Below are 72089 nucleotides of genomic sequence, written 5' to 3' on the forward strand. Positions count from 1 at the left end.
TGTAGTTATGTTCTATTTCCATGTTTCTAGTCTTTCTGTCTTTGTGTCTGTAGTGATTCTTGATTATGCTCACTGTTTCTCGTGAGCTATAGCCGTGTTCTGTAATAGTCACACCTCGTTATATGTATATGTGTGCCTGCTCCTGCCCGCTTTCCTCAGTTGGTCATTGTGTGCAGTTCCAGATCCTGCTTGTAGGTAGTATTTTCTTGTATTTTGTTTACCTGAATTAATTATTGATTTTACCTCGTATTGATTTGATTCCTCATGGAATCAAAAAGTAACTGCGAATGGTAACCGTTTCTTAAAACCCTGAAACATAAATGCTTATATTATATGAAAGTTTTTAGAAGTAAAATTGATTTCATAAGAATTTTGGTAGCGCTTTACATTAACTGCACCTTTGTAATGCTTTCATAGAACATTCATAATCAGCACGTCAATATAACCCAATATCCTATTGATTCCGGTTTTCATTTGAATCCTGCCAGCTAATAAAAGCGCTTTGTACAGAGCCGTTACATGCATTGCCCTTCCATTGCCATGTGCCACCAAAACAATACTTAAGAAAAACAATACCTGTAATAATTACTTTATTAAAACAAAAAAAAACATAACACCCCCCCCCCCCCCAACCCGAGACATTTACCATAAGCGTTTCACTTACATGTGAATTACATGTTAATGAGATCTTCATTGCAAAAGAAGAACTTGAGATTTAGAGCCAACATCATCATCATCATCATTATCACCACCATGTTAGATGAACAATGAGTAAAGACTGATTGAAAGATATTCTAATAACATTAAAAGTCACTGGTTTGGTTAAGAACTTTGACCTTCTGGTGGGTCAAATCCATCAATGATTTCTATTTCCATTAATAACTAGAGCGTCGACGTGGGATGAAAATGACTCTGTCTACAGCTCTGGAGTCAATCTGCTAGTTTAGCAAGAACACAGCACAATTCATGACATCATCTATACACAAACACAAAGTAATGTGCCCAAGTAGAATTTTTAATGCCGAGCAATATATACACACACAAAAATCATACGCTTCCATTCACGCAAACAAGTGGGGCCTCCTCAACTGGTTAGTGGTAAACCTGGAAAACATACACCCCATGATCAAATCTTATGTTCACTTTTCCTTAACACTGAAATACTGCATCGCAGGGAATTTAAATTGATATAACATTACCTTGGTATCTTGTTTAAGCTGGTTGTTATCCAAAGGACATACTCAATGTCACAGCTGTACATGTACATGAATTCCATATTTAAGTACAACTAGAATTAGATTAGATGAACTTGACTGATCTCTGGGGGAAATTCTCATGCAGACAGCAGCAAGGCAGATACAGCATTGATAAACAGGCTAACAGTTAAAAAATATATATATTGCTCTTCATTCAGAAATCGATTCATAAAATCCCAAGATAGACTTGTATTATATGCCTTTTACAGTTTATGGGCTTTTCTCGTGGATGTGTGAAGCTTTAACTCCATTATTCTCAACGGGACCAGCCTCACGCAACAACATCTGGCAACGAAAACAGATGAACTCAGATGAACGGATGAACAGTGGCTGCTCCACTGAAGGTTCCGTCAAGCCTGAAGGCCGATGTTTGGATGCATTTCGGATTTCAGAAATACGAAGACGGTGAAGAGTTGGACAAAAGCAAAGCAGTACACAAAGATGCGCAAAATGGAGGTAAAATGCTGTGCAAATACCACAGATCTCCGAAACCATTTAATGAGACATCATTCCGAAAAACGTATGATCCAAAACTTATTGGTCATGTCAAATAAAAGTTCATAAATGCAACTGCTTTGGAGACAATTCGTAATGCACATATTAATATTTTTAATAATGCACCAGTACAAGTGGCCATATTAGTTCTCCGAAAATCTCCTGTCCAAGAAAAATTGGTATCGTAACTGAAATATGTCTAATCAGATTGAATATGCAATCAAATCAAATTGGGACCCTGTGAATTACAATTGAATCCATTTGGGAAATTAGTGGATACCCAGCCCTACAGATGAACATACATCAATATCAAATAATATTCATCAGCCAAGACAGAAATAGTTAAATAAATAATAGCTAGTGCACTACCCTGGCAAAAATCCTCTGCAACATGTGATTGGCTCATCTGTCAGCGTCTGAGGTGGGGGACAGGAGCCATAGGCAGAAAGCATCCAAAAGAATGAATGATTAGGCCCTGGATTGTTAGAGTGACTCTTTTTCCTCCATGCATGACATGCTACCAATAGAGCTAATTACTGACACAAATCATCTCAAAAATAACTTTCCCATAACACAACATTGTACTGCAGATGGCTCCTGTGGAATTTCCTCGTGAGCACGCCAAATCCGAAACATCCGTTTCACTATGCAAAAATGCCAAAAGCCTAGAGCAGGGAGAAAGAGGCACTCCTGTTAAATTCTCAACATTCCCATCTCAGGAGGGACAGGGGAATAAGCCGGGCATGTGCCTCTCTTTTCCTGCCAAGGGTGGCTTCAAGTCGGACAGGGTGTTTCCAGCCGGCAGCAGGAAAGTAGACAGCACGTCATACCCGCATCTGAAGCAGCAGAAGCCAGGCCAATAAAACTTGATCCCCTGTGTTTTTTGCAGCAGAGAACATTCTAAAAAGTTGTACTACTGTTCTACCATATGTCCATATGTCCCCCGCATTATGTCCAGTTCTGCCTGGGATGATCTTTCAGGCCCAGTGTACTGTCCCAGATAAGGAGATGGAAGGTAGATGAACCACTGCCACTAACTGTTCCTCTAGCTCTTGCATTTTAATACGGCATTAGCCTGCATACTGCTACATTATGCATTTTGTTCTAAAAGGCGGCAATCAAAATAATTGGCCATGCTGCCGGTTCACCTAAATCAATCAGCCAGCCCCCCCCTCCCAAAAAAGCATGGCTGCATAAGAGATACACATGAAACCACAAATAAGAGAGTGAAACCCCCAAGAAATTAGGAAACCCTTTATTTAAACCAAGATTATACAGTAAACCCATAAATGCAGTACACACACCTCTTAAATCGTATTTTATATATATATGTCAAGAAACTGACACCAACCTGGGTAAAGCCAGTTTCCTAATAAACAGTGAAATATATTAAAACGTCTCTCTAGGTGGCTTCTAAAACTCTGTCGTCATTCCCACAGTTGAATTACCTCAAAGAAAACAAGGCAGAGTATTGTCACCCAAAAGACAAAAATCATAAATAAGAGACACAGAATGAACATTGGATTAGACATATGGAAGGCAGTAGTGCTCGACTTTCACACGCATGACAGACTTAGAAAGGCACCTTCTAAGACACTCAGACATCAGTTTTAATGGCGCCTTCTGGTGGAAAGTTAACCAGTTCCCACAATCAGATACGAACAAATCGATTCCCGCGTAATTACAAGTCAGACAAAGGCTGGCTACAACAAACATCAGCAAAAATCACTGCCATAAAATCAAATGAAAAGACTTCCAGGAACAATTGACCTAATGTAAATAGAAATGCACATCTCTGAAATGCCAGTTTCTTCTAAAAATTTGCCATCATGTTACATTTTCCATGCATTTAAACTTCAAATTAAATCCCACAGATTTTTTTTTTAACTGGTTTCCCATCTGGAATAGACTTGCATAGTCACAAGTTCAAAGTTCAATTTCATGGACGGAATCCATTGCTCTTTATATGAAGTTCCTGCAGATACGGGGTAGGAAGTGAGGCAAAGGTCACAAATGGCTATATTGTTGTCCATGATAGATGTGCCAAATCAGATTCTTCGTTGTCTTGCATCCGTTCAGTTGACTGCTACCAACACAGCTGTGTTACGGGACATTCGCTGGATGGGTGCCAGGATAAACCATTTCGGCGGGGAAAGAAAACCACAAGTCGTAATCCAATTTCCAGAAACACCCTTGGACATCTGTTCGGGTTCCCATGACTGTCTTGGAGCATATGCACAGGTACAGCAGGATATGCACCATACGTCAGGTCAAAGCCAGGCCAGCTTGACACGTTGAACTGGATTACATGTAGCAATAAGATGAGACAGAAGGGCAGGAAGCCAGAGTTCAACTCGCCGCATTACTTCTCTGTCCATGCTCGTCAGAACAGAAGCTGTGCCAAAATGACACCATTCATACCAGGACTGTGACACTTCTCTAATCATAAAGCCCACTCATTCACGTATCAAACAGGTAACCCACGCCTTCCTGACATTATTGCCTTACGGTCAGATTCCATACTGCAGATTTCCCTTCACTGTACTGACTGCTTTAGTGCAACTTTATTGTAGTAGAGACAATGGATGCTTTGTGTGCTTTCCAACTTTCTTTTCCGGCAATCAGCACTTAGATCTTACTTTTATCTCATTTCCACTCCAGCTCAGAACAGCACCTGACAGGTTTTCAGAAAGTGCCAAGTCTGTTAAATATGTGGGCCACAACGGTGCCCTCTTGTGGAAATGGGCTTCAGTACAATTTATAGATTCATGCCTGCCTTTGACCCTGGAATTCTTCCGGTGCCAGTTCTGCATCTGAAATTGCCCGACAGGCTAGTGACATGAACCCTTTAGTTCAGGAACACAGGAAACCACTGGAAAGCACAGGACATGTGCCAGCAATAGAGAATGAAATTAATTTTTTTTTAAGCTGTCCCGTAGTTCGAGCTCCTGTCTCCTAAATTTTCTGCTAGAAATGCAGAATGAAACGTACAGTCAACCCCAGAGGTGCATATAAAACTATTACTAGGATGTTGTTTTTCTTTGGTTGCCAAGCATATGTAGTAATTTGTGACGTCAAAGTCCATGTGCAGCAACAACAGAAAAGCCCAACTAAGTGGGGAGGTTTTGCCATGGCAACCAGATGATCCATAGACTCATTAGCAGATGAACAGTGTAAAGAAACAGGGAAAAATGTTATGGGAGGTTCAAACTCCTGCTGCCCTCTAATGGACAGTCCTTGTCTCAACTGGGCCATATGCAAGTTAATAATGCCACATCTTGTAAGGCCTGTACCTCCAGGCTACAGTAACTGATTGTCAGAGTTGCCATTTTTCCCAAAAATCCTACATCCTCATGAGATCAGTCGCCACAATCGTCCAGTGTCGGTTACAGTGGAAGGGGCCTCACCGACTTTTCCATGAACTCAACCTAACGCAGCAAAATGATGTGATCAGTGCTGATCAGCTGACACAGACGCCATCTGCTTCGCAGTGGTGAGTTATGATACCGCAGTGGCCCACTGCTGCCGGGAGACCAGCAAAGTCTGCAGCTGGCAGGTCAGCTCACAGCACCCATGAATGTCGCGCACACACACGCCTGTAAGGACGATGCAGAGAGTTACTTGAAACATACCCGATTTGTTTCCTTTATTCTCTTTACAAGCATTTATTGGAGACAGTCTGCCATACATATATTTGCGATTACCAATACATTTGATTAATTTAACATTAAAAAAGAAAAAAAAAAAAAGACATCCAAAACATCTCACAGACAGTGGGCCAACACAGTGCTGTTGATCAGATCAGACAATTGTCAGCACATGATGACCTTATGACCTCTTGGAGAGCTCTGCCAAAATTTCAATCACAGACTTAAGGCATCGTGGGGTACCGTGTGCTGCCAGGATAGTCATCTTGTCTCAAAACACGTTAGTTACACTGCCCGGCTACCAGAGCGAAAGGACGATAGATGAGACTGGACTCCTACCTGTCTTTTCGAACACAAACTTAGTGCAGATGGTGCCCTCAGCTTCTGCTGACAGCAGCCGACGACTTACTGCACGGCACGAATACACGTGTCATGCAAGGGACAGTCGAATGAAATCCAGCCTGTATCGTCTTTCTCTTTCATCCCTGAAATGTGCTGGCCTCCTCAAAGACAGAACAAAACCCACCACTGTAGGCAGTCCACAGCACAAAATGTAGTGTCAATCGGTGGACGCTGTCGACATTCTGCCATGTCCCCTTTGCTACTGTCATGTGACCGATCATGTGATCACATGAACACGTGCGACTAACCAAACCACCCACCCACCAAAACCTCCAATTTATAATCTCCGCATTTCCAGGCAGACGACCCCCACCAAATCAAGTCACCCACCCTTCCCAATTCACAACCCTTTACGGGGGAGAGGGAATCCAAAAAAAAAAAAAGGCATTCTCTTCCGAAAAAAAAGATATACAACGAGAAAAGAAAATTAAAACCGAGAGGAATAATTTCTAATAAAAGTAGAGAGGAAACAATCACACAGTCTCATAAAGCTAAAAAATAATTACAAACAACTGTGATTCCTTAAGCAGCAAAAATGAAGAAAGACAGGCACGTCCGCAAGCGGCTTTGTCCCTCTCATCACAAGCCGTCAGCGTGCTGGCAATGGCAAGAGGCGGCCTGGTGATGGAAGACTGGGGGGCGGAAAGAGTCGCAGAGAGCAGCTGGTCACCACCGCGTCCTTAAAGACACCACTGGCCTACCACCTGTTCTGTGGTTACTCTGTTTCAGGTTGACCATCTGAACAAAACAAAAAACATTCTATAATAGGTTATGCTTGGGAGGGGAGGGGGGCAGGGGAGTTCCTTCTTTGTTGGTGGCAATTTCTTGCTTTATGCAGGCATCTGGACCTGGCATTCAGAACATCCTGCAGATAGTCGGCACTTCTTCCGAGAGCATCCTAGACATTTTGATTTTGCCTGTAAAAGATCATGGCCACTCTGTAAAATCTAGGCATAGCTGGGGAAGGGGCAGTCATTCCACAATTTAGGAATGACTCGAAATACCGATAATAAATCAGGAATGGCTTTTAGCCACGGCATTTGCATTTCCCATGCCAGGCCTCTGCCTGCAGCAGAGCAACATCACCAGGAATTCACTAAAGGGGAAGCAGGGGAATCCACTGTGTGTGTCCCGAACAAGAGCCGAGAGCCCCATGCAGGAAGGCAAAGGACCCACGCTTGCGTGCTTTCTGTGGATCTTTGGTTACAGCGGCCGGACTCCTGGGCAATCCGCCGCGTTGCTCCTAACCTCATAGCGTCCAAATCGCCTTTTACGGACAAGTGGGCTGTAGTGATAGATCAAGGTGCTGTGTGTTCGCAACATTTCTTCATCGTTTATTTTTCTTGTGGCTTGACTTTTGTTGCGTTTTCTTTTTTAACTATTTCTTGTCATTATTAATTTTTTTAACTTTCAGTCTTTAGAGTTGAACGTGTCGGGGCTTCTGGGGGAAACAGAGGAAGAGGAAAAGGAGGCACAACTTGAGCGAGCAAAGCTGTGAGGACAACTTTTTAATTCCTCAACTGTGAAGGACCCCCCCCCCCCTAGGGAAAGAACAGAGAAGACGGAATGAGGATGCGTACAGCAACTTGCCTAATAGGCAGGAAAAAGACGAGATCGACAACTTCAGCAAAATGCCAGGCTGATGCAAGAAGCTTTGCCTAAATAATGGCCTCACTTAAACAAGAAATCCTTCAGTTAATCAGTTTTAGTTAAGGTCCTGAAGTGAGACCCAGAAAGCAGTAATCAAGAGCTGTGGGTGTGCAAAGGCTTCCAAAAGCAGCACTTTGCTGGTCATTCCCTGCAGCTGCAGACTAGCGTGGACAAACCAACAGTAAAAATAGATACAAATAAGTAATAGATAGATTAGACATACAGACTATACCGGCTTGTCCGACTAGAAAAAAGTAGTTTACGGTTTACGTAAAACAAGCCAGTAACGTCATTAATCCAATACTGACACTGAATTTGAGCCATTTCGAGGAACTTCGCATACTCATTTGCAGGAGTGCGACAGTGGTGCAGTGCAACTACCTCCATGCCCAGCGGGGCATCATGGTGCCTCCCTGCCCATCTCCAGGCTAGCCTCGCGCAACAGCTCCTCCAAGTCCTGCCCACAGCTCAGACCGGCGCTGGATCGCACTGCAGAAACAAGAGGGTTGGCAAGCTTAGATAAAATCCCTTTGAGGGGCTGGAGGGCTGGGAACCACAGAGTGACCCCTCCCGATGAAACAGAGTGGTGGGAACCAGAGTGACCCCTCCCGATGAGATAGAGGGCTGGGAACCACAGAGTGACCCCTCCCAATGAGATAGAGGGGTGGGAAACTGAGACTGACCCCTCCCGATGAAACAGAGTGGTGGGAACCAGAGTGACCCCTCCCGATGAGATAGAGGGCTGGGAACCACAGAGTGACCCCTCCCAATGAGACAGAGGGGTGGGAAACACAGAAGGACCCCTCCCAATGAGACAGAGGGGTGGGAAACACAGAAGGACCCCTCCCAATGAGATAGAGGGGTGGGAACCACAGAGTGACCCCTCCCAATGAGACAGAGGGGTGGGAAACACAGACGGACCCCTCCTGAGGAATGAGATCCAGGTGAGGGAAATAAAGAGGTTCAGTCCTCTCGTCTGTGAGGGGATTCCAGCATGTCTCTGGGACATGGTAGGGAATAGCTGATGACACTTACCATGTTCTGCCACACAGCTGCCTGCTTTGGGCACCTCAGGCTCCGGCAGGCACAGGGCAAACTCGGCTCGGAGGCCATTGGGCAGAGCAGCTCCTGCTGCTTCACCTTTGGAACATATGTCGGCTGCTGAGCCACAATTGCCCAGCAGGTGGCGCCCGTGTGCCCGCGCCTCCTCTTGCCACGCTCCTGGGACATCCGGAGTGGGCTCCTGGGTTAGTGTCAGGGGCGGCCTTGCACTGCCCGCCTGAGCACACTGTGGCTCTGAGTCTTGCCCTGGCATCACAGGTGGCTGCTCCTCAGCTTTCCCTTCGGGCGGAGGCTGCGTAGGCGGTACCCCCACCTGTAGCTGGTGCTGCTGCTGTTCGGGGGGGCTCTCTACACGGGTCACCATGAAAATCTTGTGCCCCCTCCCCGGGCTCGACACCGAGAAGCAACGACGGGGTGATGGAGGAGCCCCCGGCGATGCCATGGGGGATTCCGTGACGGTGATGCTCTCTACAGGGGTGGAGGTGGGTGGGGGTGGAGGCACGGGGATGGGTGGGGTTTCTCCCAGGGTTGAGGAGGCAGCAGTCCTCTGTGTAGCCTGGGCTTCAACGCCCGGCCCGGTGTCTTCGTCGTCCGTATCCGAGTCAGAGTCCCCAAAGCCCACGCCTTTCTCTCCTCCCTCGCTCAGCCCCCCCTCACTCTCAGAGGCCACACCCATCTCCTCATCCCCCACAACTCCCTCGGGCTCGTCCTCCTCAAAAACACCTTCCTGCTGCTCCGATGGCCCCGGACAGGGCGGCCCATCCTCCCCTGGCTCATCCTCTGTGGATGTGATCTCCGGCATGGAGGCCGAGAGCAGCATCTGCTGCTCACTCTCCTTCTTCTCTTTGGCCAGGAAGAAGTTATGATTGCAGCCTTTCTGGATCTCAGCCAGTAGGCTGCGCTGGGTCTCAATGAAACTCTTCACCTGAGAGGGGATAAAGCACAAGTCTATGCTTCAACTTTGCCCCACGTGATAAATGCACACCGTCTTTCACCTGATATTATTTACGAAGGCAAAATCAAACTCTCAATGTTTCGGACAAAAAGCTGCAAATCTGACTAATTTCATCCTTCCATCTATTCATCTTCCATCCACATACCCATAGCAAGGTGGCAGGCAGCCTGGAGCCTATACAAGGTGGCACAGGACACGAGGCAGGAATACCTGGGAAAGGACCCCACTCAGAGTCTTATCCTGAATCACACACGCATCCCGAATCACCAGTCACATACGTACCGCCACGTGCAAGTCACCAGCACGTCACGTAACTGACTGAACAGTGACAGCAAACTAAATAAATACTATTAATAAACCAAGATGCTATTTTTACACGAGGACTGCCGTGATTAGTCAACGTAGTTGATGACGTCGACGCTGAGAACTGACGCATCGTTTTTTTATTATTTTTCTGAAATTACCATTATGATTTCTAAAACACTTCAATTGATTTAAACAAATGTTTTCCTTTAATACCGCTATGTAATTATGGGAGTAGTTCAAATTATCACAAAACAAAAATGTGGTTTTACATTGTGCAAAGTTCAATGGCATATTACATGTACATGGTTTATTAAAGTACCATCAGTCCAGAGAGCTTTTTAATATTGTTGGAGAAAGCGTCAGGCTTTCCACTCCAACTCTGCACACAGGACCAAACTACAATACAGTATATGTTGGAGAAAGCGACAGGCTTTCCACTCCAACTCTGTACACACCATTAATTACGAGACAACACTTAGAGTTTTACTTGCACAAAGGTAACCACACTCTCTGCATGCTAGGCTACAAAGGAATGTGTTACAAAGGGTGGTTCCCCTTGGCACCCTTATTTATAGTCAATGGGGGCAGGGGTCTTGGAGTGAGAACAAAGATAGGACTGTGAGAGTAAGAAGAAGTTCTGGTTTTACTCAGGTGGACAACTATTCAAACACGTGCTCAGGATACGTGTAAACTAATATAATCTAAAGTATGAAGGTAAAGGAAAACAAAATAATGTATATACATATTTACACTCATTGCTGATTATACAGAAATGATAACAAATGATTAATAACAGTTTCTTCAACCTAACAAATATCTTTTGTCCTTGTAGCTGCTAAATACGGGAGGGGTCATTATTAAAGCCATAAAGTTGTCTGCTTGCTACCTTAGAATCTCCATTGAATAAGTGCTTGAGAAAAAAAACAGGTTAGAATCCGGGCTTGTTCTACCTGGACTGACAGTGTGTGTGTGTGTGTGTGTGTGTTTGTGCGCACTGGGCTTGTTAGGACCAATGATATTATCATAAACTAAAAGTGAACGGAAAAAAATCGGACACTAAGTAAATTTGTGAACCGGAACAAACATGAAAAGTATTTTTACAAAATCAATGTGTCGGAGCAGCACCAGACCACCAACATCTTTTTACTTTGTTTATCCACAATATCTCCTATTAATCTATAGAAAGATAGTCGTTAGTGGCAACCCTAATGTACCCCATTCTATACCCCCCCCCTCCCCCCCAAGCGCCCCCTCATTCCGCGTCCTCACAGTTTCCTTCTTGGGCTCGCTGTCCAGGTCGAGACGCAGCAGGGAGGTGTTGACCTTGAGAGCCAGGGATAGCGCCATCAGTCCTCCCGTCTTGATCTCATTCTGCCGCAGATCCAGCCGCAGGAGCCGGGGACTCTCTGCGATGAACTCGGCCAGTGCCACAGCACCTGGGGGGTGGGGGGGCAAAGTGGCCATATAGTCAGCGCTGGTAGCAACATGTTACAAAGTGAAGCAGTGAAGGCCCGTTGGCCATGGAGCTCCCCTGCGAAAGGTGCCACATCATGCATGGGAGCCCCCTTGACCTGCGGCGGGAGCAGGCGATGGGCTACTGACCCTCGCAGGACAGCTTGGTGGAAACCAGGCACAGGCACAGCACGGAGCGGTTGCCGATCAGCCCATCCTTCAGCTTGTGGATGCCCTCGTTGCCCACCGAGTTGTAGTTGAGGTTGAGGGTCTCCAGGCTCTGTGTGCAGGGCTGAAGGGAGGGAACAAGAAACGGCTGACGTGTCACAACACCAGTCTCTGCATATTCATCAGCTCTACATGCTACTGCCAATTCAAAAAATTTGACATTTCATCCTTCAACCAAAGACCTCAACAACAAAACAAGAAGTTCCACATTCCATGCCACAAAAGTGCCATGTTCCGTGACAGGAGTGACGTCAGATGTTTTCTGCTCATTACAAACTGACGGGCAAGCCATCTCATGCTGAGACCCAGGGCTTTCAATGTCCACTGGAATGTGTGCATTTCCGTGCCTCTATAATTCACACCACTGAATATATCTGAGCCCATGATGCATGTTTACATTACGGCACGTATACAATTATTAGGCAAGTGTGTATTGCACTTGTACCTTCTCTTCCGACCAATAGTTTCAATCCAGTTTAATCTCCAGTTATGAATGGAGTGTTCAAAAACTGAGCTTATCCAGTGTTTGGTCTGAGTATTTTGGAGTAAAATACTACCCTGTGCGAAATTGCTAAGCAAAATATTATTACTATTTAAATAGGGACAAAAAGGAACCTACAATTAAAAAAAGAGAAGAGAGTGAGAGGGGACACAAAACTGCTAAACTTTTAACACGATTGCTATACAATCAAGTGTTTTGTGGCTAACAGCCAAAGAGACACGGACAGAGAAAAGATGATGCATATTAACTGTCAAAAACTCTTCAGCAACAAACACCTACATTGTTCAAAACCGCAACCTGAATGGAATCTCCGAAAGACCTAGGAGCAGTGAGGTACATGACACTGTTACGGTCACAAGGTCACTGAAACACGACCACCACTCAATAAGGCACACAGGCTAAAACATCAGGAATGGGCATGGACACATCTCAAGACATACAAATGTTTTGTGGACAGATGACAATACAGTGACTCTTGATGGACCAGAGGTTGGACACATTTTCAAAGCACCAATAAGGTGGTGGAGGAGTGATGATGTGGGCTGCAACTATCAGTGTCAAACCTTTCTGATTTGCTAAAGATCTACTAACCATTTCTAGAAGATACCTTCTTCAGACATTGGTACAAGAAGAAGTCAGCCGCTTTCAAGGAGGTTATGATAATCATGCAGGACAATATCAAGAAAGGCTTGAAAGGTGACTGAAAGGTATATTAGTGCATTAGCATGTGGATAAGGTAGATGGACAGAGCAGTACTATCAACTGCTACTTTAGCAAGCATGTTTGTATAAGGTAGATATACAGAGCAGGACTAGCAGCCGCTATACTAGTGAACGTGTGTGTATAAGGTAGATGGAGAGAGCAGGGCTAGTAGCCACTACACTAGCAAGCGTGTGTGTCTAAGGTAGATGGAGAGAGCAGGGCTAGCAGCCACTACTTTAGCGAGCGGGTGTGTACAAGGTAGATGGAGAGAGCAGGGCTAGAAGCTGCTACATTAGCAAGTGTGTGTCTGTGTAAGAGAGTGTGAGGGGCTGCGCTCACCAGGGCGGCAGCCAGGTAGCCCATGCCATTGTGCGTCAGCTGGTTGTTCCACAGCACCAGTGTGACCAGGCCCTTCCTCTGTTCCTTAAGACCATCGCACAAGTATGCCAGACCTGTGCAGGGGAACAAGAAACGTGAAAAGGGCTGACAAGAGCCAGCGACAGCATTTCCATGTGTGACCAGAGAGACAGAGACAGACCGGAGTCCGTTATGTTGTTATTGCGCAGGTCTAGCACTTGGATGTTGCAGTTGAACTTGAGCAGGTTGCCTAGCTGAGCGGAGTCCTGCAGGCCACTGAGCTTGTTGTCTGCCAGGTAAAGCTCACGGAGGTTCATGTTCATCTTCAGGGCCGTGGCTAAGGGGTGCATGGTGGGATTAAATACCATCACACTAAACTAAACAGACCACCACTTAAGAAAATGCCACTGCTTACATTTTTTATATTTTAAAACAAAAAAGAAATGAACAGAAATAAACTGAAGCCACAAATGTATCTGGACTGCCATTTTATGCATCAGCAAACTGCCGAGAGCCTGCCAGTACTGACACTGTGAAACACCAAGCTCATTTACTGCATGTCCAACTCAGAAATAAATACACCAAATGACCAGCAGATGGCGCTCTAAGCATGAATAAAGAATCACACCACTGATCACTCAGATCCATGATGTTTACAGTCCATCCCCCTCCCCAGGCCACCAGGGGCTCACCCAGCAGCATGAGAGGCCGCCCGGACAGGCCGGCATTCTCCAGGTGCAAAATCGCCAGGCTGCCGCTGATGCGCAGGGCCCGGGCCACAAATGGTGCTGAGTGGTCCAGCAGCGGCATGTCGCGGGCATCCAGGTACTGCAGGGAACTCGTCTAAGAGAAGGACAATCGTGAAAAGAGGTGGTGTGCACACAATTTAAAACTCAACCCACCCATGTGTTCTGATGCCACTACTGACAGGGACAATGAGTCCCTATCAATACTCAAGTACTCAATTCTCAAGTACTCCATCCATCCATCCATTTTCAAACCGCTTATCCTACTGAGTCGAGGGGGTCCGGAGCCTATCCCGGAAGCAATGGGCACGAGGCAGGGAACAACCCTGGATGGGGGGCCAGCCCATCGCAGGGCACACACACACACCAGACAGTCACACACGCATTCCTATGGGCAATTTAGTAACTCCAATTAGCCTCAGCATGTTTTTGGACTGTGGGGGGAAACCGGAGTACCCGGAGGAAACCCCACGACGACATGGGGAGAACATGCAAACTCCGCACACGTGACCCAGGCGGAGTACTCAAGTACTCATTCACCTTAAAAAACATGCAGCAAACTATTGCTGTAAGAATGCAGATGCGTTTTATATACATTTGCTCTGATATGACAAGAATGTGCTTTTCTTGTCAAAGCAGCACAAAGGCACATAAAACACATATGCTTTTGCACTGTTACAAGAATCGATTGCCACACGGTTGCTTTTAACGGTGAATACGTACCTGTGTACCAGTTATGGGCATCCCTGACTACAGATGTACAAATCTCTGTTCTTTCCTCTTCGGTACAAATAAAAGCAACCAGGCATGAGCAACAGATTGTGGCATTTTGTATTCAAGTTGCATGCATGGTGTACCTATACAGAGCAGCTTTAGCAAGAAATTAATGAAAATCTGAGCACTGAGCTGACAAAATTATCACCTTTAATAAAGACTTGGTTTAGTTAGCAGTCTTAAGTGTATAGAATTATGGCCAAAATCTATGTCTCGTCTGGGTTGAAAGAGGGACTGCTTCATCAGGGCAGAAGCCACAGAGGATAACAGGGCATGATGGGTGAACCTTTTAGAGCTGTGCATTTGCCACAGATAAACGGCAAATCAGTAACAGGCCTGAAGGCCCAGCTGCCATTTGGGATTTTTAGTTTCTGTGAACAGAGCAGAATACTGACAAACGACACAAAGATGCTCAGGATTTCATGACTCATTCCACTCAGGATTTGTGTAAAGTGAGAGCTACCAAAGCACACATGCACGCACGCACGCACACACGCACACAGACACACAAAGATTGGGACAGAAGCAGATTTACACGCAATTCCGCTAATCTTAACTGGATTTAGACTGCAAAAACAGGCCACAATGTTCTGAACTGTTTCTTTATCACCTGTATTCTCTCCTGAATTTTCTATGCTACCTAACAGGCCCCATTTGCAGTGATTGTGATAAACTATGCTTACTGGTCAGCGGAAATCAGTCGACCAACCCTGCGGGACCCCCGAGCCCCACCTTTCTCATCATGTGAGCAGCGGCCTGCCAGCCCCGCGTGCCGATGTGCTTGTTGGAGGAAATGTTGAGGTGGGTGGCCGACTCGTAGTATTCGATCATGTCAAAGAGAGCCGAAGCGCCCTGGAAAAGGGGGGGCGATTGAGACTCCGTGAGCGATGGCACCAGAGAACATTCCTGTAATTAACGCAGCATGGTACTGCAGGGAAACATGCTATAATCCCCTTAACCCCCTCCCCAAACAAAATCTTTAAGGGGATGTTTGGGCTATGCCATGTCATAAACACAGAAAATGGTCCTGATTAGTCATTTTTCCATGTTCATCTGGAAAAAGGCTCTTTCGCAACCATGCCACAAAGGCAGCCTGTCATCTCTTCAGGGACTGAGGTAATACATGTGACTAAACAAATGGCTCCCAGATCACCCAAAACCACGAAGTAGAAACACGCAACCCAATTTGATGTTGGGCCGTAAGACTGGCCATCCTTTCCTGATACATACGCCGAAAGCCATCGATGATGCAAATTTCTCTGACCACTCTCTGTACACCAACCGCACATAATTAACAGAAGAATTAAGGTCGATACACAACAGCATTGTGGGCAAAATCTCATGACCGGCTCCTAAGTCTATATAACGTATGACAGACAAGAAATTAGTATCAGTAAAGCATTACTGCATAAACAGGACATTAAAAACCGAAGTGTTTCAGATCTGACAAGTTAGCGCAGTACTACAGGCCTCCCAGTAGGCGTTCAAGAACATGAGCAAGGCACTCACATCTTCATCCAGGTTGGTCTGCTGCAGGACCACTAGCTTGAACTGCACCCTCTTGAAAATCTCCTCCAGGGACTCACAAGCCTTGTAGTCCAGTTTCTCACCTAGATGGAATGAGTCAGTGCTCTCATAAGCATCACTTTGCAAATTTAGAAAATCAATACAGTATAAACCTTTCTTTATAATGACATTAATAAAAGTGCTTAACAAAAAAAGCCAGTATATTTAATTTTTTGTTACCTGAGTGCACTCAAAGTAAAATATATAGACAAGGAAACTGAATTAATAAAGGGTAAAGATATGCACAGAAATGTAGATTTTTACATTTAATTTCTGGCAACACTTTACATGAGGGGCACAAATAATGTGAATTGTGTGCAATTTTTCTTAAGCTGTTAATTAATCAGACTCTGACCGAGCCTATGTTCTTTCGTCATTAATCACGAGAGTTCATGTATTTCATGCAGTTACTATGTGCACAATTTGTACTTGAGTAGTAACTGAGTTACTAAACAATTTGTGGCCCCACAAGTAAAGTTACCTTATTTATTAATTAATAATTAGTTCCTCCTAAAACTGGCCTGTTATGCTTGCAAGCGCATAGCTGCAACTAACCCTAAACCCCAGAAACCACACATGATCTGTACTATCTGCCTCCGATCCGCCAAATAAACAAAAGTAAACTGTAATCTCACCTTTGAGGTCCAAGCAGTCATTCCTCTGAGTCAAATCTTTGAGCTCCTAAAACGTAACGGAAGAGTGTCACCTTCAAACTGCTGTGGGAAACATGCATTCTGCCCAAGAGACAGTGGCTCGATACACACAGTGCCCAACTTCTCAGAACTGTAATGTTGGCATGTGGCTTGTTGGTGCTTCAACGTCACACATTTAGGCAGAGCTTCTACGACCTCACAGATTTCCCAGCTTTGCCAAAACTGTTTTTAAAGATTATCTCCAGTCACCTGCAGAGGTAAACTCCATAAAACTGACTGTAGATGGGTGCTAGAATAACAAACAAACCAAGCTGCTTCAAATCCTCAGACCTCAGGAAGTTGTCTTTACATGAAAGTGGTGGCAAACATCATGCATACGCAGGCAGTAAATGTAGCAAAACAAGGGAAGATTACTAAAGAAAAATACTAACAAACCACTGGGTAAAAAATATAATACACATGACCAAAGCAGCTGGGAAGTCAAGCATAACTCAATTAACCAAATACAGAGATGTGTTTGATCCAACACCAGAAGTTGACTGAGACGGGCAAACATGAAGGTAGGAGAGGTTCAGAGGGGTTGCCAGAAGCCAGAAACAACTGCAGGTCAGAGTTCACTGGTTGCTTCCCAGACCATCACAGAGACTCGCTTTTCTGAGGCAGATCAAGTGGACATTATACCCCAAATTCAGCTCCAGATCAAACAAGAGAAAGTTTGCCCTGGGGGGCTGGAGTCGCTGAGAGAGGAGAAGGTGGATGGCTGGAACCAACAGGGGGAAAAAAAAAAAGATTATATCCAATAATATGTGTACACAGAGAAGCACGTGGGCTCGGATGCAGTTCCTCCACCCCCAGCGTGTGTGTGTGTGTGTGTGTGTGTGTGTGTGTGTGTGCACATGCGACTTGGGGGGGAGCATACAAAAGTACTAGCTGAAATTATTTCAGGGTAATTAACCAGATGCGATGGGATTAAACTGCACGGCACCAGCAGGTGGCAGGTAGCCTCAGGAAAAAGAGGAGAGAACCAGCAAGTGAATGACGCAGGCCGCTGTGCCAAGAACAGCGGAGGAGCAATTACTGGGTGTGAACAAGTATTATGACGACGAACATGCCAGCACTGGTAGCTGTATTAGGTAGTTAATATAAAAATAAAATACTTCATTTTCTCATACAATGCCTATCTTTCCCTGGAAGAAAACATTACCCCATGGGGATGAAAATGATCGTGGCTCGGATCAAATTCAAATGCTGTGGGCTAGTATTCTATGTACCAGCAGAACTTTGTCAGCATTACATAATGCTTTGAAAGTACTTGTATTGCATGACTCTTAGCCTGCTAAGAGAGGGTGACAACTGCATCTCACCTAAACCGTCATCGAGTTCACACAGGTGCTGCACAGATGAACAGAGCCCAAGTACATCCCCGAGAGCAGCAAACTGATGACACAGCTTCCTCTACCCTACAGTGTTGCTCCACGATGTCCGCTGCCATCTAGTAGGTACTAAAAAGGCTTTTCTGTAATTCTTTTGCAGAGGCTGATGGGAGTTTGAGTACAAATTTCCTGAATAATGATTTTTTATTATTTTTTTTTTTTTTACTTTTAACTCAAAAAAGGCCCGGATTTTTGACAACTAGAGCATGAAAAGCTCCACAAAATGGCCGACGTGTACGCGTTCCCTAACAATGGCATTGCAGGCAGCCTACAAGGGCTGCTCTTATTCTTTTACAATCCTGGTTTGGATGCGAAACAGAGACAGTGGGCGTGTCTGAAATTGCAGACTTGTTTGCTATGTAGTAGGTGAAATAGTATGCAATGTGAGCAATACATCCGAATCCTCAGGATGGATGAGACAGTAGGCGAAAGGTAGCTGGCTGACGTACTAGTGTGCAACCAATGGATGTTACGCTATTCCACAAGGCCACTGGAGCAGCAAAGATAGCAGAGAAGTGTTGTCTCTGTACAGTTTTACACAGAAAACATACCCAGATACAAAAGATGATTTAATGTACTTCTTCACTGATAGTTTTTAAGTTTCACAGGGATCAAGCTAGCTCACTGGTAAACATCCAGGTCAGGGAATACGAAAGATGCTGCAGTGTGTCAGAGTGCATGCATACTGTTCTCAAGCATATACACACATATAGTACACACTGCATTAACAGTCGTGTAGTGGGCTTTTGATGAAATTCAGTATGAACTGTGTAAGTTTGTGATTTCTGACACACCCAATGTCTGGAAGACTGGACATCGCTGCCCCTGGCCAGTCAGCTGCTGTATGCGTGGGTGTTGAAACAGCTTCTGAGAGCCAGTTTGAAGCCTAAAAATGTGACGATGTGCTGCTAAATACGCAGGCTTTGCCGCAACTGCCATTCGTTCGTGCGTCTCTCACATTCAACACACATCTGTGGAAAAGCATCATGCCTCACAAGCCATTCAGACAGCTACATAAAAGACTAAAGACAAAAGGCGAGCAGACACCTGGGGGAAACAGAGCTGTTCCATAATCAATTTTTTTTACCTCTAACTCATAATGCAAAATTGCATGATTAGAACTGACTGCTAATTACTTATGTTATAGGTTTAACAAAATGTCACCAGGTTTAAAAGGACCAAAACGAAAAGCCTTTATGGGTGACAGCCCATATTAGCTTATCAGACACTCCAAGACCTCCTAACCAAGGGCTTTAATTCTGACTTCTTTCTTTGCATGCTAAGGCTGCACCTTAAGTATAGTCTCAGAAGTGAAGCAGCACACCTGTGGTTATTACACATCACTTGACAAGTCTCACTGTAAGGCAGTTTCTCTAAGCGTGACTCAGTGAAAATCACACAGTGGGAAAGTCCTGCTTACTGCAGTCAGTTAGGGAAATGTACTCCTCTCTGGTCCTGGTAGCACAAATAGTGTAAAGGTTCAACGAATCTTTCCACACCAACGTGGTGGATTTTTGCTTCCCATTACCTCTGAGCATTTTTGCATTTGAAGACGCAATCATTTGATGTCTGTAGTAACCCCCTGGTGCCCCATGTCCACAAAGAGTGGGGGGGGCATTGTTACACTAGAAGTCTGCTTCTCCTTGACGCACATGGCAAACAAACATCCCTCTACATCGACTCCCTGTGATTCAGCATGCAGGGAAACCTGCTTTTATGGGTGTCGTACAGGTGCTGCGTAATTAAAATATGCAGATTCTGCTATGTCTTGCCGAGGGGGAAGTAGGGACACTTCTGTCTACTACTAGAAAGATTCCCTGACTCACCTCAGTGGCACTAAGCCAGACATAAACAAGACAGCAGTCCCACTTAGCTACTAGTCACTTGTTACAGAAAAATCAAATTTCACGTATGTTTTATCAAAAGTTAAAGTATCTTTTACCATCAACTTCAGACACATGATGATGCATGGGGTCATATGCAGAGGAGAAATATCTCCTCTTGCTAGTCATTTTGTAAATGAGAAAGTAATAGAACATAAACAGGCACAAATAAACAATATAAATATGTCATTTTAAGACATGGACATTAAGATCCAGACAATGAAATACAATTAATCATATAATCGGTGAGGAAAGATTGTGCAAATTGGCATGGAAATTATGCGCAATAATGAATAGGTGTAGTTTCAGAGTAATGAGTCTAGAGTTATTAGACCTTTTCAGAAAGACGGTCCCTTTGACATTGAGCATTCTGGCTGAGCTTGCAAGCACACAAATGTGTTGAAAGAGCAAGTATGGGTGTGTATCAGAGTGCTACAGTAGACTAGATTTGGAGGCTCAGACAGCTAAATGACAGGCATATCACCACACCTTCAAAACTCCCTTAACCTGAAGACTCCTCCTGTACTCAGGCTTCAGAAGCAATATTTTTAGATGAGCAGCTAAAGCAAAACAAAAGCATTGTGCTTCCCAGCCAAGCTTCTACAGAGCCCGAGCAGAACAGTGTGTGCAGGTAATGAGGATGTGCAATGGCCCTACAGCCCAGGGGATAGAAGCCGTCCATGGTGTCCATGGTAACCACAGTGAAGGGGACCTCTTTGGGATACTGTTCTGGGGATCAGGCTCTGAAGCAGACAGCCACAACAGGAGCTGGTCAGGCGCCAGCAGGTCATGCCGTTCCTTTGAGAAGTGGCTATCCGGCTGGCCCAGGATGAGCCCGCGCCCTCAGTGTGATATGGCTTCCAAGAGCTGTGTGTTTTTAATTCAACATTCAGGCAACCTGAAGCAACATTCAAACACACACTTGCAAACAAGTCTTTTTGGGGACCGCTCATTCATTTCTATGGGGAAAATACTAATGCTAACTATGACTACCTTAACCCCCTACCCACCCCTATCCATAGCCATAAGTAACCAAACAAAATATGAGAGTTCTTGCATTTTTAGTTATTTCATCGCAGTCACAGTTTTTTATAAAATAAAGTTTTCCCATAAGGTAAAAAAAAAACGGGTGTTCATCACATTGTGGGGACATTTGGTCCCCACAGTGTAAGGTATACCTGGACCACAGAGTCACAGACACAAGGAACAGGAAACACAAAACACCCAGACTATGGGTCTTAACTGTGAACTTGCATGAGCCCTGAAGTTATAATCACAGTAAAAGAGGTTAGGATGCATAAGTGTGCATCCTCACACACACGTGTACGAGCTCACACACCTCACCAGCCTTAACATGCACACATTTCTCCTCTACCATGAGGTGAGGCAGGAATGCAGGTTTACCTGTATCTGTTTGAGCACCGTAGGGATGGGCTTACAGTTCAGCTTCTGACAGGCCTGCCTATAGGCGGAGATGATCTCATCCACCGTCACGTTCTGGGCTGCGGGAGAAAAAGAGACACAGGGAATCACAGAGGGGCCGATGAAGACAACGCGTTATTCTCTCAGTGGCGTCTGTGTTTACGCCAGCAGTGTGCTGCACATACATTGACACTCAGAGTTAGAATGATGTCCCAAACGATCACATAACCAAGGCAATGGCATGGCAATGGCGACAGGCACCATGAAATCGCAGCAGGCCCACAAAGAGAGCACAGGCACATCAAGCAAATCAGTCTGCACAGCTTGCGATGTGACTCCTCGGTTAGCGCATGGCGGGACCCACAATAACAGTAGAGATGCTCTCAGGACACCGGGAGCCAGAGGGCAGGCAACACTGAGGAGCAGAGTGATAAGTCTCCCACCCTCCAACAGTGAACATGCCCCAGCTCTTAGGTGGATCTTAAGCTCTCCTCAATGGTCAGATTGTTCCCAGGCTCTCCGCACGCAAACCCATATCCATTGCCGTCCTTTGTACAGCTGAGGTCCATCAGCTGATGGGTTGGTGGCCCTTCCCGTTATGACCATGTGACCCACAGCCATTTATAAGCAACAGCCTCTAGGGTCCACGAAGCTTATCAGCCACTAAGGGCCGTGCATTTATTTAGTAATCGTGACTTTATTGAAATCTCTTTCTTGAAAAGCCACTCACACAAAGTGAATGTATGAAGTAGGAACTGATTACACTGGTAGTATTCACTAACATTCACTGTGCTACCTGCTGCCTCCACAATAGGGCAGTCAGCAGCTGGGCAGCTGGAACCACACACAGACAGACAGTAAAACTGTCCCACGGTGCACTCTGGAGAGGGGGGGGGAGGGGGCTATAGCAGCATTGATATAGAGGTGGCCTCAGCAGACATTTCAGCTCTCAGGTCGCCATTACAGCGTCATACTTACGTGCATTAAGACCTGTCATTAGTAGATTAAAGAAATGTGTATTACTGCAGGCAGGTTTATTATTTTTAAGAACCAAGATAGCAAAAGACTGACCATTTTCAGTACTATGCAAAGGTCTTAGGCAGCCAAAGGAAATGTTATTTCCTGTATTTATTTGGGTAGTAACTGCATTTTTTAAAGAACAAAAACACACAATTTAACAAGAGAACACAAACAAATTAAGAATAACACAACAACAAGAATTTCTTGTTCACCAAAAATTTACTGATAACTTGTTGGACGGTTTGAAGAACACTGATTGGGTTCCCATGTATTCGTTACATTTCACCACCCGCTCACGTAGCTATAAAATGTCAGCGAGGCAATGATTGGGGTCAAGAGGGTTCCCCCATTCAGTCTCTCAACTGCTACGACTGGCATTCGTCTCCCACAGACAGTCCTCAGAAACACGACACCTCTCAATAAAGCCAGAGCGCTCCTTCCGGTTAGCATTAGCCGATAACAAAGTTGCGTAATGGGATACCCCCCCGTTCGGAAGGGGCCAGCTTGCAGTGACACAGGACCAAGGCAGCACACTTTCTGTCCGTCTGCAGAACAAGTGTTCGGTGTTTTTTGACATGCCGTGCTGGAATATGACCTCTACCAGTCAGCACTAAAATAGATTGAGTGACCAGGGAGCTGACCCACGGCCAATCATGGCTGTAAAGCACTTCGCTCGCAGTGGCAGACGATGCCTATTGTATTTCCCTGCTTCATCGGGCTCCTCAGCTGAAGTAATACTTACACAACTGACTGTCTGCAGCAGTGATAAAATTAGAACGTTCTGCCAAATGAATCTTGGCTTCAGGCCAATGTGTAATAGTATAAGATCAGGGCTTGAGGGCCACTGCTGGGGTGGTTTGTCGAAAGCAGAAGTGCGGCCTTGTCACCCTGGTCACAAGTGGATCAGAAACCAGCCCCACAATTAAAAGACTGTGCTGTTTAAAAGGGAGCACAGAATAAGATAGTGAAACCAGCACACTTCTGCTTGGATTAAAAATGCACAAGCCTGCAAATAAATCATATGACATAATATGGAATCAGTTCACAGCTAGATGGGTACAGCGATGCAGAGCTTGAGTAGATATTTCTCCATCTTTGTCAATCTAACCAACTGGAAATCAATCATTCCAATTCATTTATACCCTCCTCCGTGCAAATGTATAGTACTGACATTTCTTCCAATTTGGGCACAATTCAAGCGGCATCCTTCTGCTCAAGAGGCTTCCCAATGAAATGAGGTTTGACTAAACCTGTCTATATTTCAGATAAGATCAGATATTTTGCCAAGAAAGCCAAAAATACAACACTAGTTTGCTGACCGGACAGCATCTTTATTAATTCAATTCCGTATGTTTCACACCTGCAGATAACATGCCGACCCCAGATAGCTCATTAGTATGGTGAAAGGCACCTCTGCCACCTTACCGTGCACGAAAGTCGATAGCTGTGAGCCAAATACCATTTTGACTCTCACGGGAGACGCTACGATGGGATGAAATCTTTCATGAAAATGGATATTGGGTGACTTAGGCAGTTCCCATTATGGCTGACAGTGATTTACAGAGGGAGGAATTCTATTAAATACTTGGCAGGACACCCAGGTCAGCAGCTATCCTGGAGCAGCCATGAAGCCAGCACATCATCCCTAACATTCTGCCCGCTAACTCTGATTAATAGCTCTCTACAACTCACAGGGAGAGGGGAGGACCTGGAGAATTAAAGAGCAAACGTCTCCTGGTGTTCACGAACACAACACGTGGGCTGGTGGCTCACTCTTACCCGGGGAAGGCTCAGCTCCAGTTTACAGGATTGATGGGGAAACTCCAGTCTTCCAGAATTGGCCTTTCATTTGAATACACCAGTGCATCTTGTGTCCCACTATGACAACTTACACAGGGTCAATCACGGAAGCCAAAAGTGAACACATCCATCTGAATGCGTGTAAAAGACATACTTTATCACTTGAAAATAAATAAGTTGATAAATTCAAATTAACCACTTGTTACACAGCAATCATGTGCCTGTCTGCATTGGGGCTAAACATCAGTAATACACATTTCTTTAATCTAATTAAAAAACTTTAACTTTTCCTTGTAGTTTCCGAGAACCTAAGTTACATCTGAATAATGCTATGGAATCTAATCTTAAACACCCAGCAACACAGCAGCACAGACTTTCCTCCGTAACCCAAACAAAGCAGCTCATATCACGGCCAAACTGAATCACCACCTTTACATGCATTAGCAACTTTGCTAATCGAGATAGTGAGGATCGTCCAAGACAAGATGTAGACCAAGTCACTTTCACTGAATTTCCTTTCTCTCTTTCCATTTGTGACCATTTTCAGTAGGTATATGACAAAATAGAACAATTCAGCGAAAGGTTTTACCAGGTTTGCCTACTCTGGGGGTGGAGGAATTAGCTGACCTTTAAAACAAGGACTATTCACATCGACGCTGAGACTTAACTGAAAGGTTAAATAATGCTTTCAAAACACTGTACTTCTAACAGAATAAACAGGGCATTCAGGTTCTGACTCGGCTTGTCTATCGTGAAAGAGCTGAAAAATATGCCAAAACGGTTACTTTGTTTCATTTTTAATTCTGAATTATCAGGCTAAATTAATGAGATATAACAGGTCACGAACAAGCATGTTGTATTGCAGGAGTTACCATTAGGTACTCAAGTTTCCACCCTCATTCCAGACTGTTAGGCTAATTGGCGTGAACGGGTGTGTGTAAGTGTGCCCTGCAGAGAACTGGCATCCCATCCAGGGTATCCCTGTTTCCTACATACACTCCCAGCTCACCATGACCCAAGTTGTTAAATTTTTGCAATTAAAAATTGACAACCAGGGGGTGGGGGTGCCCACAAAAAAAAAAAATTGCTGTTTGACAAAATTTATCAATATATTACCAAATTTTATCACGAGATTCTAAAATAGCAGAACAGAATTGTTTTTGAATGCATACCACAGTATGTCTAGACAGTATGACAACATGAAGAACTGGATACCACCCAAGCCAATGACAACCACATAAAGAAAAGTCAGTATACTGCCACTAAAAAGACAGAAGCCATGTCCATGTCACTTATTACAGGGGCCCTGTGAAGCCCCTTACTAACACTACTATTCTGCTATGATGAATGTACAGTGAATGTGCTGTTCTTGACAGCTCACTGTGAATTACAAAAACACCACCTGGTCCCTGGATAAGTTTACAGGTTAACAGTTCTGTGCGTCTATGACGATGCTGCTGGGCTAATTCACAGCCTGTTATGGTACGAACTATCGCCTGAGAGTACAAGTAGATCAGCATTAACGTGATACCAACGCAGCCTTGAGCCGCTTCATGTCTCACTTCATATTCCATTCAGGCTTGAAAGGTCAGTTAGAAAACATCTGCTTGGCTAATTATCAGTCCTCAACCTGTCCAGCAGGAGGACGTGAAAACAAAGCTGACAAAGCAGAGAGGCGCAACATTACCTCATAAATACTCAAAAGGAAAAACAGCTGCTGTCCAACTTAAAGACATCACGCTCTTATCCATAAGTGGACAATGACTCACTCCTCTTTCCACAGTCATAGTGACCATGGTTAAAATTCAATACCTGTCCTACCTGGGCCTTGCTGCTACAACCTTCATAGCCAGACATAGCAAGGCAGATCAGCATTCAGCACCCAACTTTTACTATGTAAATTGCATGCACACCACCTATTAATGTTTCTATATTCGCTTATTTCATGTACCATATCATTTGCTCTATATTTACTGTCTTTACACTGATTCATCATGACATATCTGAGCACTTTAAGTGTGTCGCTGCTTTATGCAAACGTTTTCTTCCATGGGTCCAAAAACGTATATCTTATCTTTGAAAGGACCCTTTGCCAAAAACCACTAAACACGACCATCATCTGTAGTGCGACCCACTTCGTAAACAAAGAAAATTGAACCCCATCAGCGACATAACCCTCAGTCTGTCACCTCATATTACCAAATGGTTCCCTGCGCTCTGGACTCTGGCTTTATTTACTTAATAGAGATTTGGACTGTTACAAAATAGCCACATGCAAACTCAAGTCCAGTCCTGCTAAGCAAATAAAAAATAAGGGTTGTGGGGGGTGCAAATTTTTATAACCGATAACTGCCAAATCCAGCACCACATGCCAGGCTCTGATACCAGCTGAGAATGATCCTGCTTAAGCAGACCATTGTACCCATTAATGTTGAAATTCATTAATCTTAAAGTTTTTTATTAACGACAAAGCTCCAGAAGGTTTAACAATTTTAGTGATTAGTGAGGAATTCTTCGAACACGCCTGAGCACTCCAAGTCTCGCCAAACCCCAGCCAGCAGCCGTTTCCTCTGCCTCCCTATTATTCTACCCAGTGAATGAAAGGTCCTTGAAAAAAGGGGAAAAGTCAGTACGGCATCTGCAGCTGCTGTAGTGCCACGCCATTAGTAAACACTGGGAGGAGGAAACGCGGTTCACCAGAAGGGAGCGGTCCAGCTTGAGAGGGTATACAGGGGTGGCTCTACATTTATGCCACGTGATAGCGTGTTGTGGCCATCCTCGTTTAAGTCCGCCACTCGGAAGCAATAAACGTTTATGCGTTTGTGGGACGAGGGGGCTGGAGCTCCGCCCTCACGGTGAGGCGAAGTGCAATAAGAGACCAGAGGTGCTCAACTGGGAGTTTAGACTCCGTTTAACCTCCCACATTAATATCATGGCAAGCCGCTTTTTGGTCCCCCATTTTCAAATGCAAAAAAACAACACTGTGTAAACAGCGGAAGCAGATGGGACAGCGACCGATATGTGAACTGAACGGACATTCTCGTTTACTGATTGCCAGACCGCATAGATGATAAAAAGTCTTAACGTTGTCCAGACTGAGCAAAACACAAGTCAGACATACCATTCCATGTATGAGAAAAACATACAGGCTAAACAAGAATGAGAGTTTAAATAACAACTGTAAATAAGACGCGACGGGTTTTCCTAAAAAGCCCTGACAGAGAGCACTGTCTGGGAAGTGATGGCTGATGCTTCTGAACCCGAGACTCTGGGCTGACGAGAGGCCTGCACGTTTTATCCTTTTTAAAACTTTTTTCAGTCATGTGACAAGAGCGAGGCAGCCAAATGAGGACAGGGTCAAAAAACGAGTGAGCAAGTCAGCTGAGAAAGGAGTGAAGGGAAGTCTGGGTAGAATGTGGGGGAGGGGAGAAGTACTTTAATGCCCCACTACAGAATCCAATGAGTACAAATGAGATTCACTTTTCACTGGCATCTGTAAAGCGAGTAGTGAGGTTTAAAAGTCCTGCCAGTTAAACAGCTGATTAATATCCATTAGCTCCTCCTTTCATGTCATATCACTGTATGGAAATAATTTTCACTTCCCTGCCATTTCTGCCACAAAGTTACTCATTTCACCCATAATGCCTCCCTGGTGTCTCACCGTCCACCCCTCCAAATGGATTCCTTTACCAATAAAACCTCTGTGGAGCAGGACCAGGCCCAGTACCCCTTATATCTACATGCAGTACTTGTGACTGAGTGCCACCACAGCCAGTCTTAAGGCTGACATAAGTCAGGAAATGGGCCCAGAGCAAACGTACAGGGCTGGATGGAAAAGCCACATTGCTGGCTTTCGTGGGGATCCATTAACAGCACATGATGACTGGGCTGGGAGAACAGACTCCTGCCCCTGTAAGTCAAAGCTGTGCAAACACAGATGAGGCAAAAGCTGGGCAAAAGAAAAAAATATATAATACAACAAAATAATCTTAGACATGGCTGTAACGAACATCCACAAACCTTAACTACACAACAAATTTAAGAATTACTTTTCGGAGACAAGCCTGTAAACAAATGGAGGAAATCAAACCGATCTGACCATTTATCATGATGTTACATTAACCACAGCAAACATCTCCAGCTGTTACTGGACATATTCATCCAGACGTCTGTACAGAAGCTCCTATGGTGAGCATTACTGCACTAGACAGGCTGCTCTTTATCCTTTCACGGCACTAAGGACTCATGGGAAATTCAGATTGAAAACCAGGGGAAAAAAAAAAACAGAAATGACAGTTCAGGTTTCAGACACTCAGAGAAACGACAATCAGTAATCCCAGGAGAGCCAGAGCTAACAACAATCAACCCCACAGACCGACGCACTGGCCTATATTTGCACAGGGATTATTCATCCCCTACAGTGCCCAGTGGGTCTCTTGGACAAATAGATACTAATGAATGCTTTACCCAGAGCGGTCATTCATAGCAGAACATCCAACACAGCTGTTTGTGTGCACACTGTGCCGCTCACAGACCAACTAGGGTCCATTTGAAACACTGCTCACAAAATCAGGGTTTGCAAATCCGCAGCTTGCACCTCAAAAACGGGGAGTGAGTTACCTTACTAAACCAGTCAAGCCTTTATTGTTAATACATGGCGGTGTTGCAATAGGAGATACTGACACTGGTGGAAAATGACAAAAAGCATCCCATCGCTCTGTGTGTGGGGGTATGGGGCCAGCCGGGAAACGATGTGTCTTCTCCAGCCACACCTAAGACCACCCACTGCCATCAGCCCAAGAAAAAAAAGATCCAGGACCACTGTTGCTCTTCTTCCCTGCCCCCCACAAATTACTCTAAATTATTTATTTGAACAAGCTGCTTTCACATTCTGAGTGACCCATGACAAAAAGGACCCAAGGGGTCTGCAACGCCAGGAAGAGTTTAATACGCAATAATTTTACATCGATTCCCTGAGTCAGTGACGGCTTTGGCAGCATGAGTAAACTGATGTTATGTTTTGGAAACCATCTAATTTTTAAAGTGAGGTTGGCCAAAAAAAAAAAAAAAAACAGGACGTCTTTGGCGCAGGCAAGCATGCATGTCTACATCAATAAAGACGCGGCTCTGATGGAGAGTGAACTTGGATAAACAAATGTGGCGGCGGGGCTAATCTCCCTGGAGCACAGGGTGCAGGAACACCCGGAAGGAAAGCAGTTTGCGGGGGCAGCTATGTTCTGCTAGAGGGAGATCTGAGTGGGGGGTGCAAGGGAAGCCTGACGGAGGGAGGACACATCCAGACAGAGGGCCCTGAGGCTGGCCTTGGGTGGGGGGGGGGGGGGGGGGGGGGGGGGGGGGGGGGTTGAGATACCAGGTACGAGATGCAGCAGAACAAACAAGTGGAGAGAGAACGGCATTTTTAGGAGAGAAGCAGATGTGTAGCAGCAAGCAGCAGTCTCCCCAAAGGGCCACATCTACTTTTGATGTGAAGGTTTATCCAATGCATGCAATTATAACATTTGCATATTTGCTATGATAGCAAATTTGACACAGATAATACATCGATTACGAAACATGTCAGCTGCAACCTGGACTGACACACTGTTTACGTAAGGAGGAGGAAATCGACCTAAAATAAAAACTGCATTAACCAAATCACCTACTAATGCCAACCTAACAATCAATTACCCTTCTGGGCTGGCATACAAAATCCAACCTGCCACTCCTAATTTCCCAATTTAATTATTCCTGCTATTCATCTGAGGTTTCTCTCCAAGACGACCATTAATTACCACACAACTCAGATCTTCAAGAGTCCAAGCATATCAATAAACAAGCCAAACCATTATAGAGCACTGTCTGTTTTTTTCAGTCGAATTTCTATTATCCCTTTAGCTATGCACCAGAGGGCGCAAAGGAAGTACTCAGAAACACTACCCAGGATGAGCAGCAGGCACTTTTACACAGGTAAGTGCAAATTCTCAAAAGGAATACCCCTCACAGTCACAGTGCGCACAGCTTTGCCCTTTTCTGCTACAGCTGCCCAAATCTGCACCTACCCCATCCAGTTCAAGTCACACTTTGGTGTCAGAGTTCTGTTAGACTGACACACCACCATGGCACTTTGCATCATCCTGTATAATGCATAACATTTTGGTAACCTTATGTGACGTATTTATAAGCATCCAGAGTAACAAGACTCCCAGCTAGCCATTCTGCCTCGGGGGGGGTACATCCAGACCCACAAAAAAAAGAGGTCAAATGGGATCTGCAAGCTGCAGGTTTTGCACTTGATCCCAGGAAGGTGGTCTGATAATTAACAACTGAGCCACAGGGTCCGAAATAGCCTGACTGCTTTCACACAGCAACACTACAGGAGGCAGCACTGTCCAAAATGCCTGGGAGCGCCTGGAATCTCCACGTCACCAGCGGTAGGGGATTAACATAACATGTGACATACAACTTGGATGTTCGAGGTCTGGAACGACGACACAACACAGTCCAAAAACTCTACAAAAGATGGACCCACGTTGACAGGTGTTCTTACCATTAGTTTGCACACATGCAGGCAAATGCATACACTACAAAGTATTTCTCTACTTTGTGAGAAAGTTGGCTTTTTGATCCGGATACAATAAGGTCTGGAAGCATTAAATAAGTCAGGCATTTTAAACTGAACAGTTTGTGCATGTGTGTCCCACACCCACTCTTGCATTTGTGACATCACTTGACCTCACCAAACAGATGGAAATTACTGGCACAAAAATGGGCGGCAGGTTATTTTTATATATGGAACCTGTAGGAGTAACGATGACAGAAAAAGCCCATAACCTTACAGCCTAGGGTCAAAAGAAAAAAAATCCGAAGATCTGTTGTTGCATACAGTAGGCCAATTCCCTAAAATGCATGCCTGCTCTCTGGTTCACTAGCAGGCCTATCATTGTAACACTGTCCTCTACCCCGCTGAGTGCGATTATAAACCCTTTAGATTAATCTATGACCAGCTCTCTGGTCAATGTTTAACTCTGCGTGCAGGAAAAAGACTCCTGGAGGTTATTGCTCTAATTGCCTGCTGATCACAGAACCAGCCCAATACCTCAAACATGAACCGGTTACAGAAAAAGCACTTCCAGGGACTTAATGATCATGTAGAGACAAGGGCTTATGTGGGATAAGCCCCCACACTCACTAAGCTTAGAAACATTTTAATCACAAATGGGGGGAAAAGAGAAAAATGCACTCATTAATATAGTTCCAATGAAAGAAAGAAAATAACCTAATTCCTAATGGTAGAAGCCTGAAACATACTAACAAATTATACCCAGTAACCTACCATTCGCATTTAGACAGTTCATGTAAAAAAGTACAGTTTACAAGACACACTAAGCAGAACAGTAAATTATTAGTGAACTTAGACTTTGTATTTTTAGGGTGCACTTCGAGGTTAAACAGCACTTGTATAACGCAAAAGGCAAACCACAGGGTACATAAATGTATAAATTAACAAGCCAAATCATTTTATCAGTTGCCAGATATCAAGAGAAATTTACATAGCTTTGCTTGTGGGCCTTCAGCAAGTTCAGAGACTACGTGCTGCACTACTTGTTTAAGTTGTAGCTATCAGACACTGTAGAAGCTTACACAATGTACTTTGGATTACCAAGTCTGATAATCAGAAATATCCACACTACAAGTAATAAGACCTGCCAGATACTTTACGTTTTTTTTCTTTAAGTACTGGCAAATAGCAAGAGTACCAAAGAGAAAACAGGTAGCTCAAAAAAACCCTTTATCTATCAATCAAACAGCAGTAGTTAGTCATTTTAATATCACAGTGCATATAAATATTAAGTAAATAAATATACAGCTACCAATCTGTGAAACTTAATACAATATAATTACCCTACTGAAAATGTTTATATAACAGAGAGTTAACCTAGCAATAAAAAGTTATAAATAAAAGCTAAAAATATTGCAACTTGAAACACCGCATGTCCATGCCTGTAGGAGGCTTGACAACTAAGAGGGCAGCAGGAGAATTATTGTGATGAATGTCTGCTATTACAATTATACACAACCTTATAATTATATTGTTATTTATTAAGGCTTAATTTTTAATGCATCTGTAGTCCATGGTTCACCAGTCAAAAAAACCGAAGCACCACAGCAAGAGAAAAGCCATTACTAAGAAAGCAGAAAATATTACGTTCATGGAAGTACTGTCTATAGACCTTAACCTGTTAACTCAGATGGTAAATTAATAACACAAACAACCACCCATTAAATAACCCCTAGGGACATACGCAAGTAATATAGTAAGTATTATTTAAATGAACTTCTTAGCAATGCTGTAGGAGTACAAGGTATATTGAAGAGTATCAATATATATATCATTTATTTAAAGGAAACAGACATCTAAATAATAGATAGATGATGAGACTTGTTATACTTAATAAACTGTTTAATTACCCCATATTTCATAAAAAATGTTCCAAATGATTTTGTAAATTTAATATTGGCTGACATTTAAAACGGCTTACAGTTGCCTGTACGCTGGGACTTTATTGTATTACCAAACTTAATGACACACAGACCATGTAGACTATTGTCTGGAAATACAACAAAACCTTTGTGCAAAAACATATCCCTGCACTTAAGGTTTAAGATGAATTTAATCTTAAGTAGGGTAGAGAAAATTCAACACTATTTTTCAGGTTTAAGATCGAAAATAAATATTTTCTTACTAGACTGTGCAGGTGTCAGATTTACACTGGTTTATGCAAGTTTATCCAGGTTGCGCAGTCGAGAAACCAAAGCGATCTTTACATGGTAATGACAAATCACCAGGTCTTGCCATGAAAGTTACTGGTTGAGCTGCCTTATACGTCTAATAGGATCCAGGACTTCAACAAATCCCAAAAGATCAGTAGCAGAGATGGCCATACATTCCACCAAGAGGTTTTTAAACATTTTCCGACGGGCGGTAGTTGTTAGAGGAAGCATTACATTGTGCCTTCAGAGGGACAAGAATCTCACAAGCTATACAAATCTAATCCATTATAAAAAAAATTAAGACTGCTTAGAAACAAAAATGAATATTCGTAATTATTTGTCATAAAGCACATGTAAAAAATCGTTTATGAGATATGGTCGATCACAAAAATATTTTAAAACATTTAAAAATCATGTCCACATGCCACAAAAATGAAGTATTTTTAGAATACATGGCCAAAGGATTGGAAAAGGTCAATGAACATGATCTCAGATTAAAACATCTCCCAACCCCACCTACATCAGCTCACAAACGTTAAATCTTTTTATTAACGGGGGGCAGTTTTACAAGGTGTGACGGGGACATGCTTGCGTCACTCCACGATGAAGGGAATCGCGCCATGTCAGCGCCGTTTGGGAGAACATGACTGGACTGGCACCCGCAATGAAGCCAGTACAATTACAAGTGCAAGAATGCTACAAGAAGCACGAGCCAGGACTGCCCCCGGGGGGAGACACTCCCGAAAAGAGAGTGAGACGCGCAATCACAACAGCCCAATGCTCACAACAGGGCAGGCCAGCAATGGCATGAAGGCAGTTGCGCTCAGCCATGCTAGACCGAGCCTTTTGACATCAAGCATGGCATGCGGGCGCTTAGTCAGCATATCGTCCTCCTAATCGTAGAAAAGGGTAAAGGAGTCTGGGATGGCAAGTCACTCGGAAAATAATGCCAATAAAAGACAAATCAGGAGGACTGCATGCAGTGCAAAAGCAGTCTGGTGTGAGAAAGACCCCGTCACCTTCTCCTCACCAACTCATGCGTCGGCTCAGAGCTGCTTTCTGGCAAGATGTGCCCTGATTCAGAAGCAAGGACCAGAGCCCTCCATGGGGAATTGCTGTTACCCACCACAACGAAAATAAGATTTTAATGTTAAATGGGAAGAGGGAGAGTGAAGCAGAGCGCTTTAAATGAGAGACTAACCTTGCACTTACATCACATATAATACCTCATGGAGGGGGAGGAAAAATATACCATCACTCTAAGGAGCATACTCTGAATTTTGGCAGCCCCAGAGGAAAACACGCTTATGACTTCATTATCACTAAAAACAGCCCGGACAAATTCAAAAATAGAAAACTCTCCGTAAGGTCTGCCAGAGCAAAAGCATCAACGACACAAAGCAGCATGACTAATATCCGTCCCCAGCCCCTAAAATCCACTGTGAATGCCATAGCAGCAGACCAAGCCATGGTAGCAAGGCAGCCTTGGAAAACTGTGGCTGTTGAACCGGGCACTCCCATTCCTTCACCAGCACACTGACCATGCCCAAAGAGGGTGCTTGCCTGTATGAGGTCATGTGACCAGCAGCAAGGAAGGCGAGGGAGCTGGCTGACAGCAAAAGGGCTTTTAGGCACAAACTAGACAAACGAAAACAGTAACAGAGAGAATGGCACTCAAAAAAATGGACCTATTTGGTGGAATCTCATGCATTCATCTGTGTGTTACATGCAGCCATACCTGTTAAAAGCTACACATCACATGGTTGGTTCGCACAAAACTTTGGCTCATGGGCAGTTCCTGCATGAGAATACTCTTGATATTCTCAGAACTTCACACCATCCAAACACCATCCATCTAAATGGGGCAAAGAGCTGACAATACCATAAGACACAGAAGCCTGCTGACTAAAGGTGGATGAGATAAGCTGAACTAATAAATGGGCAGGCCATGACAACTAAGTTAATAATAGATATTACTATAAATAAACACCTTAATAGCCTAAAAGGAATGGGCATGACCTCTTGCACTACACTGCATTTTCAGTTTTGTCTGCAACAGTTGCACCTGTCCCCTCTGAATATATTTTTTACAAATATATGAACTGTACACCTCACCTTTAGTATTGTTCTAATCCAGTGAAAGTCCATCACCCATGGTATTTAAAGTATTACAATAATAAGATCAAACTGGAAAAATAAGTGAATATGTTCTTGTAAACAACTCCCCGGGTCAAACTTGATAATGCAGTCAATGGCAATTCTGTTGGGGAGTACTGTTGCCTCAAATCTACAGGGTTGGACCTTCAAGTCCTGCCTCCATGCTATATGTGTGTGGATATGTGCATGTGGAGTTTACATCTTCTCCTAAAATAATGTGGGTATTCACCAAAAATTTCACTTTAATCTTGCAGTCCAAAGAACTGCAAGCAGGCTTACTGGTGTCTCTAGATTGCCCATAATGTACGCACTATGGACTCACACCCTATCTAGGGTGTTCCATTATGCTGCTGCCAACGTTGCAGGAGATCCAGGCCTCTCCATGATCTTGCAAAGGATAACTTCTTGGAAGACGGACAGATTGGATATGTCTAGTTGGATCTTAAAAGCACAATCAAAATAGAGACAAATCTACATTAATTGTGAGAGCCCAGGTGAAAGGTATTTGGTGCAGTTTCTGTATATTAAACTATTAATAACATACTTCAGTTTTAATACACATTGCAGCCACTTCCTTTCATCCCTTTGAATTTCCCATCTTCCCCTCAAAAATGTTAAATAAAAGCTTAATATTCTTGGCAATTGTCAGGATGTTATGTATTCATTGAGTTTCAATATTCACTTAACTAACCAGGGTCACAGCGTTCCTGAGTAAATCCAAGCAAAATCTCAAAGCTGTTACATGCTGTGCACTCTAAAATGTCAGAAGCATCTGAGCTGTGAAAACTGTGCTAAAATAACTACTGTATACATTACAGAACATAAATATGATGGTTAAAAAAACTCAGCCTCATTCCAGAAGTTGAGTTCTATTTATTTTTATATGACAGCCACCACAAACATGATAAGCACCAAAAATATAGGAACACCTAATGTGTCACAACTTTAACAGCCTAAACAGTCAAGAATGAGGCAGGTAGAAACTGACAGGTTAAAGCAGTTCCAGGAAGACAGATCCATTTTCCAGGAAGACCTTGAGTTGCTGGTTCGGTGGCTGGTACATATAAACATTGTATGGACGACTGGCGTCAACATAATGAGAAATCTGAGTAGGTTTTTCTTCTTTCTATACATATTACCCCTGTCCTTTAACAGTCTGCAGTCAGCAGATTTTACTTTCACCATCACGCATTTCCTTTCACCACCAGTATGTGAGAAAACACCACAGGCATTAACTTTGTTTTGTAATGTCAATTTCACAAGACAAGGAAAGGCAAATAAAATACATAAAAAAATAAATCAGGTGAGTGAAATCAGGGAAGTCAGAGACTCTGCTGGACCACAGGCCTTCAATAGTGGAGTGTAGTCCTCATCTAGAAAACCTACTGTAACAAACATCAGTCCAACCCAAGTAGACCCTGTAATAAAAGATTGGGATTAGTGGAATCCTTACCATGTCTCCAAGGGTCTTTTGGCTCTACGGCTCCAGAAACGATGTCTTCATCAGAAGGGAAAGTCACCCTTTTGCCCCCATGCTTGTGTCTCTCATTGTCTTCTGCAGTTGAGAGTGCAGGGCTTGTCTCTACTACAAGGGGTTCAGAAGGCAAATGACCTCCTTCTTTATCCTGGGCCCTCCTGGGTTCTTTTGCAGCAGTGCACATATCCACAGGCTTAGCAGCTAGAACGGATACATCCTGGATACCTTCCTGAACCACCAACTCACCATCCTGGGATGGAGACTCTGGCTCCAGCACGCCGCTTTCATTAAGAGTTAAATCCACACCAATATCCATATCTCCAAAATCAGCATTTGGATCATCTACTATAGAATCACATCTGCTAGCTTCTTGGCATGGATCAGAGGAGATATCCAAGTAGGAGACGTAAGACACACTCGGAATGGTACTTTTCCCATTCCCGTTTACCTCTTCTGTCCTTTGGTCTTTCTCACAACCAAGGTGACTGTCATTCAACCCACATGGCCCAGCGCTGTCCACAGCCACGGTCCCAATTCCTTGTTTTGACACTTCTCCTTCCATGACTTGAATGTCCTTCCAGGTTATAATATCTTCCATGCAGTTTGTGGCATCTGTGTTCATGTCATTTGATCTGGCACTGCAAAAATCTAGGACTTCTTGGCTGTTCATCATTTCTAGCTCAAAAAGAGCAGACAAGGGTGTTCCTGCCTCGTCTTCCACTTCGGTAGTTACTATATATTCCTATTCAAACTAACGAATCTAAGTGTCAATATCTGAGGAAAGTGGACGTAGCTTTACACTTTCTTTCAATGGAAGTCCCGATAAATGTGGCTGACAATCCAAATATAATAAACCCCGTTTACACGCAGATGCATTTAAAATTATTTGTGTGCTTTGCTAGTATGCGGATATCAACGACTCGTTGGAAACTTTTGTAAACACTGGTCTTCAAGGGTACCGTTGCAAATTTACATAGCAATCGCCAGGCCAGTTTCACATATATATGACTCTATAACCGAAGACAGACCTCACTGGCGGTCGTTACTACGCCAACCATGGCTTGCAAAATATCTTTAAGCGTATAAATCTCAATATACATGAGAGGGAGACCTAAACACCGGGGGAAAATTTACTGTCAAATCGCGATTCGGCTGCCAGTCGGCGAAAGGCGAGGCTGTCCGAGCAAACGTTCAACCCGACCGGCCAAGTAATTTTTGTTAACGTTAATAAATGGATTTGATTTACCTGCGTGACCAATCGGTTAAAATAAAACTATACTGAACAATTAATCACAGTCGATGTGCAGAGGGACGGCCTCAGGCAGGTATCATGTTGTTTTTTGTACGTGCTTTCTGTCTCTCGAAGCTATTAGCGAGACAGTTCGTCGCCCGGCAAGTAATTCGCTTTCCCCCAGGGTCCTCCTAAAAAAGTCAGTGCCCGGTTCTTCATACTCTGCTTCCCCTCATCTTCCACTTATTTTAACTTATATGAGCGAAATCCGATTATTTCTAATTCGTGTCCTTCTCCGCAAAATGTGGTGATGAGCGACGGGTGGCACGAATCGCCGCTTACATGACACCTACCCAGTTAGGCCATTCATCCTCGTTTTACGGGCTAAACGGGCTCTTTTGGTCGGTACCCACATTCTGTCTACAGAGCAAGAGGCGATTCAAAAGGTATACGTCCCCCCCTTCTCCGCCAATCCGTTAAAACGCGTCGCGTCGCATCTTTCGGCTAGGCAGGGAAAAACGCAGGCGTCATTGGCATCACGGCATCGTTTCCTATCCTGCTAAAAGCTAGAGGCTGACAAGAGTATTCCTTACAAATGGCTTTAAACACTCAGGCGTAAATGGCTCCCCCCAATTAAAACAGATTTATTTTTAAAGGTGAGTGGATATAAACGAAATTCGTCGCATATTACAGTCCGCACCGCGAAGGATACCTGTGAGGCGTACAAAACCTGAATTTCTCTCTTTCGCTGCCTTAGTCAAACTACTGTTTGTTGTCCACACGAGCGCACGTCATCAGAGCCGTAGCGGGAAAATCTCGCCGGTTTGGGATCAGCACTTTCGTCGCCCGCGCGGAACTTTGGTTAAACGTGTCACGCGTTGTTTGAATCGCTCGTTTAAAATAACCGGTCATTTAATACAGTGAAATTTCATTATTAATGACATCGGCGTTACGCGCGTGCTTCCAGTAGTGCGGATATTCACGGTGCGGCATGTAGTGTAATTCTGAAGTTGGATGTCGGCCCATCCCTCGTGCGGTATCAGGTTTCGTATAATAAACCGTGACATTTTTTAACATCTGTTTATTGGTGTTTTAGTTAACAAACAAACAGTGCGTGCAATATACAAGTTTTATTATATTAAGTGTTACAAAATACAGAATTTGCACAAAAACACAAAATAACAACAGGACAATACAAATGCAGTGCAATGAAGATCACTTTGAACAGACGTACATAAGACCAGTCAGTATGTATGCTTACTTAGTTGAAATTTCAGTCAAATGTCAAAATAATGGCAGTATGAGTATGTGTGTACACGATTTATGTAGGCCGTGAAATGTTAGTGAGGTGACACCCTTTTTTTTTAGTTGGAATGAAACGTTCAAACTTAGTGTGATACAGTCATTTTTATACTCCAGAAATATAGGCTAACACGTTTGTAATTACGAGTGGTTGTATAAGCCTAAATATTTTTAAAATAATGCAAACAGGGAATAAATGACCAGAAAAAAACTGAATAATAGGTAATACACTCTGAAGATTAATTTATACAAAAATCCCACATCTTCAAAGAATCCCATCTGGCATCAGTTTAAACATTTACGAAAAATAAACGGTTAATTGTGATCTATACCGATTTTTTTTCATAAAGCATATGCCTACACATGAACAATGCCAACTTTTAATAATATTTAATAGGATTCATTGTGTATTAAAAAAAACGACAGAAAATCCGGAAGTCAAAAGGAATGTGCTCGTCAATTTACTAAGAAAATCGAAGCACAAATGGAAAAAAAATGCAAAAACTACAATTTCCAGCAGAGGGCAATGTTTTCAAACCCTCAACACCTGACTGCCAGATTGACGTTTTCATTCCTCCCAAGATACCGTTCCGTATTTAGTTGCTTTTCAAATTGTTCACGCACAAAGTAGATTATTTCAACCTTAAAATGTCCCCTCACTGAATTATCTATTAAACGCATTACCATCTGCTCCATTTCGTTGCTCTGACAACAAATGCCGATACAGCAATAACACAATTGTAAACCTTTTCTGTTAACTAACAAAATAATGCCTTGAACACTTAGCTCGTCCTTTTGGGAATTTTAGTATCCTTTTGGGAATGCCATCTTCATTGACAATTAGCCTACAAAAGTACCATGTATATTAAACATTAAAACACTCACATCACTCGAAAACATGACACGGTGTGTGATTGAGAGCAGTTAACATTGGATCCAATTACGTACGAAACTATAAAGTTTATTCGTAAAGATAAGTTTTCTTTTCATATCTGACATTTATTTAATTTGCAGACACTTCATCCATGCTTTATATGCTACCATAATTGAAGTACCTGCATACATTGTCTGTCATGTAGTTAATTCTGAATTACTGTAAATTCCCCTTAAAGGCAGATTCTATGTAATTATGTAATTACAAGTATATGTTGTTCATAGCCTCATATATCCCAAAGAGGATTATATTTAGTTTTCTGGGGAAAAAATCTGTTACAAGTAGGGATTTCTGTTTCAAAACTATATGTAAAGTGAAATATATACACAAAGTATTAGCACTAATAAAATGTATTTCTTTCGTCTGTCAGTCACTATTCTACAAGAATAATCTTTGCTTTATAATCACCGCAATCAAAACCTCATCGGGTTTATGCTACTCAATTTCCCATTAGCCTTTGGCAGAGATTTTCATTATAAGACCATTGTAAGTCCAAGCCATGTTTCAAGTCATCTGCCCTCAAGTCTAGATCAAGTCCAAGTCTTTCAATCAGTTTTGCTGAGTCGAGTCACAAGTCATCATATTTGTGACTTGAATCTGAGTCAAGCTGCGAGTCAGAGACTCTAGTTGGTGATTTGGGCAGTAGAGGTTGGAGTGAATGTACACAATGGAAATTCTTTATACTTATGATGATTCACGCACAAAAATAATCCGTTAGAGTTAACAAAACATTAAAAATGAAAGCATTTTATTGTATATTGTTTCTTTGAATTGATAGCAGAGAAGCGTGGGAAAAGGAAATTATTTAGGAATTTCAAATAAGAATGTTTGCATTTTTCTCTGTGGGGACTTTGGGGACCTATTGCCTTCACTTTAATGTAGTTATTGATTTCTCTCCTACAAAAAGGTAAATGAATGAAATCAAGTTAGAAAGAATCATCAAAGGAAAGAGTTAAAAAATGCTTACCTTTAAAAACATGTGATGCTGTTATGTAAAGTGTTTTTGGTTGTTTGTTTCTGTAAAATAAAGTCCCATCCATCCATCCATCCATCGATTTTCCAAACCACTTATCCTACTGGGTCGTGGGGGGGTCCGGAGCCTATCCCAGAAGCAATGGGCACGAGGCAGGGAACAACCCAGGATGGGGGGCCAGCCCATCGCAGGGCACACAGACACCATGCACTCACACATGCACACCTACGGGCAATTTGGTAACTAATATATAAAGTCAAATTGTAAGAATCACATTTTATAGACTAAAATTTTGCCTGCATCTGACAACTATGGCAGATGGTACTAACACAGTACAAAATGTGAGCTCCAGCAGGAAGGAGATGCGGACATTTCTAAAACATAAATATGCCTTGGAAAGAAAACAGGATTTAAAATGTCAGTCGGTGACTAAAGTTAGCCAAAAGCAAAATAATGCATATAAACAAGAACTAACCAAAATCCATGTTGGGAAAAGCATCCAAAGTGATGTCTTATGTTGCTGGATTTTTAAAACCCTTGCTCACTGTAAATCATGCATATTTCCGCCTTCTACATGGCAATTATTACATAAACATGCAATATACAAATTATGCTTATGTGTCTCAAAATCCACAGTAGCAATTTGCCTAATCCAATGTGACCTTTAATATTAATAAATAAAAATAATAAGTTTAGTAAACTGTTTCTGAATGTAATATTGGAAGGTGATGAAGACCACCAAAGGACGGAGCGAGTTGGCAGTCGGCTTCTGTACAACTTGCTTTGGCTGGGAAGACCAAAAGGATCACGTGACACAGAGTACGAGAGGGGAATAGGAACTTTATTTGAGTATGGGAGATGGGTTTAACAGAAATGGTGGAGAGGAATGAAATCCAAAGCAAGAGCATCTCCTTTGTAGCTGCTCCAATCGTCAATCTCTTGCACCAAGTGTCACAATGACCAGACATGGCACTGGATGTGATGATAGAAGCCAATGCTTGATTTGAGCCAACCATGAGACCCAACCTGCACCTGTTTTTCATGGCTATTTTCCGGCTATTTTATTTTGCTCCAGTAGAAAGTAATAACCCAAAACAACATTATATATCACCTCCCCACCACTGTCAGTTAGCACAAGAGGAACTGATACTCTCGTGCTACCTGACAGTGGTGGGGAGGTGATATATAATGTTGTGGAGTTTCCAAGCCCACTGCACCTATTTCAGACAACAGATGGAGCTTGCATTGTACCTTTGACGTCAAGATCCATTAAACAATACCCATGCCTCCTGACTAAACTCAATCCCTCATGCCTGTTGAGTAACATGTGTTGGGCCTGACAAGCCAAGCTGGCCTAATACAAATCTCACTCAGCCAGCCTTGAAGGACACCCCCAATCCCTTCAATCACTAATCCATGGATGACCGGACATTGAGTACCATTCTTCGATGTTAATTTACTTTCTTGCTTTAAGGTGATGTGAGGCATGGACCGGAAGGAAATTGCACAAGGTAAGGAAATCATATATTAAATAAACAACATCCAAGACTCAATCACTGATTCGTTTCACACACAAAAGGAAACGCTACGGACGGATGGGACCTTTCCTCCTGCTCTTTCCCTCTCCAAATTTAACCGTCATTACTTTTCCGTTCAGCCGTCTGGAACTTGTCTCTGTAAACAGTTTTGGGAAATGGGAAGAGTGTGAATTCATGTATTCTTGCAGGAAAAGCTCAGCTGCCTGAACTGTACCACAAAAGACTAAATAAAGATAACTTCCAACAGTGGATCATTTTCTCTGATTTCTCATTTTCCATCAGGCTGTCAAAGCATTATTCCAGAAGGCTAGATTCCACACTAGTGGTATCGTTTGGTTGTGCAGCATCCTACTCAAAGTCACAGGAAAACCTGCTAGTAGTAAAATTTCAGGGAATTTCAAGGACTTCAAGTTGCATTTGTAGACTAGTTGGAAAACTAGTAATACGGTACATAATAATGATAATTATTATACAGAAATAGTAAAAATAACTTCATATGGTACCGCACTGAACCGCGATTTGATAAACCACTGAAGCCACGCAATATTTGCATAAGCATCGCAAAATAATGTGAGTGATCATTATTATGGACCAATATATTTAATCCAGGGGGCGGCATGGCGGTGCAGTGGTTAGCACTGTTGCCTCACACTTCTGGGACCCGGGTTCGAGTCTCCGCCTGGGTCACATGTGTGTGGAGTTTGCATGTTCTCCCCATGTCGTCATGGGGTTTCCTCCAGGTACTCCGGTTTCTCCCCACAGTCCAAAACACATGCTGAGGCTAACTGGACTTGCTAAATTGCCCGTAGGTGTGCATGTGTGAGTGAATGGTGTGTGAGTGTGCCCTGTGATGGGCTGGCCCCCCGTCCTGGGTTGTTCCCTGCCTCGTGCCCATTGCTTCCGGGATAGGCTCCGGACCCCCCGCGACCCAGTAGGATAAGCAGTTTGGAAAATGGATGGATATTTAATCCAAATGTTTAACATAATAAGCTTTATGGCGGCCCGTACTGTAAGTACGAGTTGCCTGTAAAGTCGGACATTCTTCACCTACCACATGCCTGTATTAACGTTTTAGAGTGTAGAATGGAACAAATAAGCTGTCAGACAAAAGCACTGGAGGAAACACGCTGGGCAAACACACCAATCATTTCTCGGAATAATGGGACGTCGTTTTCATCTTTACACATGTCCCATAATAGGATTTATGATTAAACATCAGAATATGCCATTATTTACTTGACTTAGCAAATACGCTTGTGTATCTATATACAAGTAGTACTTTATGTACCCAGGAGTGTATTGAAGGTGTTCAATTTAAGCATTTGCATAAGGATACAGGGAATTGAACAACAACTCCAAGTTGTCTTTGTGTACTTTTCTCTCATGCCGTTTTCATGTACTAATGAGACAATCAAATACAGTACTAATGAAAATCCGGCATACCTACTGACAAAGGCTTGATTTTCAGCAAGATCTTGACCCTAAGCGCACCTTGAGGTTATGCAGTGTTATCTTGTGAACAAGGAAAAAGATGGAGTGCTGTGACAGGTGACCTGGCTCCCGCTATGAGTTGGATCAAGAGCCCGGTAGGCAGCTTGTGCCCAGAACTTGTGGAAGTTCCCTTCAGGGCTGTTGGAGAAGCATCCCAGGTGGCTACAAATGGACGCTGGTTGAGAAGAAGCTGCCAAGCGTCTGCAAAGCTGTCTCAGACGCAAAAGAGGGCGATTTTGAAGAGTCTAAAATGAACACTTCTCTTGGTCATTGCGTATTTTATATGTATTATTTCATTTCATCAAGACATTTAGCCATAACGCTGGAATAGAGCCAACTGCATTAAAAGCAGATGTGTTCAGGCTTTTGACTGGTACTGTATAGAAGCTCATAAGAATTATGTTTGTATCCATGTCCAATATCCTTTATCAGGTCCAGATTCTAGATGATCCTGGAGTTTATCAGAGGAAGCACAGAAAGACACCCTGAATGAAACATAACATGTTTTTATGAACAAAGGCTTTGTAATTTCTGTATTACAAATGACAGCAAGTCATTCCTTCCATCCTGGTCATTTTAATGCCTGATTATTTTCAGTGGCACGATCCTGTCTGTCACTGACTGCTGTTCCTGCACTACAGCACTAAGCATCTCATGCCTACTCCCACACACTCATGCTCAGCCGAGATTTATAATCACCACGAACGAGAAGCAGCTGAGCTTTTTAAGATGTCCTGAGATACTTGGAGTGAAAATAGAATGAGTCTCATCCAAGGTCCAGCTGAGATCTTTTTTTTTTTTTTTTTAGATTCGACTGACCTTTATATTGAATTTTCGTAAGTGAGTCCGTGCATGAAATGTTTTAGAAATGTGTCAGAATTCTCGTGGTGTTGTAGTCATTTTGTTTCTATCCAAAATAAGTGGCTCATTAAAACAGGGATCCTAGCATATTATTTTCCTTCCAATTACAAGACCTTAAAAAGTTCAACAGCCATCTGCAATGCACAACTTTAAAAATAGTAAAACATCTTTTTTCATTTTATCTTTCGGTTATTAGTTATGCAGATTGTATCTTTATGACATATATGTCATCCATGACTAGTCAGTGATTCAAAATGGATATTTAAACTAATCAGTGCATGAAAACCCCCCAATCCTGTGGTAGATATGTGGGCTATACATTCAAATTCTAATGTTTCTACATTTCAATCCAAATTCTTTTTATATAGTGCCTTTCACAACAGAGTTGCTGCAAGGAGCTTCACGTGGGTGTGTTGTGATATATTACGGCATCAATGAGACAGAATAACACAAAAACAGGGAAAAGGGAAGACAAAGAAATAAAATAAAGCAAGATGACAATGGAGGAGAGGAACCAAAAATTCCCAAGTAAGGAGTAAAAAAAACCTCGGGGATTTAAAGTCGACTGACTGCCCAACATTTATGAAATATTTCAAGAATAATAGATTAAGGAATATCCATGAGGAAGACTTTAGGATGTGAATTTACTTGGTAATGATGCTCTAGTTGCCATTTACACGAGTATATTAGAGTGCTTTTTGCATAGCTTAATTTTTCCTTCTATGATGCATATATAGATATCTATAGTTGAGAGCAAGACTTGCGGTTTAAGCAACGGGTCAGCTGTTTCTCCAACACACCTTTCACAGCTAGATGATTATGTCAAGCATGGGATCTGAATTAGGTATCTCTGAATCACACCCACGAAGGCATAACCCACTGAGCTGCACATGGAAGAGAGGGTTGACTTTCATAGACACATGTGCAAACGTCACGGATCAATGTTGTTTTGGGATGTCATGGCTATGTAGGCATTGAATGTTTTAATATTTTTAGTAAAAAAAAAAATTAAAATTTGTTTGCATTTTCAAAAATTTATTTTCTTGAGGTGGAACTGGGGGCAGACAGCTCTCAAGCAGACCATGGAACTTGGCACTGTAGGCCAGAAATGCTAAGGACTTTCAGCGCATGTGAGGGGGAGAGAGAGGCTTTAGTAGGGACAAAAACGACATTAAATCAGCACAACGTTGTTGCTAAGGTGGGAGGCAGGGGACATGAGCCCAGAATTGCTACGGCAGCTGGGTAAGTTGAGGTGAGTAATCCTTCAGTGGTGGTTCCTGCATGAAACTACTCATTCATGCATGGAACTACACAGAGTCAAACCCACTTCACAGCCATCGTTGAAAGTTGCACTACTTTCAAAGCATATTTATTTATTTAGTCATTGTTGTCGTTTGTGTCATACGTGCAAAGCCTTTTTTTTAAGTCTTGGACAAACGTTATTTCGTTTCATTGTATAACTGCGCTGCAATAGGCTGGCGCCCCATCCTGGGTAATTCCCTGCCATGCATCTATAGCTTCTCGGATAGGCTCCAGGCACCCATGATCTTCCACAGGACAAGTGGGTATAGAAGATGGATAGATGGATGGATGGATGGATGCCTGCCTGCTTTTGAAATGACAATAAAGTTTGACTTGACATGATTTAAACTAATACAGGCACAGAAACCATTACATTCACAAAAAAAATCAGATAGAAATGCACAGTAGTACAGATGACATAAATCCATGTTTCATTTTTTTTATTTTTCTAGTCAAGGCCTTTGAGAGCTACATCAAGTTAAACAAGATGTGATCAGGGGTTAAAACAAACCAGGACCATTCTGACGATTCGCTCCCTCATGGGACCCGGGCTGGTCTAAAGCCAGAGGGGAGAAGACTGACACCGCAGCCGATGAAGCTTTAACCAGGTTTGATCTCTACCATATGTGCTCATGGTTTTCACATTAAATTGTTTTTTATATCATTATTAGGAAAAAAAACACAGAGGGAAACAGGGGAGGTATAAAATAGGAGAAGGATTTGATCTGTCATTGAACACCTGTGTTCTGGGATTGATGTGGTATGGGATAACAATTTTATTTCTCAACCACGTCATTAAAGGAAGGGCTTATATCCTTCTGCATTTCCCCACCTGTGTTCTGCCTCCCCCTCCCCCAAATCCGTTTCTCTCCTTCTTACTCTCTCCATCACTGTCACCCCTGTCTTTCTCACTTCCTCCGTCTCCATCGACCACTTCCTGTCACCTCTTCCCTGACACAAATGGTAGCGGCAGCATTAAGTTTCCCTGCCCCATGGCCACCCCACCTCTTGGCGCCCTCCTTCAAGTATTTATATCCGTCTGCGATGTGATTTAAAGGGCTTCCTGTTGTCGGCTCGCTCACTTCCCGGAGAACTTCTGGGTCTTCGGGAGGCCGGCTACCGTGCTGGCGTCCAGACCCTGCCTGAGAGCGGTGAGGCCCAGATGTAGCTGAACCCCACTGGCCCCCACCCTGCGCTGTTTCCAGACCATACTCCGGTGGTTCATTGGGTGATATTCACTGGATCCAGTTGTTATCCGGTTTCACAGCTGGAACAGGCACCTATACGGCTGCCCAGTTCACAGAGAAAGTTCCCAGAAAACACTGGGAAATGCTTCAGTCGGATCCCCAGTATAATACCATAGTAATTTTCATTATGTTATCCTAACATTGTCAGGACATTCTTGTGTGCCTAGAACATCGCAGGAAGATTTGAGATAATCCAAGTAATCTTTCATCAAAATGGCTTTAGAAAACAATCTTTTGTTTGCATTTATCTGGGTAGGGATAGTGAAACGAATCCACTTCATTTATCTTGGGTGACTGTTCTATTCACTTTTTTTTCTTGATTGTTTTATCTCAAGTTTCTTTGCCAGATGCCTCCATCCAACACGTTCATTGATGGAAGTCCAGCACACACTATCTCCACGGCATTTATTTTTTTTTTTACCAGGATGATCCGTCCATCTGTCTTCCATAAGCACTTAGCCAGTACGGGGTCAGGAGAAGCCTGGAGTCCGTCCCGGGATACTCAGGGCAGGTGGAAACCCTGGATGGGATTACTAGGGCCATCATTCTTTAATGCTAAAAAAATGCAGCAAAACACAGATTCCAAAATTTGCAGTGTGTGTCGTCTTAATCTTAATTACACTGCTAAGTAAAATAAAGATGAATTGTGTGTGTGCCTAGAACATTATTTCAGACTTGATTTTCTCTGATTGGGTACATCCTTATTTCCTTGGGCAAAAAAATGTCCAGAAATATTGGTGCCTCCAGTGTGATTTTCATTACCTCAGATATTTTCCAACTTCCTACTGAAAGACATGCAAGCCTGTGCTAGATGGAAGATGGATAGATCTATGCTGTGAGGAAGGATAAGGCTGTACATTTCTTCAGCACATTCTGCTTTTATATCTTGTGGAACCTCAGGGAGCTGTATAATTCTGTCTACAACTGCAAGCCAAGTTCTAAGTTCATAGGGCACACCTGTGCTGCAGTTTCACCTAGTGGGCAGTCTGGTCTCGTGCATCCACTTATCCAGCCAACATGGAGCCTATTCCGGGAAGCACGGGGTAGAGGGACTTTTTAGATGGGATGCCAGTCAATGTAGAAGCAGTAGTTCACCTAAACCAAAGGTCTTTGAACTCCGGGATAAGGTTTGACTAGCTGGAGGAATCTTGTGTGAATGTGGAGAATATGTAAGCATCATGAACATGGAGGCAGAGCTAGGAAGCTTACAGCCCCCAGAAATATATCAATAATGAGAAAATACCTTTATAATACCTTTAATATCTTTTTTCAAGAAGATTGAAACTGTATGTACTGGCATACAGTACTGAAAATCATTTATTTTTCAACAAGAAAACAACTCTAAACACACCCCGAAGTAATGTGGCAAGTATTATCTTGTGAACAAAGAAAGAGATGGAGTGCTGTGAAAGAAGACGTGGCCCCCACAATCCCCACATGTAAACCCTATTGAACTGGTTTAGGATGAGTTGGATCAAAAGACTAATAGCCATTCAAACTCGTGGAGACTCCTTCAGGACCGTCGGAGAAGCATTCCAGGTGGCTACATCAGGAAGCTAGTTGAAATAATGCCAAGAATCTGCAATGCGGTCATATTGAAACATTCATTCATTCATTCATTCATTCATTTTCTATACCTCTTGTCTTTTACAAGGTATTGGAGGTGAGGACTCTATCCCAAAAATAATGGGCAGAAGGTAGGGAATAACCCAGGAGGGGATGCCAACCCATGGGCAGGGCACACTCACCCCTATAGGAATAATTATTCATGCATCTGCATGTTTTGGAAATTTGGCTTTAAAATAACTTTCCTTTAAATTTGGTGCATAAACTTTTATTTCAGTGGTGATAGGGGGCACTTTTACCTCACTTTTGAGTGTTTGGCCAATGTGTTCTTTGCATGTTCTCCATATGTTCCCCTGGCTTTCCCCATGGTCTGATGGCACTTGGCATACATCACGTTCCACCCATGATCTGCCTCATATGCCTGTTGCTTTCTGTGATGTGATCTCAACCTTGATTGAAGGTTGTATTTGCACTGCCTATACCAATTTTCAGGTTCTGAAATTCTCAGATCCTCACTCACGAGACATGGACATATGCCTGCAGTTGCATCCCAGGTTTTTGGTTATCTAGCTAAAGCCTTGGGTTTGTTCCCTCTGCCTCACCCCCAACAAAATTCCCCCAGCTCAACACTTCAGCTTCTGCATTAGTGATTAAGCTAAGCAGCCCACCTCAGGAGATGAATTTATCAGCCTCTCCACCATTTTGTCTTCACGCTGTTTCCACCTGGTTTCCATGTCGAGCCAGAGCTCGCGGGATTCGCTGATTTGGGTGCAATTATGCATGTGGCTTACCACAAATCAGTTCCACTGGGCTCCTCTGAAGGAACGAGCATCATTTTCACACCTCCTTAACCCAGCAAAAGGGCTTCAACCACGGTAAAGCATTTTAACGTACCTTCGCACTCCGTAACATCTTTACTTTAGTAGAAGCTAGTGTTGACATTGGAACACCCAGACGTCGCAGTATATTTTACACAGTCTCTCCTCTGGTTCTGTGATTCGGAGAGAGGAGGAGAGAGAGAAACCAAAGACCTGGGGCTCGGAGGAATTGGAGATAGGTCAAGCATCTGCTGAGAAGTTGCCACTCGGGCTGGATAAATTCACATATGTTTTAAACGCTAATCTAATTTCAACTACAGGGTTTTTTTTACCCCTTTTTCCTGTGTTGGAGGGGATGAAACATGTTTTAATGTTTCTCTGGAGCACGGTGTGGTCTGCACAGCAATGGCCAGCCGTTACTCACGGTCCTGTTATCGGCCGTGTTTTCGAGAACGGACACATGTGCAAATGTAATGATTTCTTTCTGCAGGAGGAACAGGGTGAAGAAAAGAGGGAGAGACAAAAAACAGGAGCGGTGGAGCATTTTTTTAATGTTTCCCCCGGTGATCATTCATCACGATCAATGAACTCATTTTTTCATGAAGTAATTTTATTTATTGTGGTCTTGCATATTTCTCTTGTATCCTTCCTCAGACAATCACATTAAAAGAACAAGGGGGGTCGAGTTTCCTACTTTTGGGGCTTAAAAAAAAAGACAGTATATTTTTAAAGCATAATTCAGTCTGAGTTTGACAGAAAACTTTCTATCTTTGACACGCACACAGAAAGGGAGGGTGGTCTTTGTAATAGAGTAGACACTCTGAAATATTGTGACACCCCCTTCATTCGCATATTTAGACACGAGAGTAATTATCTGCACCCACAAGAAAAACAAAAACAAATCCTGTGATTTAATCCTTTGCTATACTTACTTAAAACCAAGGGAATAGGCTTGGTTTCAACATTGATAGGGACCAAATCAGCCCCGAAACTCCCCCCTCCTGCCCCCCTAAAGACAAACAGTGCTACCACAGTACTGATATGGATGTCTCCCTACCTCCCAAATCTACACCCCTGCCCAAAACATTTTTAAAAAATGGTGAATGAAAATTAGAACTACAAGCTCTTTTCAACCCAGAGTCCCTGGACCTCAGTGTGATTGGTAACTAGGTTGTGATATAGTCTATAACCACTTGTGCTTCAACAATGATAAGTAAAATGAACTTTGCTAGAACGCTAAGGTGATTATCAAGGCACATGCCTGACACAAACAAAAGATTATAAAGATACTTCACACCTGCATGACGTTGGGGGTTTTTTTTACCTTTGGTTTGTTTACTGAAGTTAAGTACTTTCTTGGAATTGGGACTCACTTCCTGTCCCTGCCCCACGTTTAACAGAAGGCTCATAAAACATGGTGGCATCCATTCCATCCTGGTGGCCTGCACCCTCTGCTGTCGGTCTCTGGCTTCTAAGCCATCTGGACATCTGGCAGAGCAGATCGTCAATCAGCTCGATGCAACTTCAAGACTCCCCTGGCAAGTCGGTTTTGCTTTGTCACTTGTTTGTTTGCTACTTTCCAAGGGTAACGGAGAAGCATTGGATACCCTAGCTGATCCAGGGGGCCCAGAATTTCACAGAACCTGGGCAGCAGGACCCAAGGTGACATTTTGTCACTGCATTTACACATATGCCTCCTGGTACTTTCTACCAGGCCCAATGGTCCAGGAGATACGACATAACTACCTGGTATAGGAAAGGAAGAACATCTGGGGTTTTAAGGTGTAACTGGTGACACCTCATTAAAAATAATCATACCATGGGGTTGCATTGCGGTCTAAACATCAGGGCGGGAATATTTTCACACTGTCCACCTCCCTGTCATCTCAGTCTATCCCACACCTCGTTGGTGCACACTGAAGGCATCTATGCCTCATTGAAATCTCTTCTTAATTGTCCAAATCAGCAAGTGATTTTGTAAATAAGATGAAAAATGGGGAGAAAAGTCCAGAGGAAGAAAAAAAGGGAATGCGATTACCAGCCAGGCAGCGACGGCGCCCACGTCACGGGATACACCTGAAAAAACATCATTTTTCATCTTGGGACTGTGCAGACTGGCGGCTAGACGCGGGAGGTTTGTGCAGGGAGCGTTAAGTCTTTATCCAGTCTCTCTCTTCCACACATTACCGAAGGCACGCCCAGGAAACAAAAGGGACAGCAAGCAACAGCTATCTAAAACCCAAACACAATCTCTGCCATAATTCCCCCATCCAGAGAAACTATTTTCAACGATCGTCGTCAATTGCCACATTTACAGTACAAAGGTCTGCATTTTCCGCGTGACTATCTTTGCTGGTATTGGCTCGCGCTCGTTAAACAAACTTGCTGTCACAATTGTCAGTGTAAGCCCTACATTTATGACTTGTTGATTTATGACTGGACCAGATATACAATCTGCTTTTAGAATAGTTACACCTCAATTTTCATTGAGACTCTGTTTGTGGGACAGTGCGTGCCTTTTCCCCAGAAGTTCTTGATATACTGCACTATCAATCTTCTCAATGTGTACACATCTTAGCTCAGTTGTTTAATGGCATAATCATTTTGATAAAGTTCCTCTGTAAGGCTACATTCCCAAGCACATTGCATGAATGTATATGCTGAAAGTCCAGCTAGTTCAATTATCTTAATAGCATCATCATTAGTCAACAATTATGCACTGTCTCCTGAGATAAGGGCGATTATATCTAAGGTTTTGACCCAAGTTCCAGTCAAAGGAGACATGCTTTTTCAAGAGCTCCCTTGGGGCAGAACTGACATGTCTTCTTTTTTTTCCTTTCTTTTTCTCTTCACTTTTTTTCCTACTGACGATTTTGTAAAACGACAGAAAGGGCACATTGACCGATGAGGGAGGATGTGGATAGGTGGGGTTTGTCCTGTTTTTGACCTGTCAGACAGCTAATTAAAGTTACTGAGTAGGTCCCACGCCTGATTGAGATAATAACTGAAGAGCATATTTCCAAAACTCACTCCGTCCATTCTTTGTTGTTTTTGACATGAGACCGCTGGTGACCTAACGTCAGGCTTCCTCGCCGTGTGTCACAATAACAAAAACCGAAACTTGCTCGTGTAATCCAATGAAGAACTTTCATTAAATTTCCTAAACTCACAAAGTCCGCAGCAATTTTCCCAAACATGTATCTTGTGGACTGAGTTATAAAAATTTGCATGCATACATTTTGGCACGAGAGGTTAAAGACAAATCATTTCGTTTACACAGCCTTTTTTTTTACCAGGCTTACATAATATCACTAGTCCACATGCCTTGTATTTACTGCCTTGTACCATGTTATACTGTGTACTCTGAAACACCCCTATGTCCAAATGTAACCTGTGTCTGCATGGGAATTGTTGAGTACCACCTCAATATGCACGAAATGGTGATTCTGCAGTATTGTCCTACGAAGGCAAAACACAGTAATTGACACGTAAAAAAAAGTCGAAAAAATGCTTTTTTTTTTTTACTGTTCATCCATATGTTTAGTCTGTACAGTAAGTCAATAGAAGTGTTTTATTCAAAACCAACTATAGTTGAACTATGATATTTTGTCATGAGATAAAACAGAGACTAAGAGACCCGATTTTGGCCAAAACTCAATTTTGATTGAGTTGCCTGCATTCTTGGTTATTCTTCCAAGATCAAGGTCACTTGTATCGAAGACACACTTTCCTCTATTTACCTGGCAAGACGGCTGTGCTATCTAACCTCCAAAACCGCCCAGCTGAGCGTAGCAGTGCAACATGCTGTCATAATCCTGCATCTGCACAGTGGCCGAAAGACAGAGAGGCAAAGGTCATGTTCCGTCTGGTGCGTGACTCATGCGGAATGCATTTCACCAGCTTATTTGCTCCTTTTGGCCCTGCAGTGCACTTCACGGGAAAAACATAGGCCCACACGCGTGCCCACACGCAGAACGGCTCAGGGCCTTTGGCCCATAACAGCTGCAGTGGATCGAGCCGTAGCCAGAGTCCCCCCGAAAGCAGTAGGCTTGGCCGTCGACCTCCGGAAGGGGCTCCTCAGGATGGAGCTGGGTGGTCCGGGGATGAGGTGAAGGGGTGGTGAGGCGTTTTGTCCCTCCCCACCTCTCATCTCAGCCTCTTAACCTCTCAGCTCACCCACAAGAATCTCCCCAGGCAGACGGCAGTGAGGAAGAATTTCCAAACCAGACTGCAGAAGACTGCAGATTGTGAAAGTACCTCAAGTAGGGGGTCCATTTAAGTAACAGTTGCAAAATTGCACCGCAGATTAACTCCACATTGACTGCTGGTTTATTTTCCTACCTGAGGCAATTGTCTCGGGAGTTGGAACGTCCTTCCTTATTTAGATATCTGCGGTATCAGCATGTTTAAACTGCATTGTAATGGACAAACATCCTGGTAAGGGAAGAGTATGTGTTCTCTCTCCCTCATCGATGGCCTTGCCTTGAGCTGCACAAAGTATTTCAGATATGAGACATACAAAAAGGGAAAATGATTATATTTCATAAATGATTGCATATTTCCTTTTTAATACATACATCAGGCCATCCTCTGGCAATGTCACACATTGTACTACTGTTAATAGATGCTGTTTCACCTCCAAAGAACAGTTAACTGAAAGTTAGCAAATTTCTCTGACAATATCTTGCAAATGTCATGCCACGGAGACACTAATTGGCTTTTTCTTTGCAAATAAGACAATACTCTGGGCAGTCCTGCAAAAACCTCGTCTCGACATTCACAAACATTTCTGTCACAGCTACTGCAAGACGACACGAGAGAATGGACACGGAAATACCTGAGCCCCGTGCTGTTCAAAGCGACTTCACCTGTACATATAAACTTACACATTACAGACACACGCGCACACATGCACACACCCAACTATACAAAACGCAGACAAAAGCCACCATCAGCGAATGGTTCTGTCATTTTGGTTTCTGAGCTATTTGAAGAGGAGAAACATACGATATGCTTCGGTATTAAATATTCCATAAGTGACTGCAATGTAAATACATAAATGTGTTATTTTAAGTTAGAAGGAGTATTATTCAGGAATTTTGCTCAGTTTTAAGAAAAGAATATAAATTTCTCTTTAAATAATAAGACATTCAAACAATATGATACTTAATATTATTACTGTTTTAAATATCCTGTGAACTATATACAGTTTGTGAGGTTCATTTTTCACCTGTGAATGTGCTTGGTCTCCATTGCAGTCCACAGTAATGGCAATGGCATCTAAATGAGTGGTTTCAGCTTGTGCAACACAAGAGGGTGTATTCAAAATCACATACTTGTTTACTTGTTTAAATATAGTATGCAAAGTGACCAGTATGGATGAGACAGTATGCAAACGGTACCCAAATGACATATAAGTCTGCAAAATTCTGAAGGTGCAACTGATGGATGCTATGCAAGGCCACTGGAGATGCAACCAGAGATGAAGGATGTCACAGCCTCAGAAATTTGTGTCAAGGGTGGTGGAGGAAGTGCAGCCTCTGTACAAATTTAAGTAGAAAAACACCCAGTTATATAAGCTGACTCAAACATGTGCTTTTTGTTGAGAGTTTTTAAGTTTCATGGGGGTACAGCTACCTCATTGGTAAACGTCCAGGTCAGGTGATATACAAGATGATGACTGCAGTGTGTCGGAGTGCATGCATACTGTTCTGATGCATACATACAGTGCACACTACAGTTGAGTAGTAGGTTTCTAATGAAATTCAATATGTACTGTCTAAGTATGTGATTTCAGACACACCCAAAGATTCTCACTGCGCTAACAGGGAGTTGGAAATGTCCATTAACTGTGGGGATTCCTGGGTCACAATCAGGTTAGAGTAAGGAAATCCCACATGTGACTCGGCAGCGTTATACGTCAAAAGAAAACTTCAAAGTACAATAATTTGTAAAATAACAGACAGACACATACAAAGTGAATGGGTACTATAGTTCGGGGACCAGGCAATGAAGAATCACTGTCCGTTTTTACATGGCACTGTACTCTGCTGGGAGAGGAGGTCCATTCAGTATATTATTTCACCAGTTTTTTTTTTCTTGAGCAATATGTAACATTGAGGATAGCTTTTAGCAAAATGTCTGTTTTCAATGGAATAAATAGTCCGATAAGAACAGTAATAAGGTTTGCATGAGTCAGTAGGGGCGCAGTAGGGGCATGGATACCCTGGGCGATTCAGATGGCCTAACACTTCACAAGGGCCCTTGAATTCGTAAAATTATAGAATTATATAATGGGGGAAGCCCAAGGTGACATTTTGTAAGGGGTCCCAGAATTCTTAGCTACGCCCCTGTGAGTGGTGATCACATATATGAACGCTGACTTCCCTAACTGTGATTCATAGACACTGAGGGCCGTCCCATCCCACTGCCACGCCACGCCTCCCACAATCCTCCTGGGATTCTCCCACGATTCCCCTCCACCCTCGTCAACGCTACCGGCAGCCGCAGCCTTCCACCACCATCTCTTCGTAGTTCTTGAGCACCACATGGTCCTGCTGGTCCAAGTAGAGCATGGCGATGGGGCTGAGGGACGTGGGCACGCAGCACGGCCGCGGCACTTTTACGTTCACCGAGTTCACCAGCGTCTGCACCATGGCGTGGCTGGACGAGTTCATGTGGTCAGCCAGGGGGAAGCGACACTCGCCCAGGCAGAAGTAGGCGTGGTAGCCACTGGGCGCCACGATCCACTTGTTCCAGCCCACATCACTGAAGTCTACGTAGAGCGGGTAACGTCGGCAAAGATCCTGGGACAGCTGCTGCAGCTTCACCCCCTTCCTGCCATTCCGCTTCACCCTCTGCTCCCTCCGACCCTGTCTCCTGCCTCTCCCCCGGTCCCCATTCCCATCCCGTCCCTTCCTGCGCCTCCTCTTTAGCTTCTTTCCCCCCTCCGGGCGGCCCGCAGAGCGAGCCAGGGTCTGGCCGCGCCCATCATGACTGTAGGTCACCAATAGGGGTCTCTCCTGTGCCCAGCTGGGCTCGTTCTGTCCGGCCGCCCTGCGCACCCTAAGTCGCTCGCGCCTGAGCTCTTGTCCGGATGTTACAGACCCGTTTAAGGGCGTCACCTCTATGACGAACTCCAGCAGTCCAGTCCGGTCAGAGGCGCTCTCAATCAGGTCCGAGCCGAGGCTGAAGCTCTCCCAGGAACTGCTCTCGCTGTTGCCGCTCTGGGTGAGGCACCGTGATTCCAGGAGCGTGGTTCCCAAATCTGAGTGGTCCCCAGAGAGGAACAGGCTGACCTTATGGTCACCGGCACTCCTCTTACCCACCCCGTGCAAAAGTCGGAGTTCCGCAGAGGTGACACGCTCATCCATCGGGAGGGAGGAGATGTTGAACCTTATCCGGACAACGTCTGACGCCTGTGTCGCATTCAGAGGGAGAGGCGAGGCATCACTGGACTCTAACAGACAAGAATAAGACAAAATCCATGATATCAGCTATACCATAATAATAATTTAATTGAAGATTCAGCACGAGGGACATTCCACGGCTATTGTCAAGCTCCTGGCAAAATATCTGTCACTCGATTTCATTCTTTTAGTTTTGAGTTTTTCAGAAGCATAAACCTTCTTTCGTAACACTCATATTATCTCTGAGACTGCACAGAACCAAAACAGTATATAAATGCATATACACATTGACGCTTAATCAACAGCCATTCTGATTGTGTGGCCTTCGCTCTCCTATCTTTTGTGTGGTCATTGCCTTGGAAGCCAGATTAATAAAAAATAAAATAAAATAAAACATGCAGTACCCAGCTGAAAAATCTGGGCGGGCTAAGAATTTCTATGGCGCCCAGCTATTGGATGTGTCTGGTGAGGTGCATTATGGGAAGTGACTGTTTGACTAAGTCCCAAGTGGTCTCACCCATGTGGTGGAAGCTTCGCACTGTGTTAGCCCCCTGCACGTGCCGCTCAGGGAAGCTGAAGTGAGGGTCCTCTACCAAGTGGTACTGCTGCTTGTGGAAACGGTACAGATCCAGCAGGTACCGGGGAACAGGTGCTCCAGGCTGGGGAGCCGGGCGGGACCGCAGCCCCAGTCGAGTCAGCAAGAGGTTCTGAATGGATTGGGCCAGACTGGCCTCTCGCGGAGGCAGTGGGTCGCCGCCAGCGCTGATTGTGCCTTCCTGATGACCTGACAGGACCTGAGGTAGCAGCAGGACCATCAGGACCAAGAGGTTAGCAGGGAACATTGTGGATCTGGTAAAAGAAGGTGGGAAAACAGACAGAGGTTAAGGTCACAGATGCATGTTCAGGACTTGATCATATTTAGTGCATGCTCCTATAATGATATAAAGATGTGGTCAGTACTAAAACTAGCCCATAACTACACCACCCATATTCCAAAATAATGTAACACCGAAGAGCTAAATTATTAAGTCCAAGCATTTATTATCATTGGTAAAGAAAGTTTAAAACAGTCGACTGGGCTGCATGTCATTTTACACAAAGACTGTCACACATTTTTGACCCTGAGATAAGTCCTTTAATTCTCAAAGTCCCTTCTTGGAAACAGGAATAAAATTTCTGTCAACCCCACATTATTTCACATGTAATCCTCCACAAGGGGTAAGAACTGTTCCTAATCTGTGGTTTTCTGTTTGTTTGGAAAAAAAAACACTTGAAGACTACAGCATGGCCAGGAATACACCCTTCTCCTCACTTCAATATTCCGGCAAAGAAGCTAAGACGAAAATTAGGATTCAGATCTGAGATTTTAAAGTTCGTATTTCCCCTCTTTCAGTCCATAACCTGGATGAGTCATCCCAATTAGTAACACCATTATTACTGCAAAAGAAATCTTCAATGACACCTCATCAAATTACCTCCGCTAGGAAGTTGGTTGTGAGTTCGGACAGTTTTTAGCACCTAGAAAGGAGGGTGGAACCCACAAATAAACCATGCATATGTAGGTTCTCGCAACAAAGGCTGCCTTCGTTCCGTTATAATACTGTTGCGACAGCATTATTAAAAAAAAAAAAAAAAAAAACAGCAATTTCACTGCATCCAGATGCTGGATGGAAACATCCCGAGAGAACCAGAAAGTAACATTGTATGACGTATCTCAGCTTCGAGCGTGCTACCAAGAGAAGGATAAAGTAGACAGGACCGACCGGCTATCCCTCAAAGTACGAAGAGCGAACTGAATAAAGCACCCCTGACTTTAGGTGGAGTCTACAAGGGGATAAAGAGAGGACACCTCCACCCGTTTTAGGTTCAGCTCTTCACCCCCGCACTCTTACCACCGCCTACCTTAACAATCCAGGAGGGAAAAAAACACTCAAAAGTTAATTTGGCATCTTCAGGCAAGGCAGAGAATTCCACCACCCCCCGCCCTCCCACATCCTGTGAGCCATTCGTCTTGCTCTGCGTCATCCCTGTGATTGCTTTTCCTCCAAGTCCTCATTCTGCCCCTGGAGGTGCACTAATCAAGAGTGCACAAGGCTGCCATCACCCCGACCGGGTGCCACCCAGCCTCTTATTAATGCACCTTGGTTGACTCTTCCAGGACTTTGACATCAAGCCACCCCCCCCCCCCCCAAACCTCAAGGCCATACGCAACCTGTTGGGCAGTGATGGGGACTATGGGTCCATCATCACTGCCTGTGGGCTCTTATCTCATTCGCCAGGCCTGTGTTTTTTCTTCTGTCTGGAACTCACTTCTCCTGGGGTTCAAAGGCATTTCATGTGTTTTTGTTCAGACCCCAAATGGATGGTGTTTTTGCGGAAGAACCACCACAGGGCGCGTGGCGAAGAGGCGGCCGGAAGGGTCACGCTAGTCGGGCTGATTTACCCACCGCCGCTCCCTTCGTGCCACATGTTCCTTTCCTTTTGTGTCCCTCACCTTCCTTTGGCCTCGGTCTCCCTCTCCTTCTCGAGCTGGATCTCCCCCGATGCTGCTCCGAAACTCCATCTGCACCTCTACCCCCTCACACACGTCTGTCCGTCTGCTTGGGCCCGTCTGCCAGCCGGCTGAAACCTCCACCCCCCCACCCCACACCCTGCCCCATCTCTGTCTCGCCCGTCTCACTTTCCCGGCAGTGTGATTAATCCTAATGAAAAAGAGGAGTGCCTTTTGCTTTTTGCCTCACCGGTGCTATAACACAATACGCATATATAACTCCATCCCTCTGTGTGTTGGCAGGCGTATTTATGAATGGGAACAGCAGCTCTGTATGTTGGCCCCAGGAGTATGAAGCACACCTCTGTTCTGGGCATGTCAATAAATGGAAGAGAGCATTAAACACTGGATTAGATAGATAGATAGATAGATAGATAGATAGATAGATAGATAGATAGATAGATAGATAGATAGATAGATAGATAGATAGATAGATAGATAGATAGATAGATAGATAGATAGATAGATAGATAGATAGATAGATAGATAGATAGATAGATAGATAGATAGATAGATAGATAGATAGAGATGCTAATGCTTACGGCACAGATGCGGCTGCTCTGGGTAACTCTGCGCCCTCACCCCCCCCCCCCCCCCCCCCCCGGAGACGATTCCCTAATGAACAGGAAAGTGAATCCCAAGCCCCGACACCAAAGTAAGGTATTGCCATCGAGAACACCCCTAAACCGCCAAACAGCCCCCCCCCCATTATATCACCTAATATATACACAGCCTCACACAGCACTGCGGGGTTCCCCTTCCCAGCTCGTCATCCCGCACACGCTCGTCACTGCACTCTCAGCCAGTGGGTTTCACACATACAATAAAACCACCATATATGCAAACAAAACCTTTTGTTTTGTTTTAAACACAGCCTGTATTTCTAATTTATATATCAATGCCATTCATTTGCTTAGCAGATTATTTTACCTGAAGGGATTCACCCTACTATCATTTTAACTCATATAACATGTTGCTTACAGGCCTGCATGTAGTGGTTACTGCCCATTACTACAGCAGCAAATTTCTGATCACATACAGATTCACTGGTTTTACCTTAAACATTTCCCATTCCTATAAACTGTACTTATCTATGAGCGCACAGGCTGTCGACAGTTAATTTTATGTGCTACAGCTTTTATGACCTGTAACAAGAGGGAAGTCACAGGACTTTAGAAAATATTGTGAAATGTGTCAGGTGACTCCAAAGCACACCTGATTCCTACTGAATAGGGAGCAAATGTTCACCGAGCACAATGCTGATTAAAAAAATTCTCATTGTAAAGAATGCAATGTATATCAATGCATGTCTGCATGTCTCCCACATTCCAGCACCCTTTCACCCTGCCACTTGTACACAAATGGAGTCGATTGTCTCCATTGCGATAGGTAAATGTGATTGTGTGTGTGTGAGGACTTACTGTGGGCAGCTAATAGTTTGCATGGCACAGCTACAGCACTCGGGTTAAATGCCGTGTGTGTGTGTGTGTGTGTGTGTGTGAGAGAGAGAGAGAGAGGCAGAGAGAGAGCATGTGTCCAGTACTCACATCCAGGAACAGTAGGAAGCTCGTAGAGTCCATGGCTTGTCCTTGCACTCCAGCGTTACAGACCACGCTCCTACAGATACCCTCCGTCTCCTGCCCCTTGTAGGTGTTGCAGAAAGAAGCCAAACTCTCTCCAGCTCGGTCGCTCCCTCCCTCCTTTTCACTGTTCCTACTTCTCGCCGTCCTGCTGAAAGCCCTGTAAGGATGAAGACACCCTTCCTCTCATCCCTGTCGCAGTGTCCCAGCTCCAGGCCACCCAGCTCAACCTCTCATCCTGTTAGCACAGCCCATAAAAAGCAGTTTCCCTTTGCTGACCTCTGTGGCCCTCTCCACCGCCTACACTGCTGCCTCTGCCAAACTGCAGAACAAAGAAAGGATAAGTGACAGCAAAGCTAAAAGAAGCTTCTTTAACCAAGCAAAACTTGCAGCTGAATACTTCTATCACTCCCTCTCTCTTTCTTCCTTATTTCTTGCCTCTCTCTTTCTCCTCCCCCTTTTTCCTCTCTCTCTCTCTCTCTCTCTCTCTCTTATGCTGAGCTGGACACCCAGCTGGTAAACTCAGCTTAACTCTAATTGACTTTCCTGCCTCTTTGGGTCCTCCCTGATAGTGATGTCACTGTGGCAAACCCTTGCACTCGCACGCACGCGCACACACACACACACACGCACACTCGCACACATGCTTCTCGAGATAAGGCAGGGCCTGAGGGGACGTCCACCCCTGTCATGGTTCCTCTCGCTCTTGGTCATTTCTGAGCTGTATTGGAACAGGTGCTATGACTGAAATCAGATGGCAAAACAATGGCAGTCCATCCTGAAACTACATAAAATTTATTTATAAGAGGAATAAAATATATCTGATGGCAGCTTAAGGCAGGGACGTGTTTCTCCACAATCTGCAAAAATGCATTTACAAAGTTGTCAATATGTGTCATACTTTGCAAAAGTCTTAGGCAGTCCAAGAAAATGATATTTAAATGATCTTCCTGTTGGTGTAAAATATGAAATTATGTCTGTCAAAGCATGTCAACTTGGTCATTTCTAAACCAACAGGAATTTGCAACAACAACCTAATAAACCCACATATTTCTTGACTTGACCACTGGCATATCTCATATGGCTAATCGATACTTTAATTACTTTTTTAATTAATTAAAATAATTAATCAAGTGAGCTGAATGTGAAATGTAACGAATATATGGAATGGCTGAGGTGCCCCTGAGGAGAGGTTTGGGAACCGACACTGTGCTCATCCAACCGTCCTACAAGATACTGCAAGATACTTTTTGGAGAATGAGGAAAATTCTTGTTAGTTTTGATTGTGTTACTTTTAATTTGCACATCTTCTAATGTTAAATTGTGTTTTTTGTTCTGAGCACATATACACATACTACCCAGATAAATAGCTTTAAACATTTCCTTTGACTGCCTAAGACTTTTGCACAGTACTGCATATAAATATTTACACACTGTATTGAACTCTCATTATTTATTTACTATTTAGATGTCCAATACATTCACTATTTCAGTTTCACACCGTGCATGTGTAGCGTAACTGCTTCTTGCACTTGTGCACTCTTGTCCAAACTGCTTTCATTAACTGAGTATTTGTACTTTGTTTGACAACAATAAAGTTGAAACTAATCTCAATGTAATCTGATTATTGCTTGACAACCCTCCCAAAAAAAAACTTTCACCCTCTTATATGTTAAGATATATGCCCCCCCACACCACCCCACCCCACCCGGGAATGGGATAAGCAATCTGCTATCCCCCCCCCCCCCCCATGGCACACCCTTTGGATGCACGGTGGTCATAGCTCTCTACTTTGCCCCCCCCCTCCCCCCGCCCCACAAACACACACACACACACACACACACACACACACGCAAAAACCTTTGCGTTTTGCTTTGACAAGTGCCTTCAAAAAAGCATCGACGTCTACTGTGCCATCGCTCATCCTCCGTGAACTTCTGATCCTACTCTGACCGTGTGGAGACCTCAGTGACCGTCAGCACCTTCAAAAGGAGTCTGGATCTACAGAGAGGGACAGATGTAAGAACTCCAAGTCTGGGTCAAGGATGCTGGCCAATCGAAAGCACAAGCGAACGATCATCCTACGGGGCCTTGATGAGCGAGCTGCAGACACTGCCTGACCTGACGCAGGGAACTAATGCGCGAGAGTTTTGTTTACAGTAGAGCTTCTCTGTGCCATGTGTTTCATTAGGATTTTGATTCAATTCATGCCAACCTCAACAACGGAAATGTAACGAGGCCAGAACCAAGCTTTATCAATTTGAAACCTGTTTGCCACCTGATACCCGCTTAAAACAATTCAATCTTGACAATGGACGTAACTTAGCGTAACGTAATGCACAGTTATGTAATGTAAATGAACTTATATTGGCTTTATGGGAGGTCATCCTTCAGTTTTCCAAAACAGGTCATTCGGTGCAAAGTTGTGCTGAGAATGAAACTTAACCCGTGAATCTCTCAGTGCAGGATAGAGGACAATATGAATCAAGTCATAATTTCAGCTGAAACTTTTCATTGGTTTTTAAGCATGCAAATGTTTTTTTCTCATCATTCCAGACTCGCATTCTCAAGTGAGAAGCAAAGTTTTTTTTTTTAATAACATATTTATAGCACTGTGCTTATAATGTTCCCGTGAAAACCTGCTTCCAAGTCGACCCAATGGGCTTATTAAAAATATTAGCTTGACCCAGATCCAACGGGTCCTGATGAGTTTGGGTCATTTATCAAAGATCCGCCTTTGAGCCGTGACGGCCTGTATTGTTCCAGTAATGCGATGGCTGTGCACTGTTGCCACGTTTCGGGTCTCCGAGGGGGCGGCGAGGAGGTCACTATCACTCCCAAACATTTCTTAGAGTCAGACCTCATGGAGTAAAGCGCAGATACTCACTGACTTGTTTTCCACTCGACGGAAAAGATGGCCTCTGTATCTAGTCCAAATACACCTACGGCCAGATGGGCCCGGAGGATTACGGAGCGAAAGGTTGCCTGTTCTCAGCTTCGCTCTCGCCTCCCTCTCGCTTTGCCATTCCTTGGAGCTCGCAGAGTGTAAAAATCACAGTCAGCCACCAAGAGAGGAGGAAAGGAGGTGAGGACGGGGATCCCAAACGCAGGGAGGGACTCTGCACTCGCAGCTGGACGGTGCACAAGCTGTGTGTACAACTGTGGGAAACTCATTTATGATTAGAGCTTTCACCTTTTAGGGGTTAGAACCCATAATCAGGTGGTCTGCAAAGAGCCCTGCACAGCTGTGCTGCTCATTGCCTCCGATGGGGCCTTTGAATATATTTTAATACAACCCAGGGTGCTATTAAAGCTAAATTCAGATCCCACACACAAATAACGAACCTGCCACCAGTTTTCACTGGCAGTCAAAAAAGTGGCAATTAATTTCAGTTAATTTACTGTGGTTTTCTAGCTATAAAACATGAATGGCACGACACTAAAGCTTCTTCGATTTCAGCATTTGTCAACCTGGTTAATGAACAAACATTCGTTACGCAACAATGAGACTTAACGCTTGATCGCATCACTGTCGGATGAACTTGTGTTGGCAACCATTAGCTTTAGAGACAAGAATGTACACAATGATTCCCCAGAAGCAGGACGTGAATTCCGGCACCGACTGGTCATTAGAAGAACAGCAAGAGGTGGAAAGACACTTTTCTGTTAAGTAACACAAATACAAGATACACACAAAATATCTGCTTGCATTCCCATAAACCAAGTATAATCTCTCCCTGTTGAAAGCATAGACCTCTCTGAGTGGTATCTAATTATTAACTGAGCAGTCTTTTTATAGCAGCAAGAAATACATTTTTACTCATTTGTACACATCTACTGTATCAGATGGAAATTCTTTTTTGGGAGGTAGGAAAAAGGTTGTTAAAATGTATTTTTTTTTCTGTGTAAGTCATTCATTTGTGTTTCAAATCGTGCAGGCTGTTTTTGGTGACATCTCTAAGTCACTTACGGGAGGTCCTGCTGTAGGCGAAGGGAAATTGTGAAGAAGATCATCCTGACGTCTGTTTGCTCTTTGGTCCAGAGCAGGAGCAGGGTTTTGTGTAGGGTGGGGGCAAAAGCAGCGGGAGAAGGAATTCAGTAATATTACGCACACACACACACACACACACACACACACACACACACACACACTCACAGGCAAGCTCAACAGTAACAGGAATTCCAAAGTGCATTTTTGCAGAGATAAGATTCCTTTCCCCTGAGTTCACTGGTTGGGAGATGGAGCTTGTGAGGCGGAAATGGTTGTAGAGTGGCTGGTAGGAGTTTCACCCATTCCTCTCATTTGGACATCTGCATCACCCTACACCTCCCCCCCCCCACCCACTTCAGCCTAAGTACCCTTGCTGCAGACGCAACTTATTGCTTGAAAATGTACTGTTTGCTGAAGAACTTCCAACGCAAACACTGCAAACATTTGCCGCACTCTCCCCTCCAGTGTCCACATGGTGAAGCTCCGCCCCCTTAGCTCATACCTTCTCAGCTTGTGGCAGTGATGTAATCACCCCCAAACATTGGGAACAAGGTTGCCACGGTGAAGTGGGTTGAGGGGGGAGGGGCTATTGTTTTTGTCCTTGATGTCAAGTTTTAATAACATATTATGTGGAAGGGATGCAGGTGACTTGGCGCATTTATTTCCTGGAAGTTACATTGAATTATTTTTATTAACACTATTCATTTTTTCTCTAGAGAATATCAGAACAATAATACAACCAATCCTCATTTAGTAACGGTGCAGTACACATGCTTCCTGGGTTAGGATTTTCTGTGTTTCGGTATTTTACGATGGGTATTCCGATTACATTCCGTTTTTTCACTTTCAGTACATTATTGAATACATTACACGAGATATTCAACACTTTCTTATAAAATAGGCTTTGTGTTAATGATTTTGCCCAAATGTAGGCTAATCTAAGCATGTTTAACGTAGGGTGCTACCTTCATCACACGCTGGCGCGAGGGAGATCTTTGAAGTGAAATGCACAAACTGTTGTTAAAAAACGTCCAGCCATGAAGAAAAAGAGAAAGTGAGAATGGAAGGTTGTCGGGAATTCGTATGTATAGTCGCGGTCACGCCTAGGCTACCGTGATTTTCACTTAGCGACCATTCATTTTGCTAGTCGTTGGAACGGAACTCGGTCACTAAATGAGGAGAGGATGTGTGGTGGCCCAGGGTGTCGGACCCCCACTGCTTAATGACTATTTTTGTACTGAGTCTTTAATTCTTCCCCTTAACCCTTTCACACAGCACAATGCTACCCACACACCCTTTAGGATCTCCTGGGGCAATGACACAATGGGGCAAACAACTGGGTAAACTGGCACAGATTTATTTGGGGCTCGGTTACAGATACTCCAAACTCCCAGGCAACAACCACCTCCCCCCCCCACCAACAGGTAAATCACACTACCACTACAAGCGTTATTTCTCCTTCCCCAATACTACTCCAAAACAACCCCACCGCACTCACACCTCCCCCAATATCCACTACAACTAATCACACAGTGGCACAGCACACGGCACCCTTATATACAGCACACTTATGCAGCGGGGAGAGGAGGTCAGTTAACATAGGAGAGGACAAAACCGAAGGGTGACCTGCAAAGGTCCCCCCTACATAAACCTAACCCCCAAACAAAAATGTAATAATAATAACAATAATATTATTAATAATAATAATAATAATAATAATAATAAGAAACAAAAATGAAAAAAAAGAAACTAAAGACTCAGTCCTGGGCCGGCGCACTTCCCTCGTCCGGCCCACAAAAACAACAAAAAATAAAAAAACAAACAAAGCAAAACTTAACTATCCCTTTTTCAGCAATGCCGCTACCCTCCGGCCGCGTCCACCTCCTCCCGGAGCTCTCTCGGTCCCGTGGGAGATAACCGAAACTCTTCCCTCTGTCCTTCTCTTAGCCTGGTAGCTCGTACGCCGCTCACCGCCTCAATCCGTTGGCAGCGATATGCACCAACCCGGTGCCTCCCAAGCCAGCCGACCCACGGCGGCGAGCTTAGACCTGTGGGGGAAACAAAGCCCAAAACAACCCCGGAACCACACCGTCCCGGCTATAACCCGAACGGATACGTCCTACACCCCACCGGTTAGGAACCTTCCCTTACTTCCGGGTTCTAAGCACAGTATCCCAGGCCACTCCCCCCACCGTCATCTGCGTCGCCTTCCCACTGCTCTTACCTCCCCAGACGCTATGGCTGCGCGCTCGCTATCCCTCTATCGATACCGCGGACCCGTGACTTGTAGCCTGGTACCTCAGCTCACTCACGTCCGCGGTCCTCTTGGGGAAAGCCCGCATCGCCCCACCGACGCCTCCTTAAAACAACCGCCGCGATTACCTTCCGTCCCCGGACCGCGCTCCCGTCCACTCTGATGTAGCCATCTTTAAACCCGATCAAGTCCCCGCCTCCGCCAACCAATCTAACAAGTCCCGCCCCTCAATTACCAATGAGGGACGGCGCAACCTCCCCAAGCTTTCGTGGCACTGCTGAAAGGAGAAAGAAAACAAAAGAGAATAGGAAAAAACCAAACCATAAACAACCCATAAATTATAAATCCCCCTTCCCCTCCCAGGGGACACCACACTCCCCCCCACCAAATGGGGGCTCGCCCCGAGCACCTACTCCCTATACCGGGCTGGCCTTATCCCAAAGTTGGCTCGCTGGGATCGACGCACGGGCTCCACAACCTCCGGAACTGGCTCAACCTCCACAACCGGCTCCCCATCCTCCGCCGGTAGCCGCCTTTCTACTACCTGTTCAGCCGTCCCAGCCCATGGCTCTTCCCAATCACCAGGCCAACCCCTGGGACGAGACGGTCCTGGTCGAGGACAGACCCCAGCCCTCCGTAGCTCACCCCCCATCTCCGGTGTCACCGATATCCATCCTGGGGGGCATGGCCGCAGGTGCCGTCGATGGAGAGTCCGGAGAGGGCCCTCTCTTCCGTCCGGCCGCAGCTGGAACACTGGGCTCTCCAGATCCCGTTGTCGCACCACCACCCAAGGGTTAGTTTGCCAATATGGGCTCACCTTGCCTCCAGCTCGTCGACGGAAGTTCCTCACCAGAACACGATCCCCTGGGGCCAGCAACCATCTACGTTTCCCTACATTGTGATAGCGCCGATCCCCTTGCCGCCGGCGCTCTGTTCCCCTTTCCACTTCCTTGCAGGCTGCCCACATTCGTCTCCGATGCCCACGGACCCACTCCGACCCGGCCTCTCCTCCGGCCAGATCACAGGTCCCCCATCGCTGATCTATAGGTAACCGAGGTTGCCGCCCAAACAAAACCCAAAATGGGGACAAACCCGTACTGCTATGCGGGGTGCAATTATAGGCCTGCACCAGCTCCGGTAGATGTACCGCCCAACGACCCTGCTCTTGCACCGAGAGCGTGTTCAACAGACGTAGCAGCGTTTGGTTCCACCGCTCACAAGCCCCATTGCCCTGCGGGTGGTAGGGAGTAGTTCTCACTTTCCGGCACCCATACACTTCACACAGTTCTTTCACCAACTGTGACTCGAAGGCAGGCCCCTGGTCAGACAGCAGCCGCTCGGGGCAGCCATAACGCTGGATCACCTCCCCCCAGATCACTCTGGCCGCCGTCGCGGCTGTCTGATCCCTGGTCGGTACTGCAAAAGCGAACCTGGAAAACAGATCAATGGCGACCAGCACATATGGGTAAGTATCTCCGGGGCGCCCCATGGACAGGTAATCCACCGCCAACACCTCCCAGGGGTAGCTGGTATTAATCCCCCCTAGGGGCAGGGGCTCTCCCTTCCCCCGGCTCCCAATCAGGCACTCCTGGCAGCCACGCTGCCTCTGCTCCACATCCCTTCGCATGCCAGGCCAGTAGAACCTCTCTTGCAGGGCCAGGACCATCCGTCGCCCTCGGGCATGCCCCAATGCCCGATGATACTCCAACCACACTTGTTGGCGCTGTTTCTCCGGAACCACCACAGCCCAGCTCTCTTCACCTCCCACTGGGGATCTACGCCGCAACACCCCTTGATCCACTCTCAGTAGCTCCCAATCTTCCAACAGGCACCGGCCCATCCCTCCAACAGTTCGGCCAGCCATCACAGTTGGACGTTCCCCGGATAACACCCACTGCCGAATCTGGGCCACTGCCGAATCTTCACTCTGCCGCTCCGCCCAATCCTCTATGGATCCAATCTGTGCCACCACCGCCATACCTGATCGTCGCGACAGGGCATCCGCATTCTGGTGCTCCCGGCCAGGTTTATGCCTTAACTCATAGTCAAATGATGCCAGCTGACCCGCCCACCTTTGCTCCACAGCCCCCAATTTGGCAGTCTTCAAATGCAAGAGGGGGCGATGATCGGTGAATACTTCAAACCTAGCTCCCCACAAGTAGTCCTTAAACTTCTCTACTACTGCCCACTTTAAGGCCAATAGCTCCAGTTTAAAGGCACTGTAGTTCTGATCATTGCGCTCCGCCTCATGGAGGCTCCGGCTGGCATAAGCAATCACCCTTTCCTGCCCCCCTTGCACCTGGGTCAAAACAGCCCCCAACCCCCGAAGACTAGCATCAGTATACAGGCGAAATGGCAAGGTATAGTCAGCATAAGCAAGTACCGGGGCTTCAAGTAGGGCCTCCTTCAGAGCCTGGAATGCTTCCTCACACTCCTTGGTCCATCCGATCTTCTGTCTTGACGAGGAGCCAGCACCTTTCAGCAGCCCATGGAGCGCAGCTGCTTTTTTAGCAAACCCCGGTACAAACCGCCGGTAGTACCCCACAAACCCCAGGAAAGACCGCACTTCCCGTACTGTTCCTGGGCGAGGCCACCCCCGTACTGCCTCCGTCTTCTCGGGGTCCGTGGTCACCCCCTCACGGCTGACTATATGACCCAGGTAGCGGACGGCCCGTTGGAACAGCCGACACTTCTCTGGCTGAAGCTTAAGACCGTGAGCCTCCAGCCGTGCAAACACCTTCTCCAAATGTTCCAGATGCCCCCCAAAATCGGGAGAATAAACAATCACATCGTCCAGATAAATCAGCAAGTAGTCATAAACCTGCTCACCCAGACACCGCTGCATCAGTCGCTGGAAGGTTGCTGGTGCATTGCACAGACCAAAGGGCATCCGTTCGAACTGGTAGAGGCCCATAGGTGTGGTAAAGGCAGTCTTTTCTTTATCGTTGGGGTGCACCTCCACCTGCCAGTATCCACTTGCCAGGTCCAGGGTGGAGTACCAGGCTGCCCCTTTCAACCCTGTCAATGACTCCTCGATCCGCGGGAGAGGGTAAGCATCCTTATGGGTCACAGCATTCAGTTTTCGGTAGTCTACACAAAACCTCCAGGAGCCATCCTTCTTACGGACTAACACTATCGGGGCAGCCCAGGGACTAGCACTCTCTGTAATGACTCCCCCCTCAAGCATGGATTTCAACAACTCCCGCAATTCTGGATACAGACTGGGGGGAACAGGCCGGTAACGTTCCCTCGAGGGAGCCGCCACCCCCGTGGGGATGCAATGGTATACCACATCTGTACAACCATGGTCCTCCTCGTCCCGGGCAAACACCCTCTGCCACCGCTCCAACAGTTCCTGCAGCTGCCGACCCTCCTCACGGGTCAACCCCGTGCTGTCAGCCACCAGGGCGTGCAGTTGCTCAGGCAAAGCCCCGGCCACTGGCCGCACCTCCACGTCAACCACCCCCCCCTGTGGCTGGCGCAACACCAACTCCTTCTGAGGCTGCACACACCCAGCTGTGATCTTCTCCACTCGGGCCAGTGGACGTCGAGGAGGGAGTTCCACAGGATACTGATGGAGATTACAAATACGAAGTGGCACTCTCCCCTCACATACTCGTGCCACAGCTCGAGCCACACACCACTCCTGCTGGCCCCCTCGATAGTCTTCCACCAGGACCTGGTCCCCATCTCGCAAATGCCCCCGGGGCACGTCTGCCCAGATCAGCTTCTCCGTGGCGGGACTCAACACCCATGGCTTCTCGGTCCGCAATCTGGCAAGCTGTTCCACCACCGGTCCCCTCACCGCTGCTTCCAATCGCCGACATACAGTGAAAGCCTGATCCCAGGCTCGCCGGTCACTCTGTGGGAGGGCAGAACGAAACAAAGACACCTGGGCTCCCCCCCGTGTCTGCAATACCTCCCAACAATGCCTGATTACGTTCATCCCCAAAATCCCATATGGGGCCGGGAGGTGCTGGTCCTCCACGATCACCACCCCTCGCTGAGGAATCTCCACCCCAGCCACCGTGAAGTCCAGCACCACATAGCCCACATACGGGAGGGACAACCCATTCACTGCCTTAAGGGCTAGCCATGGGACTTCAGCCGCCCCCTTGACCTCAATACCCTTCACACACTGATTAAATATACTACGACTAAACAAAGTGACCTGCGAGCCAGTATCCAGAATACAGGGTACCAGCCTTCCAGCTGCCAGCACTTCCAGAACCGGGCTCTCCCCCACCAGCGCCTCCCGCAACCCAACAGGCGTCGTGGACATGCTGGCTTCCGGCTGCACCCCTCGACTATTCACCACCGTCGT

At 44.7% G+C, this 72089-nt stretch overlaps 2 protein-coding genes across 4 annotated transcripts; both read right to left on the bottom strand.

Moving 5' to 3' along the window:
- Positions 1–2990: 2990 nt before the first annotated feature.
- Positions 2991–38825, bottom strand: ppp1r37 (protein phosphatase 1, regulatory subunit 37). Of its 3 annotated transcripts, none has more exons than XM_048980512.1 (13): positions 36694–38825; positions 21474–21571; positions 16736–16781; positions 16044–16144; positions 15267–15386; positions 13707–13857; positions 13196–13351; positions 12997–13109; positions 11376–11517; positions 11043–11209; positions 8486–9437; positions 7832–7939; positions 2991–7241 (listed from the first exon to the last, which is right to left on the bottom strand). In XM_048980512.1, exons 1-12 carry the CDS (start codon positions 37388–37390, stop codon positions 7851–7853), a joined length of 2832 nt encoding a protein of 943 aa, XP_048836469.1. In that variant the 5' UTR covers positions 37391–38825; the 3' UTR covers positions 2991–7241; positions 7832–7850. The 3 variants fall into 3 exon arrangements, with proteins under 3 accessions (XP_048836469.1, XP_048836467.1, XP_048836466.1); XM_048980510.1 differs by having other exon boundaries at positions 2991–7341; XM_048980509.1 differs by having other exon boundaries at positions 2991–7611.
- Positions 38826–54500: 15675 nt separating this feature from the next.
- Positions 54501–61749, bottom strand: bmp16 (bone morphogenetic protein 16). The gene is made up of 3 exons (XM_048981685.1): positions 61488–61749; positions 57907–58238; positions 54501–57439 (listed from the first exon to the last, which is right to left on the bottom strand). Exons 2-3 carry the CDS (start codon positions 58229–58231, stop codon positions 56475–56477), a joined length of 1290 nt encoding a protein of 429 aa, XP_048837642.1. The 5' UTR covers positions 58232–58238; positions 61488–61749; the 3' UTR covers positions 54501–56474.
- Between the last annotated feature and the right edge of the window lie 10340 nt (positions 61750–72089).

Source organism: Brienomyrus brachyistius, chromosome 17 (assembly GCF_023856365.1).
Source record: "Brienomyrus brachyistius isolate T26 chromosome 17, BBRACH_0.4, whole genome shotgun sequence".
NCBI classification, from domain to species: Eukaryota; Metazoa; Chordata; class Actinopteri; order Osteoglossiformes; family Mormyridae; genus Brienomyrus; species Brienomyrus brachyistius.

Coding starts and splice junctions, on each gene's coding strand:
- bmp16 (XM_048981685.1), bottom strand. CDS start 58,231: ATGTTCCCTGCTAACCTCTTGGTCCTGATGGTCCTGCTGCTACCTCAG. Junction 57,440..57,906: donor GCGAAGCTTCCACCACATGG/GTGAGACCACTT, acceptor CTTGTCTGTTAG/AGTCCAGTGATGCCTCGCCT.
- ppp1r37 (XM_048980512.1), bottom strand. CDS start 37,390: ATGATGAACAGCCAAGAAGTCCTAGATTTTTGCAGTGCCAGATCAAAT. Junction 13,110..13,195: donor TAACAACATAACGGACTCCG/GTCTGTCTCTGT, acceptor TCCCCTGCACAG/GTCTGGCATACTTGTGCGAT. Junction 7,940..8,485: donor CAGCTGTGTGGCAGAACATG/GTAAGTGTCATC, acceptor TTGTTTCTGCAG/TGCGATCCAGCGCCGGTCTG.